General features: G+C 58.7%; 8 protein-coding genes and 1 long non-coding RNA gene across 20 annotated transcripts in view; 5 read left to right on the forward strand and 4 right to left on the reverse strand.

Annotated features, from left to right (window-relative positions):
- Positions 1–1,476, reverse strand: part of LRP1 (LDL receptor related protein 1) — a 142,524-nt gene extending 141,048 nt beyond the window's left edge. For all 4 annotated transcript variants that reach the window (XM_064734737.1, XM_064734735.1, XM_064734736.1 and 1 more), the window contains exon 1: positions 1,292–1,476. In XM_064734737.1, coding sequence (XP_064590807.1) covers positions 1,292–1,364 — 73 coding nt within the window. In that variant the 5' untranslated portion in view covers positions 1,365–1,476. The remainder of the gene's footprint in view (positions 1–1,291) is intronic.
- A 3,266-nt stretch (positions 1,477–4,742) lies between these two features.
- Positions 4,743–17,199, forward strand: STAT6 (signal transducer and activator of transcription 6). Of its 3 annotated transcripts, XM_064734743.1 has the most exons (21): positions 4,743–4,942; positions 7,030–7,313; positions 8,384–8,513; positions 8,609–8,747; positions 10,230–10,313; positions 10,399–10,703; positions 10,800–10,931; positions 11,016–11,204; positions 11,275–11,362; positions 11,452–11,574; positions 11,679–11,771; positions 11,913–12,119; positions 12,196–12,290; positions 12,379–12,515; positions 12,624–12,770; positions 13,609–13,678; positions 15,566–15,691; positions 15,776–15,877; positions 15,982–16,047; positions 16,234–16,380; positions 16,457–17,199. In XM_064734743.1, exons 3-21 carry the CDS (start codon positions 8,398–8,400, stop codon positions 16,632–16,634), a joined length of 2,544 nt encoding a protein of 847 aa, XP_064590813.1. In that variant the 5' UTR covers positions 4,743–4,942; positions 7,030–7,313; positions 8,384–8,397; the 3' UTR covers positions 16,635–17,199. The 3 variants fall into 3 exon arrangements, with proteins under 3 accessions (XP_064590813.1, XP_064590814.1, XP_064590812.1); XM_064734744.1 differs by lacking the exon at positions 7,030–7,313; XM_064734742.1 differs by lacking the exon at positions 4,743–4,942 and having other exon boundaries at positions 5,873–7,313.
- Positions 17,200–17,208: 9 nt separating this feature from the next.
- NAB2 (NGFI-A binding protein 2) lies at positions 17,209–22,360 on the reverse strand. Of its 3 annotated transcripts, XM_064734747.1 has the most exons (7): positions 21,364–22,357; positions 19,650–20,451; positions 19,297–19,430; positions 18,826–18,877; positions 18,536–18,668; positions 18,256–18,456; positions 17,211–18,142 (listed from the first exon to the last, which is right to left on the reverse strand). In XM_064734747.1, the coding sequence occupies exons 2-7, from the start codon at positions 20,442–20,444 to the stop codon at positions 18,048–18,050; spliced, it is 1,410 nt and encodes a 469-aa protein (XP_064590817.1). In that variant the 5' UTR covers positions 20,445–20,451; positions 21,364–22,357; the 3' UTR covers positions 17,211–18,047. The 3 variants fall into 3 exon arrangements, with proteins under 3 accessions (XP_064590818.1, XP_064590817.1, XP_064590816.1); XM_064734748.1 differs by lacking the exon at positions 18,256–18,456 and having other exon boundaries at positions 17,209–18,142; positions 21,364–22,360; XM_064734746.1 differs by lacking the exon at positions 21,364–22,357 and having other exon boundaries at positions 19,650–20,796.
- Positions 22,361–22,933: 573 nt separating this feature from the next.
- Positions 22,934–32,236, forward strand: NEMP1 (nuclear envelope integral membrane protein 1). 2 transcript variants are annotated; one of them, XM_064734753.1, is made up of 10 exons: positions 22,934–23,448; positions 23,908–24,029; positions 25,022–25,232; positions 26,490–26,562; positions 26,664–26,757; positions 26,882–26,996; positions 27,135–27,360; positions 28,917–29,090; positions 29,989–30,152; positions 31,534–32,236. In XM_064734753.1, exons 1-10 carry the CDS (start codon positions 23,358–23,360, stop codon positions 31,539–31,541), a joined length of 1,278 nt encoding a protein of 425 aa, XP_064590823.1. In that variant the 5' UTR covers positions 22,934–23,357; the 3' UTR covers positions 31,542–32,236. The 2 variants fall into 2 exon arrangements, with proteins under 2 accessions (XP_064590823.1, XP_064590822.1); XM_064734752.1 differs by having other exon boundaries at positions 22,935–23,448; positions 29,989–30,206.
- A 225-nt stretch (positions 32,237–32,461) lies between these two features.
- MYO1A (myosin IA) lies at positions 32,462–49,649 on the forward strand. 3 transcript variants are annotated; one of them, XM_064734738.1, is made up of 30 exons: positions 32,462–32,762; positions 33,064–33,160; positions 33,544–33,687; positions 34,274–34,389; positions 34,552–34,646; positions 35,517–35,621; positions 35,715–35,761; positions 36,631–36,694; positions 37,708–37,806; positions 37,903–38,006; positions 38,990–39,137; positions 39,775–39,893; positions 40,822–40,908; positions 40,992–41,057; positions 41,170–41,274; positions 41,524–41,586; positions 42,262–42,462; positions 43,246–43,472; positions 44,639–44,839; positions 45,780–45,873; positions 45,963–46,112; positions 46,200–46,268; positions 46,523–46,609; positions 46,834–46,908; positions 46,992–47,126; positions 47,222–47,328; positions 47,396–47,528; positions 48,377–48,529; positions 48,599–48,726; positions 49,096–49,649. In XM_064734738.1, the coding sequence occupies exons 3-30, from the start codon at positions 33,565–33,567 to the stop codon at positions 49,217–49,219; spliced, it is 3,225 nt and encodes a 1,074-aa protein (XP_064590808.1). In that variant the 5' UTR covers positions 32,462–32,762; positions 33,064–33,160; positions 33,544–33,564; the 3' UTR covers positions 49,220–49,649. The 3 variants fall into 3 exon arrangements, with proteins under 3 accessions (XP_064590808.1, XP_064590810.1, XP_064590809.1); XM_064734740.1 differs by lacking the exon at positions 48,377–48,529; XM_064734739.1 differs by lacking the exon at positions 46,992–47,126.
- On the reverse strand, positions 46,141–48,999 carry LOC135459113 (uncharacterized). 2 transcript variants are annotated; one of them, XR_010442971.1, is made up of 4 exons: positions 48,403–48,999; positions 47,175–47,553; positions 47,004–47,078; positions 46,141–46,844 (listed from the first exon to the last, which is right to left on the reverse strand). It is a non-coding gene; the product is annotated as an uncharacterized LOC135459113 (long non-coding RNA). The 2 variants fall into 2 exon arrangements; XR_010442970.1 differs by lacking the exon at positions 48,403–48,999 and having other exon boundaries at positions 47,175–47,700.
- A 2,896-nt stretch (positions 49,650–52,545) lies between the features above and the next one.
- On the forward strand, positions 52,546–54,183 carry LOC135459109 (collagen and calcium-binding EGF domain-containing protein 1-like). The gene is made up of 5 exons (XM_064734762.1): positions 52,546–52,713; positions 53,323–53,510; positions 53,596–53,695; positions 53,771–53,794; positions 53,867–54,183. Exons 2-5 carry the CDS (start codon positions 53,415–53,417, stop codon positions 53,992–53,994), a joined length of 348 nt encoding a protein of 115 aa, XP_064590832.1. The 5' UTR covers positions 52,546–52,713; positions 53,323–53,414; the 3' UTR covers positions 53,995–54,183.
- Positions 54,184–54,843: 660 nt separating this feature from the next.
- On the forward strand, positions 54,844–60,473 carry ZBTB39 (zinc finger and BTB domain containing 39). Its single transcript, XM_064734745.1, has 2 exons — positions 54,844–54,896; positions 57,034–60,473. The coding sequence occupies exon 2, from the start codon at positions 57,127–57,129 to the stop codon at positions 59,254–59,256; it is 2,130 nt and encodes a 709-aa protein (XP_064590815.1). The 5' UTR covers positions 54,844–54,896; positions 57,034–57,126; the 3' UTR covers positions 59,257–60,473.
- Positions 60,474–65,267: 4,794 nt separating this feature from the next.
- Positions 65,268–65,312, reverse strand: part of GPR182 (G protein-coupled receptor 182) — a 4,843-nt gene continuing 4,798 nt past the window's right edge. The window contains exon 2 of the mRNA XM_064734756.1: positions 65,268–65,312. This exon is cut by the window's right edge and continues 2,516 nt beyond it. The gene's annotated coding sequence lies outside the window, so the exon portion shown is untranslated.

Raw genomic sequence — 65,312 nt, forward strand, 5'->3', positions numbered from 1 at the left:
TCCCTGCAAGGGACACAGATCAAGTGTCCACACACCCCGCAAAAGGGTGAGGAAGGGCTGGAGGATGGAAACCACAGGCTCCGGCCTCCTGCAGCCCCAGACATGAATCTGGGGCAGGGATCTGGCGTTTGCCCAAACCTCCTCCTCCTCCTCCTCTTCCTTCTCCATCCCTCGGACACAACGGGTCAGATGCTGCCACTGCCACGACACCAAATCCCTTCTCCAGCTTTGCTCCGAGGTGGGCAAAGGAACGGGACAGAAAAACCTGCCCCTAAACCAAAAATCAACCCCCTCTCGTTCATCCATCATCCCGGCCTCTCATTTCACCAGGCCATTCCCGTGAGGACAGAGGAGAATCCGTCACAGGAAAGCCAAAACTGCCCCAATTTCGCCGCTTTTGAAGGGAAAAACAGCCCCGGAGCGTCCAAGCGTTGCGAGAACTTCGCCACGGCCGCCGGTTCCCGGCTGGAGCCGCTGCCAGCGCGGAGCACGGGCGCTGCCAAGAGCGGCCCCTCGCACATTCCCAGCCCGGCCATGGAGCTGACGAGCTCAAGTATTTACTGAATAGATCAATAAGGGCCGGGAACGCGACGTGCACGGCTTGGGAACGAGCGGTTTGGCAAGGAGCTGGATGGACGGATGGGGGGGAGGCTGGACAAACGGACACACGGACGGGGGGGAACGGACAGCCCCGGTTGGCTGGATAAACACATTCCCAATGCCACCAGGCCCGGTCACAGCCGAACTCCGCAGCCGGGCGTCGCGGCTCCGCGAGAAGCAGCCCCGGTTATGCAAGAGGGGGAGCGTGGGGCGAGGCCGGGCTGTCACGGGCACCCCCGGGACCGCTGGGACCCCGGACCCGGTCACCCCCCGGGACACCGGGACCCCCAGTCCCGGCTCCCGCAGCGGTGCTGAGCTCCAACTTTCCCGCTTGGCTGCGGGGAAAACTTTGGATTCCAGAGGAAAATGGGATGGAGGGCGGGTGGGAGCCAGGGGAACGGGTGAAGAGGAGAAAACGGGGAGCGCCAGCGAGCGACCCCCGCGGCTGCGGGGGGAACGGAGCGGGGGGCGCACTGTGCGCTGCGGAGGGGTGCGGGGAGGACGCGCCTCCCCAGCCCGGCCCGCAGCTCCCCGCTGCCCCCCGGTCCCCCCGGTGTCCCCACGGTGCGGCGGGGCCGGGCTGCGCCCGCTCTGCTTTGTCACGGCGGCGCCCCCCGCCCCCTCCCCGCGCCCCCGACAGCGGCGGCGGCGCCTCCCCCTCCCTCCCCGCCGGTATCGCCCCCCGACTCACCTTCGAGGGCGCGGGCGGCGGGCGCGGCCAGCAGGGCCAGGAGGCTCCCGGCGAGGGCCAGCAGCGGCCCCATGCCGGCGGCTCGGCGGCGGCGGCGGCGGCGGCGGCAGCGGCGGCTCCTCACGCCGTGCTGCCCGTGGGGCGGCGCGTCCCGGGCCCGCGCACCGACATCCGCGGGGGGCGGGCGGGGGCGGGCCGGCGGCCGGGCCGGGCCGGGCCGGGGGGCGGGCGGACCCTCCGGGCTGGGCGGCGGCGGTGGCGGTGGCGGCGGGGCCGGGGGGCGGCGGCGGCGGGGGATGGGGGGGCCGGGGGGGGTCTGCGCGCGCCGCCGCCGCGGCGGAGGGAGGGGCGGACGGTGATTTTGGGGAGGGGGGGGAGATGGAGAGCGCGCCGCCGCCCGCCTGACGTCACCGGGCTCGAGCCGCCGCCGCCGCGGACGGGAACGGGGGGGGGGGGGGGGACACGCGCGTGGCGTTGGGGGGGGGTCCTACGCGCATGCGCGTGCTGGGCCGGGGCTGCGCCCCCCGGTGGGTGTGAGCAGGGACAGGGTCCGGTGTCGGTACCGGTATTGCTATCGGTATGGTCCGGTGTCGGTACCGTATTGCTATCGGTATGGTCCGGTGCCGGTACCGGTATTGCTATCGGTATGGTCCGGGCAGCGGTCCGGTGTCGGTACCGGTATTGCTATCGGTATGGTCCGGTGTCGGTACCGGTATTGCTATCGGTATGGTCCGGGCAGCGGTCCGGTGCCGGTACCGGTATTGGTATCGGTACGGTCCGGGCAGGGGTCCGGTGTCAATAATATATATACAGGCAGAGGTGTCGGTATCGGTGTCAGGGGTCCGGTGCCGGTATCAATGTCAGTATGGTACGTCCAGAGATCCGGTAGGAGTGTCCGTGTCAGTATGGTACGGGCAGAGATCCGGTGGGACTGTCGGTGTCAGTATGGTCTGGGAGGGGTCCGGTGCCGGTGCCGGTGTCGGTGTCGGTGTCAGTATGGTACGAGCAGGGCACCGGGGCCGGTGTGACACAGGTACAGGTACAGGTACAGGTACAGCGCTGCGGGTCCCGTTCACACGCGGTACCGGCCCGCGATGCCGCTCCAGAGCCCGGCCCGGCCCTGCTGTGGTGGCCCCCAGGTGTGGGGCAGGCCCAGCTCCCCTCTACCGGCACACGGTACCGGCCGTGGGTCAGAAACGGCCGGGACAGCAGGACCCTCATCATCCTCAGGGGCAGCGGGACCCTCATCATCCTCAGGAGCAGCGGGACCCTCTCGGGGCTGCAGGACCTTCGCTGTCCCGGGCCCTTCACCATCCAGGAGCATCGCCATTCTCCCAGCACAGCAACACCATCAGCACCCCAAGGGCTTTGGGACCCTCACTGTCCCCCCAAGGGTCGTGGGACCCTCGCTATGTCCGAGGGCAGTGGGACCCTCACTGTCCCCCCAAAGCAGGGGGTCCCCTGTCACCCCCCAGGGCAGTGAGACCCTCACTGTTCCCCCAATGGGGGGGGGTCTCTCATCACCCCCCAGGGCAGTGGGACCCTCACTGTCCCCCCAAAGCAGGGGGTCCCTGTCGTCCCCCAGGGCACAGAACCCTCACCATGTCCAAGGGCACAGGGCTCTCACTGTCCCCCCAAGGCAGGGGTGACCCCCCAGGACACAAGACCCTCACTGTTTCCCCCAGAACAGGGGGTCCCTTGTCACGCCCCAGAGCTGTCACCCCCCAGGACCCTCGCTGTCCCCCCCAGCCATCCCTGCAGTGGCTACAGAAGCAAGGCTCAGGATCGGGGGTCCAGAACAGCAGACCCCCATCATGGGGGTCCCGCCATCACTCACCCAACTCCTGCTTTGACTGAGAGCCGTGACGTCAGAGACAGAGCCGTGACGTCATCCACTGGATACCCCGCTGCCTGCCAGGGCCCGGGGCCGAGGTGGGAGATGGGCAGCGATGCCGGCGCCGTCATTGGGCACCATGCGACCCCTCCGCGTGATGTCATATGTTTTTTTAATTATGTCACACTCCCGCTCCGCCCCACCCCGCTCAGGCAGCTGCGGGGGGAGAGGGTGATTCAGGCTGCTGCGGCGCCAGATGTTCGGGAGAACGTCCAGATGTTCCCGGGACGCCGCCCCGGCAGAAGTGCCGGGGTGGCAAAAATCGAGGTGTAACCCGGTGGGCTGGAGGGGTTTTGGGGGCCGGTTCTGTACCTCGCATTCCCCCAGAGCCCCCAAAAGTCGCACAGGACCCGGGGAGCGGGTGAGATTCTGATTCCTCCCACAGCCCCCTCCGCACTCGAGACCGTCCTGGGCGGGGGCGTGGGGAGGCCGGGAAGCCCTTTTCCAGTCCCGAACGGGTTTCCACTCTCCCGGGATGTTCCGGTACACCGTGGATAAGCCGCGCTCGCGGGACCCCCGGGCGCGTTTGATGCTCGGAATGGCAGCACCGAGAGTTCACTGGCGTTCCCGGGAGGAGCCGGGAGGAACAGCCCTGTCCCAACCCCGGTATCGCATCCCCAGTCCCGATACCACATCCCCACCCCCGGTCCCGCATCCCCACCCCCGGTACAGCATCCCCAGTCCTGGTACCGCATCCCCAGTCCTGGTACCGCATCCCCAGTCCCGGTATCGCATCCTCACCCCTGGTACCGCATCTCCACCCACGGTACCGCATCCCAAGCCCCGGTACTTCATCCCCAGCCCCGGTACCGCATCCCCGGTCCCGGTGCCGCATCTCTACCCCCGGTACCGCATCCCCAGCCCCGGTATCGCATCCCCAGCCCCGGCAGCACCGGCCCCGCAGCCCTCGGTTCGCCCCGGTAGCACCGCGGTGCGGCAGCGCCCCCTAGCGGCCCCGAGGCGGCCGTGCCCGGTGCTGCCCCCGCCGCTCCGGTGGGCGCGGGGGTCGGAGCGGTCGAAGGAGCGCCCCGGGGCTGGCCGGGTACCCCCCATGAAGAACCAATTCCCCCCCAAGCAACGAGCACCCCTTTCAGTGCCTCCGCTCCCGTGTTCGGTTCGGTACCGGAGGGCGCAGCACAGCCCGGGACTAGCCACGGGCACGAATCCCAGGACGGGGACCGGGGTTCAAACCGTGCGGGGAAGGTGCAGCCCGGAATCAACGGCCCGGTGTGCACGGGAACAGCGGTGCCACGGAACCGGGACACCCACGGGGGTGGGCGGGGGGCTTGGAAGGGCGGCAAAGAAGGACCTGATTAGAGCAGGAGTAGGGCCAGGAGCGGGTGTCACAGATGGGGCGGGGGGACACGCGTGGGTACGAGCAGTGGGTGTGTGGGGGCTGCATGGGGGTCACGAGTGGGATTTGGGGTAAGAGCGTGGTCTTGATAAGAGGGACAGGAATGGGAGATACGGGGCAAGAGTGGGGTCACGACCGGGTGGGGGCTGATATGGGACGGACGCCGAGCCGGTGGGTGCCGCAGCCCCTCGGTGGCGACGTGCGGGGATCCCAGGTCCTGCCGGGACTCGTCCCGATCCCGGTGCCCTCCCATCGATCCGCTCACGCGTCTCCTCCCTCTTCCTGCGCTCGGCGCTTCCCGGCGGAGCGGGGACCGGCCGCGCCCGCCGCCGCTATGGAGTGAACGAGAGGCCGCGGGGACCGGCCGGAGCGGCCGCCCCCTGCCCGTGGCTGCTCTCGCCAGGTAACGGTGGGCGGGACCGGGAGCTCTGCCACTGCTTGGCACCTCCCGGTTCGGGGCACCGAGCTGAGAACCGGGGTGGGACGGGATATCCCAGAGGTGGGGGATACCCGGGGCTGGGGGTGCTGTCCAAGGACACCTCCCTGCTCTGGGGGTGGGCAGTGCGACGTGTGACAGGCTGAGGGGGAGGTCCCCCTTGTCAGCCCCTCACTGGGGTGTTTGGGATGGGATGGGGATGGGGAAGGGGCTCTGGGACTGGTGGCACCGAGGCTGCATCGGCCACAGAGGTGGAAATGCGGCCGAGCTCCACCCGAAGTCCGGAGCACCTACTGAGGATGGCATGCAGCTCTGCTGGCACCCCACTCTCCTGGCTGGGCACTGTTTAGGGACAGGGCATGCATGGGGCAAAGGAAGATCCCTTCTTTCCCCTCTCCCACTCATGGACCTCGACAGTGAGTTCCTGGGACGGGAGCGGCACCAAATCCAGGCCGGGCTCCCGGAGCTGTGAGTCATCCTGGGCTGGGTCGGCTGGGAAGGCCCTGCTCCTTTTCCTACGAACCAGAGGAAATTTCATGCCCCCAACACGTGGGTGTCCTCCTCGTGGCACTGTCACCAGTGTCCCACCGTGTCCTGTGTTCTGGCCTCAGCCTCGGCTGGCAGCAGTGGCGTCCTCAGCACTCTGGGGAAACTGAGGCACGCTGAGGGGCAGAAATGTCCCTCGGGTTCCTCCCGGTGAGGACAGAGTCAGAGAGAAGTCCGGGTGTTCATAGCATTTGGAAAACCTTGGAATATCCGAGAAAGCCTCGAGGAATTTGCGGGCAGGATAGGGAACGTGCTCTGAGGTGCCCCCGCAGGGTGAGGAGGGTGCAGAGGGCTGGGAGATCACAGATCCAGGCTGGGACATCGCAGAGGGGACATGGCCAGGGGTGGGATCCATCCCTGTCCCCCCAACACAGCCTGCCCGAGGACTGGGGGCTGAGGTTGGCTGCCAGCAAGGGCTGGTGGTTAATGAGTAACATCCGTGGGATGTACGGCAGCACCCCGGGACCGGGAAGCGGCCGGGGAGTGTTACGGCACTTCCAGCTTGGGAACAAGGTTTCCTGTTGCAGTGACAGCACAAAGCTCGTACTGAGACTCTGGGGGGTCCCTGAGCCCCCCCTCCGAGCCTGGGCTCCTCCTGAGCCACCTTCTCGCCCAGCCTCACGGGTAGGCAAAGCCCTTGGGTGGAGAAGGAAGCGAAAGTGGCTGCGTAGAGAGGGTTTGGGGAGGGGGAGAGGGTGGGGGGCGGCTTCTCCCCCTCCCCAGGTGTTGTGTTGTGTCCTGCCCCGTGTCGAGCCGGTTTTCCCGGCTATAACACAGCTGCGACCTCGGTTTTCTCTTGGAGGAGGGTCCCCATGGGATGTTGCCCCCAGGAGGGAATTGGGAAAACCAGAAGAGGGAAAGCTGGAAATTGGGATTGGAAGGATTCAGAGCACGCCTGGGCTGAAAGAGCTGCTGTGATTGATGCCAGGAGGGGACAAGGCAGATCCCCCGCCTCGAGCTCCTCCTGGGCTGTGGGAGGAGGAGGGAGCAGAGCAGCTTCTCCTGCAGGCTCCCAGCAGATCCAGGCATGCCTGGCTTAAGGCTTACGCTCCGGGTTGGCGCTTCCAGTCAGCAGCTGCTTCCCAGGGCTGAGCAGAAATACAGGTTTAATGGGGAAGGAGCATGGGGATTAACCTCGAGGGTGGCAAAAGGAGAGGCTGCTTTTCCCCCTCCTGCCAAGAATCCCATTGGGACTGTGGGGAAAAGCCCAGCAGCATTCCCAGAACTGCTGTGTGCGTTTCCCACCGGGCATTGACCCCTGGGAGTCACCTCATGCCCCGCAGTGAATCCTTGGAATCTGTTTACTCCGGGCAGCGTGAAGTCGAAAGCAAAAGCATTTCTGGAAGGCGTCAACCTGCAGCCACCATGACCGGTGCCTTCCTGGGGTGCCACCGTGAGGGCTGGCGAGCCCCGGGCTGCTCCCTCCTCAGGGCTCCGGGCAGGCCGCAGGCGTTTGTTTGCTCCGGCCGCGACGTTGCCCAGTGACGCCGGCTTCCTTCCCCTCGCAGGCTTCTCGGAGTCTCTCAGCTCCACCTCCGCCCTACGCCTTCGGCGGCTCCGCGCGGCCCAGGCCCGTGGGGAACAACGCGCTGCCCGCGGGGGGACTCGAGCCGTGCCCGCGGCTCCGCGCTCGCCCCTTCGCCTGAGGGCACGGCGGGCCCGGCCCGCGCCGCCCCGGGGGTCCCGCCGCTGCCCGGCCCCTCGGCTGGGCTGTGAGACGCCGCCCGCGCTGCGGGATCCGCCGCGGGATCGGGCCTTGGCCCCGGGCGGGGCCGGCGGAACCGGCAGCGAGGTGTGTGTGTGTTTGTGTGTGTGCGCCTGGAGACCCCCCTGGCCGGGCGGGCCCGCGGGGCTGCGGCGGGGCTTGAGGGGGCGAGCGGGGCGGGAGCGAGGGCGGGAGCTGCCGGGAAGAGGCGCGGGCAGTGCTGAGGGGACGGGCTGGGAGTGTTGGGGTTCCGACGCCCACCTTGGGGTGCGGTGGGGCCGTGAGCCTCCAGCCCGGGCATTCCAGGTGGAATTCCCCATCTAGCCCCTCATTCCAGGTGGAATTCCCAATCTAATGCCTCATTCCAGTTCTGTTCTTGCTTTTCCTGATCTCTGGAGCCTACCGAATGTGAGGGCCTCCAACTCAGCCATTCCAGGTGGAATTTCCAGGTGGAATTCCCTCATTCCAGTTCTGTTCTTGCTTTTCCTGATCTCTGGAGCCTACCGAGTGTGAGGGCCTCCAGCTCAGGCATTCCAGGTGGAATTCCCAATGTAATGCCTCATTCCAGTTCTGTTCTGTTCTTGCCTCTCCTGATATCTTGAGCCCACTGAGTGTGAGGGTCTCCAGCCCAGGCATTCCAGGTAGAATTTCCTATGTAAAGCCTCTTTCCAGTTCTGTTCTTGCTTTTCCTGATCTCTGCAGTCCACTGAGTGTGAGGGGCCCTCCTTGTGAGGGACACCTGAGGAAATTCTGGGGCACAGCCACCTCACTGGGGTCACCCCAGAGGAACAGCCTCACCAAGTTTAGGGGAGTTCACACTTCTCCAGCTGTCCAGGAGTTCCACACTCTTCCAGCTCTCCCATGCCCAGTCCAGCAGCACTTGCCCATCCCTTTGAAAATCCTTGTGGCAAAAGAAGCAGGGAATCCCCAGAGATTCGTGAAACTGAGGCACAAGTGGGCTGCCAGCCCGCCCAGGATTGCCCAAGAAGCTGATCCTGGATCAACCTTCCCACTCCTCCTCCTTCTCCTCCTCCTCCCCAGCCGCCCCAGCCCAGTGGAGCAGCAGGTTCAGACGTGGAGGGACAAGCAGCAGCTCTTGACCCTCAAGGGCTGGCTGGGGCTGCTCAAGTGGTCAATATCCCCTCTCCTGTCTGCAGGTGACTGTTCCACGATGTCCCTGTGGAACCTCGTGTCCCACATGCCACCAGAGGAGTTCAGCAGCCTCTCCACGGAGTTTCCCCGGAGCCTGCGCTGTCTCCTGGCCGAGTGGCTGGAGAACCAACCCTGGTGAGTCCCCCAGACCCTTCCTCCCTGGAACTTGGGGATCACGCAGGGGTAGGAGTGGGATCCATGCCCATTCTCCCAACTTTTCCCCTCTCCAGGGAGTTCATCAATGGCTCAGATGCCTTCTGCACCAGCATGGCCAGCAGGATGCTCTCAGACATGCTGGACAAACTCCGCAGCGCTGCCGGCAGCGACGGGCAGCAGTGCCAGATCCTGCAGCAAGTCAGCAACATCGAGGTGTGCAGGGACCCTGGGGCTGGGCCACGCTGGGATTGCAGCCAGCTCCCAGGAAAACTTGGTTATTTTATGCTGGAAGGGCTCAATGCCTCAGGATGGTCCCTGTGTGACAAAATTTTCCAGGCTTGTGAGCAGTGAACAGACTCAGCTATTGGGGTTTTGGGATTTTTTTTGCTGTCTGAGGTTCTGCAGCCACATCTTCCCTGAAATGGTCCTGTGGGGACCCCTCGAGCCCCTCAGCCCCCAGTTGTTGGCATCTGAGGGCTGTCTCTGCAGATGTTCCCCATTTTCTGCTCAAGTGTTTGATTTCTCCTTCCTCCAGGCTTTGTGGGTCTGCATTTCCTCCTGCCGTGAGCTCTGAGTTTCATTTTTGGTGCTCTTTCTCTTATCAAGGCTGTTGGAATTGCTCTGTCTCTTTCACAACCCTCTGATTTATCTCCTCTGGCCAGTGGAGCTCGGAGCACCACAGCTGAGCAGGGCTCACTCCCAGAGCCCCATTCTGGTTGAAAATTCTGCTTATTTTTGGTAACAGACCTTTTTAATATTCAACATTTGGGAAGGGATCAGCTTTAGTCACAACTTCTGGGGAACAGGGTGACTTTTCAAAACAAGATTTTGTTGCTTTGTTGCTTTGTTGCTTTTTTGCTGTAGGAAACAAGCAGATGTTTCAGCTTAGGGATTTTTTATTATTTAAAATGCTGACGCAGAGCAGCCCTCCTGTGTTCACTCCTCCTTCCATCCCTCATCCCAGAACACCAAATCTTCATTTCTCCATGCCCAGCCAGGCTGTTCCCTGCTCTCGGTGCTGGTGTGGCCAGGTGACCCCCAGGATGGGCAACCACAGGGTGCAGATGGGAGCCAAACTTGGGCTTCTCATCCCCTGAATTCCAAATTTTCCCTGGAAAAGCCCACGGGGCTGCATCCAGACCCCCACACTGGAGCTCCCACCGGCACAGGAACCCACCAAGCACGTCATCAGCCATTCCCCCATCGCGTTTCTGCTGCTGTTTTGGGAAGTTGCTAATTTGGGAAATGCGTGAAGGCCGCAGAAGCTGGCACAGGGACACGGGAGGCAGAGCCAGCAGGGGAATTCCTCTCCCTGTTTTTTTTTCAGTGCAAAGCATTGATCCACCCAGGGCAGCTGGGAGAGTCTCCCCCAGGTGTCAGGCTGGATGCTGGAGGAAATGCTCACAGGAATCCTTTCAGTTTGGATTTTTTTTTTTTCTCTCTATTTGAAGTTGATTCTTCTACTTTTTATACCAAAAAAAAATAGAGTTGGAGCCGATGATCCTGATGTTCCCTCCAACTCCAGATATCCCATGATTCTGTGCGCCATTTAAAGCGGTTTTAAAGCTGGAAATCAGCTCTGTGGTTGTTACAGAACCCCTGAATTACGTTGTCCAGGTGTTGTGGGAAGGAGAAGGGGTGGGAGGGGGCAAGGGTGTCCCTCCTGACACCCCCAATTTGTGTCCCCCTCCCCAGAGCACCTTCTGCCGCGACCCTCTGCGGCTGGTGGCCGTCGTCAGAGCCGTCCTGGAGGGCGAGAAGGCAGCCGTGCTCAAACGGGTGGGTGCCCCCTGCCCTCCTCCCGGGCACCCCGAGGTGCAGAGCCACCCACAACCCGCCCTGACCCCTCTCTGCTCTGCCCCAGGACCATCACCTGCCTCTCAGCTTCCACCGGCGCCAGGAGGAGCTGAAGTTCAGCCTGGGGCTGCAGCGGCTGCAGCACCGAGTGCGGGAGATCCAGGCGCTCCAGGAGGAGGGGCCAGGGCGGGATGGGGCTGTGCAGAGCCCCGTGGCTCCCAGAGAGCTGCCCACCCTCATCCTGGAGGCTGTGAAGGAGCTGGAGGCGGCCAAACAGCAGGTCCTGAAGAGGATCCAGATTTGGAAGAGACAACAGCAGCTGGCAGGGAATGGGGCCATCTTTGAGGAGAATCTGGCGCCGCTGCAGAAGAGGTGAGGGGGCACAGAGCAAAGCTGGGGGATCCTGAGCAACCTGCTCCCACCACCAGGTGAGTGAGGATGGGGTGCTGAGTGTCCCCCTTTTCCCAGGTGTGAGAACCTGGTCGAGGTTTACTTCCAGCTGCAGCAGCAGGTGATGGCAGCGAGCACAGAGCTGGGCCCTGAGCTGCTGCCCCGGCTCCTGGAGCGCTTCAACGAGGTCCTGTCCAGCCTGGTCAAGAGGTAACACCTGGAGGCTGTGGTGGCCAGGGACTGAGGTGGGTCTGGTGGCTGTGCCAAGTGCCACGGTGTCCCTTTGTCCCTCAGCTCCTTCCTGGTGGAGAAGCAGCCCCCACAGGTGCTGAAGACCCAGACCAAGTTCCAGGCGAGCGTGCGGTTCCTGCTGGGCCCGCGGCTGCTGAAGGTGCTGCCCAAGCCCTACGTGGTGAGGGCTGACATGGTGACAGAGAAGCAGGCACGGGAGCTGGAGCTCAGCAACTACAGCAACACCCTCAGGTGAGCAGTGGGTGTGAGGGAAGGGGGTTTCCCCACCACCATTCCCTCCCTGACCCCCTTCTCTACCCAGTGAGAGCACGGGGGAGATCTTGCACAACACGGTGGCACTGGAGACCAACCCCACCAGCGGGAACTGCTGTGCCAACTTCAAAAACGTGGTAAGTGCCACCAGCTAGGGGCTGGGCTGGGGGCTCCGTTGGGTTTTTGGGGGTCCTGAGGCTGGGGATGCTCAGCTCTCTCTCCCCAGCTGCTGAAGAAGATCAAGCGCTGCGAGCGGAAGGGCTCAGAGTCGGTGACGGAGGAGAAATGCGCCGTCCTCTTCAGCACCAACGTCACCTTGACCCCCGGCAACATCTCCATCCACCTCCAGGTACCATGGGATAGGGCTGGATGTGCTGAGCCTTCCCCTGTGGGACACTGGGACAGTCCCAGGGCAGCCACCACGCCTGGCTCAGGGACACTGTGTGCCCCCAGGTCCTGTCTCTGCCCATTGTGGTCATCGTCCACGGGAACCAGGACAACAACGCCAAAGCCACCGTGCTGTGGGACAACGCCTTCTCTGACATTGTGAGTGCCACCAGCTGCAGGGAAGGAGCTGGAAACTGGGGCTGACTGGGCTTTGGACTCCCACCAGTGCAGGTGGGAGCAGGAGCCCAGGGGTGGGACATGGTGGGCATCCTGTCCTGATGTCCCCCTGCCTGGCCACAGGACCGAGTGCCCTTTGTGGTGGCCGAGCGGGTGCCCTGGGACAAGATGTGTGACACCCTGAACCTGAAGTTCATGGCAGAGGTGCAGACCACCAAGGGGCTCCTCAAGGAGCACTACTTCTTCCTGGCCCAGAAGATCTTCAATGACCACAGTGCCAGCCCTGAGGACTTCCAGAGCCGCCACGTCTCCTGGGCCCAGTTCAACAAGGTGACTGGGAGGGATGGCCAAGGTGGGCAGGGGCCAGCATGGCTGTGGGGAGCCTCATGGCTTCTTTCTGCCTCAGGAGATCCTCCCTGGCCGAGGATTCACCTTCTGGCAGTGGTTTGATGGAGTCCTGGACCTCACCAAGAGATGCCTCAAAAGTTACTGGTCGGACAGGTGGGTGCCCCAGGGCTGGGCTTTGAGGGGGTCCTGATCCCACCCCACTGCCATGGGTGGTCCTGATCCTTGTTCTCCACCTTTCCAGGCTCATCATGGGCTTCATCAGCAAGCAGTATGTGTGCAAGCTGCTGAGCATGCAGCCAGATGGGACCTTCCTGCTCCGCTTCAGCGACTCCGAGATCGGGGGCGTCACCATCGCTTACGTCATGCGGGGCAAGGACGGTGAGACGGGGTCAGGTGCTGTGCAGGGGAGGGGTCCTCCCTGCCAGGGGGTGTGGGCAGCTCCAGGAACCAGCACTGGAATGCAGTGACGTGTCTCCCCTCGCTCAGGCTCCAGCCAGGTGGAAAACATCCAGCCCTTCTCTGCCAAGGACCTGTCCATCCGCTCCCTGGGCGACCGCATCCGGGACCTGGGGCAGCTGCGGAACCTGTACCCCAACATCCCCAAGGACCAGGCCTTTGGGAGTCACTACAACAGTGAGTGGGGAGAGCCTGGATGAGCCCTGGGCTCCCCCTCTGCACCCCAGCAATGCTGTGAAGGGGGGTTATGGACCAGGTGTACAACAGTGAGTGAGGAGGGCCTGCATGGGCCCTGGGGTGCCCCTCTGCAGTGCTGTGAGGGGGGTTATGCACCAGGAGTTTGGGAGTCACTACAACAGCGAGTGGGGAGAGCCTGGATGGGTCCTGGGCTCCCCCTCTGCACCCCAGCAATGCTGTGAGGGGGGTTATGGACCAGGCCTTTGACAACAGTGAGTGGGGAGGGCCTGGGTGAGTCCGGGGGTGTCCCTCTGCACCCCAGCAATGCTCTGAGGTCAGGGGGTTATGGACCAGGCATTTGGGAGTCACTGCAACAGTGAGTGAGGAGGGCCTGGATGGGCCCTGGGCTGCAGGGGCCCATCCTCTCACCTCCTTCTGAGAATGAAAATTAATTATAAACTTCAAAGTCCCCATCAGCCTAAAAACAGACTTCTACTCCCTTACCTTCTTCCCCATTGCAGTGGTCGTATCATGATCTATCCTACAAGATATATGGCCTCAGACCCCTACATTACAAAATTTTTCACCTACCTGCCATTCTTCATTGAAGATCTTCTGGGCCAGGAAGAAGTGGTGCTCCTTGAGGAGCCCCTTGGTGGTCTGCAGCTCTGCCATGAACTTGAGGTTCAGGGTGTCACACACACTCTGCACCCCAGCAATGCTCTCAGGGGGGTTATGGGTGTCACCCAGGGCTTGCAGGGGCAGCTAGGGCTGGTAAAGATGATTGGCAGGACGTGGTGGGGTTGGTGGTTCATGGATGGTTCTCCTCCCTGAGCAGAGGAGCAGACAGGCAAGGACGGCCGGGGCTACGTCTCCACTGCTATCAAGATGACTGTGGAGAGTGAAAGGTGGGTGTGAGGCCATCTCTGTGCTGGAGGTGTGTGCACATGGGCCAGGCATTGCACAGACCCCTGGCCAGCAGGGGGAAATGCCTGACTGGGGAAAACAGAGCTGTGCTGGTGGGCAAAGAGCCCCTTGTGGGCCCTCAAGCTGTGCTGGGCATGTCTGTGCATCTCCCACCTCCCCTTGAGCACCCACTGGCACATGTCCCCTTCAGAGCCCCCCTAAGCACCCACTGGCACATGTCCCTTCAGAGTCCCCTCGAGCACCCACTGCCACATGTCCCCCTTCAGAGCCCCCCTTGAGCCCCCCCTGGCACACGTCCCCCATCAGAGCCCCCTGAGCACCCACTGGCACATGTTCCCCTTTCAGAGCCCCCTGAGCCCCCCCTGGCACATGTCCCCTTCAGAGCCTCCTGAGCACCCACTGGCACACGTCCCCCTTCAGAGTCCCCTCAAGCACCCCTGGCACACGTCCCCCTTCAGAGTCCCCTCAAGCACCCCCTGGCACACGTCCCCCTTCAGAGCCCCCGAGCACCCACTGGCACCACATGTCCCCCTTCAGAGCCCCCTTGAGCCCCCCTGGCACATGTCCCCCTTCAGAGTCCCTCAAGCACCCCCTGGCACATGTCCCCCTTCAGAGCCCCCTTGAGCCCCCCTGGCACATGTCCCTTTCAGAGCCCCTAAGCACCCACTGGCACATGTCACCCCTTCAGAGCCCCCCCTGGCACATGTCCCCCTTCAGAGCCCCCTGAGCACCCCCTGGCACATGTCCCCTTTCAGAGCCCCCTGAGCACCCACTGGCACATGTCCCCCTTCAGAGCCCCCCATGGCACATGTCCCCCTTCAGAGCCCCCCTGAGCACCCCCTGGCACATGTCCCCCTTCAGAGCCCCCCTGAGCACCCACTGGCACATGTTCCCCTTCAGAGCCCCCCTGAGCACCCACTGGCACATGTCCCCTTCAGAGCCCCCCCTGGCACATGTCCCCCTTCAGAGCCCCCTGAGCACCCACTGGCACATGTTCCCCCTTCAGAGCCCCCCTAAGCACCCACTGCCACATGTCCCCTTCAGAGCCCCCCATGGTACATGTCCCCTTCAGAGCCCCCTGAGCACCCCCTGGCACATGTCCGGTTTCAGAGCCCCCTGAGCACCCCCTGACCATGTCCCCTTCAGAGCCCCCCTTGAGCCCCCCTGGCACATGTCCCCTTTCAGAGCCCCCATGGCACATATCCCCCTTCAGAGCCCCCCATGGCACATATCCCCCTTCAGAGCCCCCCTGAGCACCCACTGGCACATGTCCCCCTTCAGAGCCCCCCTTGAGCCCCCCCTGGCACATGTCCCCTTTCAGAGCCCCCCTAAGCACCCACTGGCACATGTCCCCTTCAGAGCCCCCTGAGCACCCACTGGCACATGTCCCCCTTCAGAGCCCCCCTAAGCACCCACTGGCACATGTCCCCTTCAGAGCCCCCCTTGAGCACCCACTGGCACATGTCCCCCTTCAGAGCCCCCCCTGGCACATGTCCCCTTCAGAACCCCCTGAGCACCCACTGGCACATGTCCCCCCTTCAGAGCCCCCCCGGCACATGTCCGGTTTCAGAGCCCCCCTAAGCACCCACTGGCACATGTCCCCCCTTCAGAGCCCCCCTGAGCACCCACTGGCACATGTCCCCCTTCAGAGCCCCCTTGAGCCCCCCCTGGCACATGTGCCCCTTCAGAGTCTCCTTGAGCCCCCCCTGGCACACGTCCCCTTCAGAGCCCCCTGAGCACCCACTGGCACATGTCCCCCTTCAGAGCCCCCCTGGCACACGTCCCCCTTCAGAGCCCCCCTAAGCACCCACTGGCACATGTGGAGCCTGGACCTGGCAGTGCTGATGGCCTCCATGTGTTTTTTGCAGGGACCAGCACCCTCCAAGCACCATGGGGGCCCCCCCCGAGGCCCCCCAGGCCCAGATGTTCAACCTGCCCATGCTGCAGCACGAGCTGCCCCCTGAGAATCTGCCGCCACTGCTGGGCCCCATGTGGTGAGTGCCCTGCTGTGGGGCGTGGGGTGGGGGCTGTGGCAGTGCCCCCCCCTCAATCTGAACCTCTGTGTGTGTGCACTGCAGCCCCCCCACTCCATTCTGCCCCCAGCCCATGCCCGGGGGGTACCCCCCGGTTGAGAGCAGCATCATGACGGTGCCCGACAGGCTGACCCCCCCCTTCCACAGGTAGGAGCAGGGCAGGGCAGGGTGGGGGGCATGGGGGACACCCCACCACCCCCAGCACATTTCAGGGGTGTTCCCCTCTCTCTGAGGGCTCCTGCTCCCCACAGCCCATCACAGATGCTGTCGCCTCCCTCGCTGTCCCACTGCCAGGACCCTGCCTTCAGGACCCCTGGGTAAGAGCTGGCACACAGGTGGAAGGGGGGCACCATGCCCTGTGCACCCCTTTACCCCCTCCCCACCCAATGCCAAGCTGGCAGAGCCCCATACCAGCCCCCCACAAACCAAGCAGTGCCCCCCAATACTTTGGGGCTGGTGAGTGCCCTGGGGCACAGTTTCTACCCCATTCTTTGCCACCCCAGACCCTTCATGCCCAACCAGTTCCTGCCCGGGGAGGTCCCGCAGCTGCTGCCCGCGGGTCCCTCAGCGGAGCCGCAGGACGTGGACATGCCCGAGCTGCCCCCGTTCCCGCTCATGGAGGAAGCGTCGCTGCAGAGCCCTCCGCGGTGGTAAGCACGGGGAGGGGGCAGCAGGGGGAAGCCCCTCCCAGTCCCCACCCGGTCACCCTGCTGTTCCTGTCCCCAGGATGTCGCCCAGCATGGATCAGCCATCAGCCTCAGAGTTGGAGCACCTCCTGGAGGTGTCCCCGTTGCCCCCCTTTGCCCCTCTCCAGCAGCACAGCGTGTACTCCAATTCCAGCCTGTCCTCCTGGGGGCTGGGGGATGCACGGTGGGATGACAGCATCCGGCCAGGACACGCGTGAGGGGGCTCCTGGTGAGGGGAGGGGGACATCGGACTGCGACCCCCTCCCCTCACTCCCTCCCAGCCTTGCTGGGTTCATGGACTTGCTACGACTCCCGCAGGAGTGAAAACTCCAGCGGGGAAAGGCGGGGTTGGGGGGATTAGGGGTAACCCCTGTCCCCCCCCAACCTCCGTGCATTGCTGCCCGCCCCTCCCGGGGGTCCGCGGGTGAGGGGTGCGGGTTTGGGGGGGCCCCGTCCTGCGTGGGGGGCACCGGCAGCAGCCGCACGCGGTGCCCCCAGCCCACGCCCGCCGGGATGAGTCACCGCGGGGGCGGGAGGCGGCAGCGCGAACGGCGCCGGGGCGGAGGTGCCAGCCCGGTGCCCCCGGCAAAGGAGGGGGGACACACCGGGACCCCCATGGAAAGGGGGGACACGACCCTCCCCGCACCCCCGCAGTCAGCGCTTGCTTTGGGGTTTTTTGTTCGTCACTCCCCCTCCCCACCTCCAGGCTGGAGCAAGGGGGGTAGGAAGATAAGCCATAAAATAAAGTTTTATTCCAAAATAACAAAATAAATAATCTACTGTACACGGTACAAAGGAAGAGTCGCTAATGCTCTAAAAAGACACCACACAGTCCTAACGGGGGGGTGGGGGTGTGAATGGGAACCCCGGGGCTGGGTTTGTAGGGATTGAGGGGGGGGGATAAGGAGGGGTTTTGGGGTGGGGTCGGGGGGGGGGGGGAACAGCACCTCCCCAGTGCCCATCAAAGCCGCCTGCATCGTGCTGGGAGGGGGTGCCACCCCCCTGGCACGTGTGGCACCCCCCGGCACAACAGGGACCATGCTGGAAGCACACGCAGGTATCGGGGTGCGGGGGGGGGATGCGTGCGGGGGTGTGGGTGTGGGTTTGTGGGGGGGTATTTACAGCCGATGCGGTGCTGGGGAGGGGTCGCAGGGTTTGGGGGGGGTGCACAGTGAGCTGGCACGTGCTGCGGGGAGGGGGCTGGCGGCTGCTGCGTGGGCGCTGCGGGTGCGGGTGTGTGTGTGTGGGGGGGGGGGGAACCGTGTGCCCGGCGTGGGCGGCAGCGCTGACGTGGGGGAGCGCACAGTGCGACGCGTCTGTCCCCGAGCTGTGATGGGGAGGGGGGAACGGTCAGCACGGGGCTCTCCAGGGTGGGCTCCAGTCCATCGAGGGCTCCCCAGCCCTGGGGCAGCGGAGCCGGGCGGGATGAGGGTATTGCTGCTGCGGGGAGTTCGCATCACGCCGCGGCTGAGGTAACCAGAGCGTCGCTGTGGGACGGGAGGGGGGCCAGGGAGGGTTGTGGATAAGACCCCCCCTCCCGTCCCCAAGCTCCCCGGGGCCCGGAGCGCCGCCGCACCCGTCCCCCAGCACGTTATTGCTTCGTTAATGGTGGCGGGGGGGCTACAGGGGCCTCACTGCCTGCTGGTCTCCTGCTCCACCTTGATGGTGCCCCGAGGGGGGTCTGGGGGGGCCGGAGGACCCCGTTCCGCCAGCCCGTCCTCGAACTCTGCGGGGAGAACACGGGAGATGGAGTCAGGACACGATTCTACAGCACAAGGCAGCGGTGCCCTCCTGACCCCTGCCCGCGGCAAAGCCCCCCCGGCCCCTCGGGGGGCTCACCTGGTCCCGGGGGCTTCCCCGGCAGGCAGGGGCTGAGCCGCCCCACGCGGTCGTGAGAGACCAAGCGGGCCAGGCGCAGCCCCTCGTCCATCAGCGTCTGCTGGAGGATGTGGCGGCTCCAGAGCCCGTGGGGAGCGAGGCCGAGGGGCACGTCCGGGGCCGCGCCGGGCGGAGGGGTCAGCCGGGGACAAGCGCCCGCCGCTGCCGAGAGAGGGGCGACAATCAGCGCGGGGAGAGGGGGCCGAGCACCACCAGAGAAAGGGAGAGACCCCGCACTCACCCTGTAAATGGCCATCGAGGCTCTCCCCGGAGATGCTGCCCGTGTCCTCCTCCAAGCTGGCTCGGTACCCGGCGCCGGGCGGCTCCAGCCCCACCGGCAGTGCCAGGAGCTCAGGGCGGCTCTGCTCTCCAGCCTGCCAGGTGCACACAGGTGAGCAGAGATCCCCTGCACCACCCACCCCACAACACCCACGGCGCTGGCATGGGCAGCCCCGGGCACGTTGCAGCGTCACACCCACGCTCACAGGTGTGCACACCTGCACACGCTGCTCCCCCTGCACCTGCACCCACCTCCTGCTTGAGCCGCTTGGCCACGACGGCGCCGCTGTCCTCGGGATGGGCCCTGGGGGTGGAAAGGGGCTGTGTCAGGCGTGGGGGTGGCCACAGCAAGGCTGTGGGCAGAGCCACCAGGCAGGTGGGGTTCTGGCACGGATGGAATTGCGGGTGGGAAGAAGAGGGAAGCAGCTGGAGAGCAAAGGGAAAAGGGAGCGCTGGCACGGTGGGCAGGGGACTTTGGGGATGGAGGCAAGAGATAGGGCATCCCCAGCGGCATCCCTTTGCTGCCTGGCATCCCTTCCCACGCCTGGCATCCCCGTCATTCCCATCCTCCCCACGTCCCACGCTCCGAGGTCAGGCAGAAACCTCCCACGCTGGCAAAGGGGAACTGGGGGCCACAGGGTGCTGCCCCATCCAGAAGTGCTGGGGGCAATGGGGTGACAGCCAGACCCCCATAGGCCTACAAGGGTGGGGTTCGGGGCTCACCTGGCCACCTTGAGCGAGGACAGGTAGGTGCTCTCCCGTGCCACCTGCCGTGAGAGCGAGAAGAGCTCGACGCGCCGCAGCAGCAGCGAGTTGTCCCGCAGGCAGAACTGGGCGGCCGCCTCATTGATGATGAGCTGGGGGCAGAAACGATGCGTGAGCGGGGACAGGGACACGGCAGCACCCACGGGACAGCACCACCCACACAACCCTCGGCTAAGGCAGCGCCAGCTCCAGCCTGGCGTGGGAGGAGAGCTCAAATCCCACCCACTCACCACACCCCCAGAGCCACCCCAGTGCCCGTCCCATGTCTCAAGCCAGCACATCGCAGAACTCCGAGCACGGAGCTCACTCACCTCGTGCAGGGTGAGCTGCTTGCCCTCACGGCGCCGGGCCTCGCCGCGCCCGTAGATCGCGCTGTGCCGCCGGATCTCCTCCTCCTTCTGCCGGTCCCCGTCCTCCAGCTGGAAGATGTGCCCCACAGATTTGGCCAGCTTCTTGTTGAGCTTCATCAGCGCCCTCAGCTCGGCCTCGCCACCCCGAGGGCAGCTCTGCAGCAGCCTCTCCACGCTCTCCACCACCGTCCGTGCCAACTCCGGCTCCAGCTCCGTGCCCACCGCCTGCTCCCCGCTGCTCCCGCTCGGGGAGAAGGGGGGACCCCCGGGCTCCTCATCCCCTCCACCCTCCGACTCGGGGGTGCTCCTTCCCGGCCACGGTGGAGCTGCTGATGGTGACAGCTTCTCCCCTGGCTCCGTGGGGCTGCGGGCTGGGGGCGTCCCGGCGCTGCCACCCCCTTTGCCCGCTGCCTCTCCGGGGCTGGCGTGCCCGTTGCTGAGTGCCTTGCGCCCACCGGCCTCGGAGAGCTTGAAGAGTGGGATGCTGCTGACCGGGACGGCCGACACGGGCTGGCTGAAGAGCCCTGGGTTGGAGGCCCACTCCCGCAGGGCCTTCTGGAGGCGGCGGACGTGGAGGGGTTTGGTGGCCATGCCCACCAGCGCCATGATCTCCAGGAACTCCTCCTCGCCCGCCTCGCAGAGCTGCTGCACGTCGTCCCCCCCTTGCTGGATGAAGGTCTCGTAGTAGCCCAGCAGGTTGGCACGTTGCAGCACCCGGTAGAGCTGCAGCTCCCCCAGCGTGCGGGGCAGGGCCATGACGAGCCTGTGGTGGTGGAGAGAGGACAGACGGACTCACCACCGGACAGATGGACATGCAGGAGAAAGCTCTCCCCACCCTTAGGCCTGGTACAGGGCAGAAGGAGCATTCCCGTGTGGTCCAGTGTCCCTAAACCCCACAGGGCGCCCAGTCCCGCCCATGTGCTCCAAACTGGGACGGTCCCTGCAGCCACAGCCCCTGGACGTGGCACAGACAGGAGCGGGGTCACCCTCACCCCAACCCCTACCCTGGGCTGTGCCCATCCTGTGCCCACCCCAGCCAGCATCCCCTCCATGCCAGGTCCTCACACAGGGCAGGACACACATCTGGGGGCTTCCCCCAGCCCCCCATGCCCGGGGGTGATGTTCCAGTGCCAGTGCCAATCCCACCATGGCCAATATCCCCCTGCCCTGCCGTGCCCTGTTCCCCTGTGGGTCCCCTGGATCCCACCAGGGCCACCCTTCCCTGGTGACCCCGCCCCGCTCGGTGCCCCCATCCCCACCCCGGTCCCACCAGGGCCATCCTCCCGCAGCATCCCCGCACCTGCCCGGTGCTCCGAGCCCACCCTGTGCCTTATCCCCCCGATTCCTCCCGGCCCCACCGGGGTCGCCCCTTCCCCGGGCTCTCCGCTCTACCCGGTGACCCCCACTGTCCATCCCTCGGTCCCTCTGTGCTGCTAACGCTGCCAAGCCTCCCGACCCCCCCCCGGTACCCTCCGGTGCCCCCGGTGGGTGCCATCCTCTCCCCGTGCATCCCGGACCCTCCCGGATCCCCGTGGCCACCACCCCGCCCTGCCCGGTGTCCCCCGCCGCTCCGCCCCCCTCCGCCGCTCCCCCCGGTCCCACCGGGACTCCCGCCCTGCCCGGTGCCCCCCGTGTGCCCCATCCCCTCCCCGCCGTCCCCCCCCCGTTCGCTCACCGCCGCCTGGAACCGCCTCCGTCCGCTCCGCCCGCCCCGCCGGGCGGCCGGGGAGGGGCGGGGGGGCTCCGGGGCCGGCTCTAACCGGGGGGTCCGGGGGGTGCCGCTGCTCGGGGGGTCCCGCGGCCGGGCCGGGCGCGCTCCCTCCGCCGCGCCGCGCCGCTCTGCGCGCCGCCCACACGGGCGGGACCGTGAAATAGCAGCGGCCCCGGCTGCGCCGCGCGTGGGAGGCCCCGGGGGCGGATCCCGCGGCTGCCGCCCCCGCCGAGCGCGGGGAACGGGGGGGGGGCAGCGGCGGGGGCGGCAGCTCCGGGCCCCCTTCTTCCCTCTCCCCGTTACCGGAGCAGCGGGAGGGGAGCGGCGCCCTGCACGGCGGCACCGGGGGTCCCGCAGCCCCGGCAGGGAGCGGGCAGGACACGCGTGGCACCGGGGGGTCCGTGGCAGAGGCAGAAGCCCCCGAAGGGAGGCGCGGTGCTCGGTGTTGGCGTGGACGCCCCGAATCCCCGCTCGCAGCATCGCCGGTGTCGGTGACAACGCGAGCGGGCGCGGGGATGCTCCGAGTACCGGCACCGCTGTCCCGGCAGTGCCCCCCGGTGCCGGAGCGCTGGCACTCGGTGTCACCGGCACGCACACGCTGCCACCGATGGGCTCCGGGGGGAGCAGCGATAACGGGAGCGGACGGAGATTTCTCGGGTGGGCTGGGGGATGCTGGAGCCCCCCGCCCGCAGCACCGGGGTCTCTCCCGCGGGAGGGAGCACGGGGGGGATGTCACGGCCCGCACCCGCTCCGGCCCTGCGTGGCTCGGTGCTATTTATACCGCGGCCGGCGCCTGGCGTGGGGCCAGAGCCGCCCCCGCGCGATCCTGCCCGGCCTGGGGGGCCCGCGCCGGTGCCCGGGGCGCATCCCCGGAGCTACCGGGGGAGCAGCCGGGGCATCCCGCACGGGCACGGTGCCCATGGCGGGGGTCCTGCCCCAACCCCCCGGTTCACCCCCCTCCCCACCGCCCCCCTATCACGCCCCCCCCCTCCATTTTTCCCTTTTCCACGAGCAAGCGTCCGGCGCGGCGGGGCCGTTCCCAGCCCCGGCGCTGCCCCCGGCTGACGCACATCCTCCGCCCACGGCCCCGCCGCTTCCCGGCTCCGCCGCCCACGGCCCGCGGAGGGGGAGCGGGGGGGCCGCCCGAGCCCGCTCCCCGCTGCCCGCCCACGGGCGGCCGCCGCCCCACGGTGGAGGGGAGGGGACGGACCCACGCGGAGAGCAGCACCCCCTGCCCGGGGCTAGGGGGCACGGACGGTGCGGGCAGAGCGGCGAACCGGAGCCCCCGGGCCGGTCCGTGGGATGCGGGTCACCGGTGACCACCGTGCCACGCCCGCGCTGGCAGAGCCCCGTGCGAGCCGTGGGGTCGCGGAGCCGGTGGGGTCAGTGGGACCCGATCCCGGTGGGACCCGGTACCGGTGGGGTCGGTGGGACCGGCGGGACTCGGGACCGCGGGTTCGGCTGCCGGGGGTGGGGAGGGGAGGGAGGGGCGGGACCTGCGCGCCCCCCACGCGTGACCCATTCACACAAACAACGCCAGGCCGCGCTCTGATAGGCGGAGGCGGTTGTCAATCACGCGGGATGTAAAATAGAATGGAGGCGTGGCCTAGGGTACCGGAGTTCTGATTGGTTGAGGGGCGTGTCTGTCAGAGCCGTTACTAAGGAGGGGTGTGTCTGTTGAGTGAATGGCGGGCATGTTGGTCACCGTGGTAACCGAGGGCGGGAACATTGCTGCTTCCTGCACGCGCACTGCTGATAAGTTAAACATACTGTCAATCAACTCGGTAAGAGCCGAGGGGCGGGAGCGAGATCAGAGCTGAATTTTGATAGGTTTAATCAGCTGTCAATCAACAACAAAGCCCGGCGAGCCCCCTTCCTATTGGCTGTGGCCGCTCCTCTTCCGCCGGCCCGGCACGGTGGCGGAAGCGGAAGCGGCCGGCGCAGCCGCGGCGGGAGGGATGAAACCGGCTCCGGGACGGCGGCGGCGGCTCCCGGTACTGCCCGTGCTGCTGCTGCTGTTCCTGCCCTTGCTGCCCCTGGGAGCCGCAGGTGAGCGGGGACCGGGTGGGGTCATGGTGGGGAGCGGGGCGGCGGCAGCTCCCGGGGCAGCATGGCGGGACAAAGGGAGCGGCCCGGTGCCCTCAGGGAACCCTCTGAGCGTCTCCAGGTTGAGGGGGTCGGTGCGGCCCGGTGGGACCGGGATTTTCCGTCCCGCTGTGCCGATCCCCCGGTACTATCGGGCATTCGGTGCCGTTCGGGAGCTGCCTCACCTCAGGGACCGGAGGCACCGTCGGGTTTGGGTCGCTGAGGTCGAATTTTGGGGCTTGGAGTCGAGCCAGATGGGATTATCCAGGAAAAGAACCGGAGGGTGAATTCTAAAGAAAACAGCAGAAAAACCGTGGGGGATGTGGGAAATGGGAGCATGCCCGGGAAGGGGAAGGGTTGGGTGGGTGAGGCAGGGTCTGAACCCCTCGCTGTGGTCTGAACCCCGCCGTGTGTGCTCCCCAGGCCCCAAGGATGCCGTGATCCCACTCCAGGACGGGCACAACTTCCAGTACCAGGAATCCCAGCGCTTCTGCTACACCAACACCCGCCCCCCGCGATGGAACGATGTCTGGACCAGGACACAGGTGACAGCAGCAGGAGGAGGAGGAGGCAGCAGGTCCTCCTTGCTCCAGCCCATCCATCCATCCATCCATCCATCCATCCATCCATCCATCCATCCATCCATCCACAGAATCACTGGGTTGGAAGAGAACTTGAAAATCATTGAGTCCAACCCAGCCCCAACACCTCAACTCCACCCTGGCACCCAGTGCCACATCCAGGCTTTGTTAAACGCACCCAGGGATGGTGACTCCACCACCTCCCTGTGCAGAACATTCCAGAATTTATCACTCTTTCCATGAAAAACTTTTTCCTGATATCCAACCTGAGTTTCCCTTTGCACAGCTTGAGATGTGTCCTCTGGTTCTGTCAGTTCCTGCAGAAAGAGCCCAACCCCAGCTGAGCACAGGCACCTTTCAGGAGCTATAGAGAGTGATGAGGTCGCCTCTGAGCATAAATCTCTGGGGCAGAACCAACTTCTAAGATAGGAATCCTTGTGTCAGACCAAGCTCCCAGGACAAAAACAGCTCCTGGAGCAGGAACCCAGGGGCAGGACCACTTCCTGAGGCTGGACCAGCTCCTGGTACAGAAATCTCTGGGGCAGAACCAGTTCCCAGGACAGGAACCCTGGACAGAACCAGCTCCTGAGACAGGAATTCCTAGAATAGACCAAGTTCCCAGGGCAGAACCAGCTCCTGGGGGAGAACCAGCTTCAGGAACATGAATCCCTGGGACAGACCAAGCTGCCAGGACAGAACTAGATTCAGGAACATTAATTCCTGGAGCAAAACCAGCTCCTGAGGCTGGATCAACTCCTGGCACACAAATTCCCAGGGCAGAACCAGCTCCTGGGGCAGGAACTCTGGGACAGAACCACCCCTTGAGGCTGAACAACCTTCAGGAACATGAATCCCTGGGACAGGCTAAGCTCCCAGGGCCAGAACCAGCCCCTGGGGCAGGAACCCACCCTCATTTCTCCAGTCTCACCACCCCCATTCCCCTCTCTCTCCCCCAGATCCGCGTCACCAGCGACCGCATGCTCCGCGTCACCCAGGTGGACAGCGAGGAGGAGCTGGAGAAGTTCAGCCTGTGGAACGTGGTCTTCTCCTTCCTGAGGGGCAAACTCAACGACACCAGCATCGATGTGGACCTCTACAGCAACAAAACCTGCCTGAAGGTCGAGCTGCTGGAGCCTGGCACCAGCTACAAAGTCATCCTCTTGCGACGTACGTCCCCTCTGTTAGAAATGAGAAGCTTGATTGGGCCAATATTCAAGCAGCAATCAATTTATTAATTAATAAATGATGATCAGTATAGTGCTGGGTACAGTGGGAGAAGTTTTCCCTCCAACTGCACTCCCATAGTTAAGGCTCACAAATATTTATAGGGGTACTCATCAGCTTTCTCAGCAGTTTCTATCCCAATTTTTACTCTTCAGCAGTTTCTATGCCAATTTTTATTTCACAGTTCTACACACTATTGTGATTTAGTTTTTCTCAGGATGTATCCCAAAAGGAGTATCCCAGGTGGTGGTGGTCTGGTTTCCGAAAGAAGAAAGACAAATCCCATCTGGTGAAGTCCAGTTTGTTATAAATGAGAAGCTTGATTAGGCCAATATTCAAGCAGCAATCAATTTATTAATTAATAAATGATGATCAATATAGTGCTGGGTACAGTGGGAGAAGTTTTCCCTCCAACTGCACACCCATAGTTGAGGCTCACAGGTATTTATAGGGGTACTCATCAGCTTTCTCAGCAGTTTCTATTCCCAAGTTTTATTTCACAATTCTGTACATTATTTTGATTTAGTCTTTCTCAAGATGTATCCCAAAAGGAGTATCCCAGGTGGTGGGGGTCCAGTTTCCAAAAGAAGAAAGACAAATCCCATCAAAGTCCAGCTCCCCAGATGTGGGTCCAACTTTTAATTGCAGAGACTCTAAATCTCATAACAGTGATGTCCAGCTTCCCTTGGTCAAAACTATAAATCCCTGAGTTGATGTTCATCTTCCTTTCTCAAGCTGTTTTTCTCTGTTTTGTTAAGGTGTGAGATAAGTATGTTTCCTTTATATATATTCCAAATATGTATATATAAAATAAATAAATATATTTTCCATAAATATATACAGTTTATATATAAAATAAATATAAATATAAATATATATATATATAGTTTTAAGGATACAATCAATATTCTAAATTTATATTTCAAAAGGTTTTTATTGCAGAACTCTTTAAGGCTTAGCTACAAGCAAAGAGCAACATCCTTAACACTTTAATTCCAATGCTCCTAAATCAACCAAGGTTAATTGCAAACAGTTGATGACCCACAGACCTGTTCCTTCCTCAGGAAGGGATTTTGGTGTGCAGAAGGAATTTAGGGCTCTTGGAGGTCCCATCCCTGTCCTGTCACCCTGTGGTAGGTGGGAGCTTCCCACCGTGCCCCTCTTCACTGGGATTAATATTTTTCATTCATTTTTTTCCAGGTTTTGATCCTAAGCTGCTCCTTGTTTTCTTCCTGGGCCTGCTGTTGTTTTTTTGTGGGGACACTCTGAGCAGGTGAGATCTCTCCTTTCCCTGGTGGCTCCTGCTTGGGGGTGTTTGTGCACAGAGATCCATAAAACACCTGCTGAGATTGATTCCCTGTGTGATCATTGCAGGAGCCAAATCTTTTACTACTCAGCTGGGATCAGTGTTGGTTTGTTGGCCTCTCTGCTTGTCCTTGTCTACATGATGTCCAAAGTCATGCCCAAGGTAGGTGTCACGTTTTGAGGGGCTCAGAGACCTCGTAACCCTTTCCATACCTGTACTGGGATGGACTGGGTTTGGTACAGAGCACCTGAGGGAGGTATCCACAACCTGCCTGTGCTCCCTTCAGAAAAGCCCTGTGTACTTCCTGCTGGTTGGAGGTTGGTCCTTTTCCCTGTACCTGCTTCAGCTGATCTTCAAGAACCTGCAGGAGATCTGCAAGTCCTACTGGCAGTACCTGTTGGGTAGGTGGGAGCTCTGAGATTCACCTGGTGAACATCTCCTGGTGGAACCATGGAGCAAAGCTGAGCCTCTGTGTCCCTGCTGGTGGTGTCAGCTTCCTCCTCATCCTCACAGAGCCCCATCCCTGTGCTCCCCCACAGGTTACCTGCTCTCTGTGGGCCTCCTGAGCTTCGCCGTGTGCTACAGGTACGGCCCCTTGGAGAACGAGCGCAGCATCAACCTCCTGTCCTGGGCCCTGCAGCTCCTGGGGCTGCTGCTCATCTACTCAGGCATCCAGATCCACCCCATCGCCCTGGGCCTTGTGCTGGTGGCTTTCTGCACCAAGAACCTGGATTACCCCTTGCAGTGGGCGTTTGCTGCCTACAGGTGAGGAGCTGGGAGCTTGGGATGCCCCAGGGATTTGTGTTCCTGAAGGTGGTGTAGCCTCAGGAGCTGGTTCTGCCCCAGGGATTCATGTTCCAGAAGCTGGTTTTGCCCCAGAGATTTGTGTACCAGGAGCTGGGAGCTTGGGATGCCCCAGGAATTCATGTTCCAGAAGCTGGTCCAGCCTCAGGACTTGGTTCAGCCCCAGGGATTCACATTCCAAGACCTGGTTCTGCCCCAGGGTTCCTGCCCCAGGAGCTGGTTCTGTCCTGGGAGTTGGTTCTGCCCCAGGGATTCATGTTCCAGAAGCTGGTTCTGTCCCAGGAATTCCTGCCCCAGGAGCTGGTTTTGCCCCAGAGATTTGTGTACCAGGAGCTGGGAGCTTGGGATGCCCCAGGAATTCGTGTTCCTGAAGCTGGTCCAGCCTCAGGAGTTGGTTCTGCTCCAGGAGCTGGTTCTGCCCCAGTGTTCCTGCCCTAGGAGCTGGTCCTGTCCTGGGAACTGGTTCTCCCCCAGGGATTCATGTTCCTGGAGCTGGTCCAGCTTCAGGAGCTGTCTGTCCCAGGGTTCCTGCCCCAGGAGCTGGTTCTGCCCCAGAGATTTGTGTACCAGGAGCTGGGAGCTTGGGATGCCCCAGGAATTTGTGTTCCAGAAGCTGGTCCAGCCTCAGGACCTGGTTCTGCCCCAGGGTTCCTGCCCCAGGAGCTGGTTCTGTCCTAGGAGCTGGTTCTGCCCCAGGGATTCATGTTCCAGGAGCTGGTTCTGCCCCAGAGATTTGTGCACCAGGAGCTGGCTCAACCCAGGGTTTCTTGCCCTGGGAGGTGATCCTGCCTCAGCTGCTGGTCTTGCCTTAGAGTTCCTGCTCCAGGAATCCTGCCCTGGAGGGTGGTCCTGCCCCAGGGGTTCTGACTTGAGAATTCCTGTCCCAAGGGTTTTGACCTGAGAGTTCCTGCCCCAGGGTTCCTGTTTCAGGGGTTCTGTCCTGAGAGTTTCTGTCCCAGATGTTCTGTCCTGAAAATTCCTATCCCAAGGGTTTTGACCTGAGAATTCCTGTCCCAGGGGTTCTGACTTGAGAGTTCCTGTCCCAGGGATTCTGTCCTGGGGTCCTGCCCCAGAGGTTCTGTCCTGAGAATTCCTGTCCCAAGGGTTTTGACCTGAGAGTTCCTACCCCAGAGGTTTTGACCTGAGAGTTCCTGTCCCAGGGGTCCTGCCCTGGAGGGTGGTCGTGCTCCGGGGGTTCTGTCCTGAGAATTTCTGCCTCAGGTTTCCTGTCCCAGGGGTTCTGACCTGGGAGTTTCTGACTCAGGGGTTCTGACCTGAGAGTTCCTACCCCAAAGGTTTTGACCTGAGAGTTCCTGCCCCAGAGGTTCTGTCCTGGGAGTTTCTGTCCCAGGAATTCTGTCCTGAGATTTCCTGCCCTAGGATTCCTGCTCCAGGGGTTCTGTCCTGAGAGTTTCTGCCTCAGGTTTCCTGTCCCAGGGTCCTGCCCTGGTGTCCTGCCCCAGGAGCTGCTCCCACCCCACCCAGGCAGGCATTAACTGCTGTTTCCCCCCTGGCAGGAGGGTGCAGAGCTCCAAGCTGGGCCCGACCCCCCCTCGGCTGCTGACGGAGGAGGAATTTCAGCTCCAGGGCGAGGTGGAGACCCGAAAGGCCCTGGCAGAGCTGAGGAGCTTCTGCAAGAGCCCCGAATTCTCTGCCTGGACCACGGTGTCCCGCATCCAGTCCCCTAAAAGGTGACACCCCTGAGAGTGAGCTTGGGGTGGCCACCCTGTGTCCCTCTGGGCTGTCACCTCTGTCCTTAGGGACACAGATCTGTGGTTTTGGGAGGGAAAGGATGGGTAACACCAGAAAAGGGGGAAAGGATGGATGATACCAGGAAAAGGGGGAAAGGATGGATGATACCAGGATGGATAACACCAGGAAAGGGGGAGAGGATGGATAACACCACAGGGTGGAAAAGGGGGAAAGGATGGATAAAATCAACCAGGGGGTGGAAAGGGGGGAAAGGATGGGTAACACCAGGAAAGGGTGGAAAGGATGGATAAATAACATCAGGGGTGGAAAAGGGGAAAAGATGGATAACACCAAGGGTGGAAAGGATGGATAACACCAGGAAAGGGTGGAAAGGATGGATAACACCAAAGGGGGAAAGGATGGATAACACCAGGGATAGAAAAGATGGATAACACCAGGAAAGGGGGAAAGGATAGATAACACCAGGGGTGGAAAAGGGTAAAGGATGGATAACACCAAGAGTGGAAAGGATGGATAACACCAGGAAAGGGTGGAAAGGATGGATAACACCAAAGGGGGAAAGGATGGATAACACCAGGGATGGAAAGGATGGATGACACCAGGAAAGGAGGGAAAGGATGGATACCACTGGGGTGGAAATGATGGATAAATAACACCAGGGGATGGAAAGGATGGATAACACCAGAGGGTGGAAAAGGGGGAAAGGATGGATAAAACCAGGAAAGGGGGAAAGGATGGATAACACCAGGGGTGGAAAACAAGAAATAATGGATAACTCCAGGTCCCAGCAGCAAAATGCTTCACCTGCCTGTGTCAGGGCCTCTCCAGAGGCACTGGACACACCTGCCCAACGTGCTGCTCCATGGTTTCTCCCAGGTTTGCTGACTTTGTGGGTGGTGCTTCCCACGTCACCCCCAACGAGGTGTCGGCCCACGAGAGGGAGTTTGGCCTGGAGAGTCTCTCCATTGACGAGGAGCTCTTTGAGGAGGATGATGATGATGAGGAGGATGAAGAGGAGGAAAACATCAGTGACTCCTCTGGTGGGAATCACAAGAGTGGTTCCCTGTTCCTCAACCATGTGGATGTCCAGTGAGGTCAGCTGCACTGAGCTGGCCGAGGAGCAGAACTTGGGCTGCTCCAGGCGTGGTGGGGATGGTCCTTGTGGGGTTGGACCTGGTCGGGATGGTCCTTGTGGGGATGGACCCTGTGGGAATGGTCCTTGGGATGGTCCTTGTGGGGTTGGACCTGGTGGGGATGGTCCTTACGGGGTTGGACCTGGTGGGGATGGTCCTTGGGATGGTCCTTATGGGGTTGGACCTGGTGGGGATGGTCCTTGGGATGGTCCTTGTGGGGTTGGACCCTGTGAGGATGGTCCTTGTGGGGTTTGACCCCATGGGGATGGTCCTTGTGGGGTTGGACCCTGTGAGAATGGTCCTTGTGGGGTTTGACCCCATGGGGATGGTCCTTGTGGGGTTGGACCCTGTGAGAATGGTCCTTGTGGGGATGGACCCCATGGGGATGGTCCTTGGGATGGTCCTTGTGGGGTTGGACCCTGTGAGAATGGTCCTCAGGGGGATGGACCTTGTGGGGTTGGACCCTGTGGGAATGGTCCTTGGGATGGTCCTTGTGGGGTTGGACCCTGTGAGAATGGTCTTGGTGGTGTTGGTCTTCAGGGGGATGGTCCTTGTGGGGTTGGTCTTTGTGGAGTTGGACCCTGTTGGGATGGTCCTGGTGGGGATTGTCCTTGTGGGGTTTGACCCCATGGGAATGGTCCTTGCTGGGATGGTCCTTTTGGGGATGTATCCCATGGGGATGGTCCTTATGGGGATGGACCCTGTGGGGTTTGACCCCATGGGGATGGTCCTTGCTGGGATGGTCCTTTTGGGGATGGACCCTGTTGGGATGGTCCTGGTGGAGATTGTCCTTGTGGGGTTTGACCCCATGGGAATGGTTCTTACTGGGATGGTCCTTTTGGGGATGTGCCCCATGAGGATGGTCCTTGTGGGGTTGGTCCTTATGGGGATGGACCCTGTGGGGTTTGACCCCATGGGAATGGTTCTTTTGGGGATGTATCCCATGGGGATGGTCCTTGTGGGGATCTCGCCCCCCTCTGACAGGGACAAGAGGGGTCTGACCTCCCTGCAGCTCCTGCCTGAGGTGTGAACGCTGCTCTCAGCACAGCTCTGGGTGGTGGGAACAGGGTGGGACACACAGGAATCCCCCACCCCAGGCTGGGAAGTCACCAAGATGCCACCTGGACCCAGCCCAGCTTTGGCATTGGATGTTTGTGAGCCCCCAGGGCAGGGACCCCCTCCCAAACCTGGGTGCTCATCTGGCTCCATCCCCCAGTGCCACAGCTGCAGGCAGGAGCCCCTTTTCCCCCTCTGGGGTGGGGATGGACCTTCCCCTCCATCTCTGCAGGTACCTGAGGGTGACACACACGAGAGGAACTTTGGACCTGTCCTGTTGGTACCTGCGTGCTCAGCACCTGCCTGGAGCCGTGGTGAGGAGTGTCCTGCTCCTCCTCCTCCTCCTCCTGGTTCAGAGGTGTCAGAGGGCTCCAGCTGGTCGGGCCACACCTCTCTGCCTTGGCTTCAATCCCGTGTGGAAACCAAAAACTCCTCCATGGAGCTGTGGAGCCTCAGGGTCTGCTGGTGCCCCTGGATGTGGTGTTGGGGTAGAAGCTGTGCTCAGCCCCCTCTCTCCATGCCAGAGCTGAGGATGAGTGTGGATGTGCTTCCTCCCTGCCTCACTGCCCTTCTGTTACTCCTCTCCCAAATGGGTGTGGGCAGGGACTTGGGGTGACCCCACTGATGTTCCAGAGCTCTGGGGAGCTCTAAGCCCAAAGCTGGAGGGGACACCCCAGTCTATGCAACTTCCTAAGCAATAATGCTGCCCTCACCTGCTCACAGCTCCAGCTTCTACCTCACCTGGAGCTTGTGCCATCAGTTTGTCCCTGTCCCAGCTCTGTCCCTGTCTCAGGTCTGTCCCTGTCCCAGGTGTGCTCCCCAGCCCTTGCTGTGCTTTCCTCCCTGTTCAGGTGTGAGCAAACTCTGTTACTTCATCCCCCCTGCTTCAGCGTGGTGGATGACTGATTATATTTTTAATAAAGATGTATTTTTTAGGTCCTGAGCCTCATTTATTTGTCCTGCTGTGACCTGTGGGAGGTCATTCTGCTGGGCATGGTGTGTGGGGACACAACAACCACTGGGTGACACATTCCGTGGTGGGGACCAGGTGTCCTCCTTGGGGCCAGGTGTTCTCCTTGGAGCAGCCCTGAGCATTCCCGGTTCTCCAGCCCCAGCTGCTCCTGCTTCTCCTGCCCTGTACCTTGCCCCTGTTTCCCTCAGCCCAGCAGAGGAAGCTCCCTTTGTTTGCTCGGCTCCAGGATTTTCCCTTCTTGTTCCTGCTCTCAGCTGCCGAGTAGGGAAGGTGGAGCCGGGACTGCCGGCAGCACTCCTGAGGCTGATCCCCACTTCGTGCCTCAGTTTCCCCACCTGGGAGCTCTGGGGGAGGGCCCTGCGGTCTCCCCCTCCCCTCCGTGGGCCGGACCGGGGCCAGCACCGGGCGCTGGGCTGGGCTGAGCCCCGCCGGTTCCGGGGCAGCCCCAGCTGAAGCCGCTCCAGCAGCTCCTGCTCTGTGACCGGGAGGTGAGTTGGGGACCCAGGCAGCAGATGAAGCCCCCAGACCCCCCAATCCTCAGCGGGATGGGGGTACCCTGACCCCATAACCCCCCTCCCATGGGGAGTGGGGACCTGGTGGCTTTGGGACCCTCGGGGTGAGCCCAGCGCTGCCCTGGAGCTTGGGGGGGCTCTTTGGCTCCCACCCTGCTAACCTTGGGGTCTCATCCTGGAGGGTTTTGCCATCTCTAGAGGGTATTGGGATCACCTCCCATCACCTTTTTTTGCCTCATCTTTCCCCACCTTCTCCTCATTTGTGAACTTTCCCCAGGGCATTGATAAGCAGGGCTGGGTTTACAGCCCTGCTCCCCAGCTGTAAACTGGGGGTGAAGGTCACCCCAGGAACGTGACTGCGCTGTCACAGACAGGTGAGAGATGGGGAGAAGCAGCTCCTGGGGTTCCCCTCTTGGGGGGCTTGGGCTCCTCTCCCCACCCCGGCTTCCCCCTGCCAGGAAGGAGGGAGGAAGTGGAGGCTGAATTAATAATCCTGCCCCAAGAATAGGATCCAGGTGGCCGCATTTCCTGCCCGGGTCCCGCTTCCCCCCAGCATCCGGCTGCCCCCAGCCCCACCACGGGCTCCTGGGCACCGGGACACCCCAACAAGGTGCCCCCCATGCTTTTTGTGGGTGTGTGGCTGCCTTGTCCCCCATCCCCAGGGCTGGGGAGAGCAGCTGAGGAGCTGGGGGGGTGTTTTGGGGAAGGGGCTGCGTGTCTGTGGGTGCAGACCCTCATCTCCCGTGCTGTGTCCCAGCTGCCCCGGAGCTGCCCGGCTATGGAAGGCTCCTCCTCGATGCTGGACGCCGAGGCTGTGGCGGATCTGGTGCTGCTGGACCCGCTGACAGAGGAGTCGCTGGTCCAGACGCTGCAGGAGCGATTCCGGCGGCGCGACATCTACGTGGGCAGCGGGACCGGGGGGGACAGGGGCTGCTGGGGTGGGAGTGGGATGTGGGATATGGGGAATGGGGTGTGGGGTGTGGGATGGGATATGGGATATGACATATGGGGTATGGGATGGGATGTGGGATGTGGGGAATGGGATGGGGATTGGCAGGGCTGCAGGGTCTGGGATGGAGATTGGGATATGGGATTGGGAATGGGATATGGGGTCTGTGATGAGGATTGGGATGGGGAATGGGATATGGGATAGGCAGGGCTACAGGGTCTAGGATGGGATATGGGATAGGGATTGGCAGGGCTGCAGGGTCTGGCATGGGGAAGGGGATATGGGATATGGGATATGGGGTGTGGAATATGGGATGGAGATTGGGAGGGCTGCAGGGTGTGAGATGGGGAGCGAGATATGGGGTATGGGATGGGGATTGGAATGGGGAATGACATATGGGGTATTGGATGGGGATTGGGAAAGCTGCAGAATCTGGGATGGGGATTGGGATATGGGGTCTGAGGTGGGGATTGGCATGGCTGCAGGGTCTGGGATGAAGACAAGGATCTCCCAGCCCCTGATCCCTGCTGTCCCACAGACCTACATTGGGAATGTGGTGATCTCGGTGAACCCGTACCAGTCCCTGCCCATCTACACCCCGGAGAAGGTGGAGGAATATCGCAACTGCAGCTTCTTCGCCGTGAAACCCCACATGTGAGCGAGCCCGGGCCGGCTGGCGGTGCCCTCAGCCCCCTGGATTGTGCCAAGGGCATCACTCCGGGGCAATCCCAAAACAATCCGCTTGGGGCAACACCACAGCCACAACGGGGGCGTTTCCAGGTGGTTCCAACCCCTTCCAACCCCTCTTGCCCGCAGCTATGCCATCGCTGACGATGCCTATCGCTCTCTGCGGGACCGGGACAGGGATCAGTGCATCCTCATCACCGGCGAGAGCGGCGCTGGCAAGACAGGTACAGCCGGGGGTGCCGGGGGGCTCAGGGCACTGTGAGGGGCACAGCAGCACCCACCACCCCACCCCAATATCCCCCACAGTCGCAGACATCTTTTTATGAAAATCCTTTCTTAGGATGGGGGATGTGGGGGCTAGAGCACAGAGGGAATGGGGATGGAGATATGGGGGATATGGGGATGGGGGGATCCTTTCTTAGGATTTTTCCTTCTGAGAAGCTGAGAGGCCTCAGAAGCAAAATGTAAACATTGATTATCTGCTGCTGTGGGATGCAACAGGTGGATCTGTGATTGGTCTCATGTGGTTGTTTCTAATTAATGGCCAATCACAGTCAATGATTATCTGCTGCTGTTCAGACCCCTCCAAACACCACCACATTTGGTGACCCCAAGTGATGAAAAATTCCACACATCCCCACGTGGGGATGAAGGGGACGGGGCTCAGGGTGACCCCCTGTCATGGATATATTTGATGAAAAATCCTTTCCTTAGAATTTCTCCTCCTGAGAAGCTGAGAGGCCTCAGGAACAAAATGTAAACATTGATTATCTGCTGCTGTGGGATGCAACAGGTGGATCTGTGATTGGTCTCGTGTGGATGTTTGGAATTAGTGACCAGTCACAGCAGAGCTGCTTCTCTCTCTCTGTCCGAGCCACAGACCTTTATTTTCATTCCTTTCTGTTCTCAGCTTAGCTAAGCCTTCTGAGATGAACCTTTTCCTTCTATTCTTTTTAGTATAGTTTTCATGTAACATATATATATATGTCATAAAATAATAAATCAAGCCTTCTGAACATGGAGCCAACATTTTCATCTCTTCCCTCACCTGCAAACCCCTGTGACCACTGTCACACCCCACCCCTCTCTGGCAGAGGCCAGCAAGCTGGTGATGTCCTACGTGGCGGCCGTGAGCAGCAAAGGGGAGGAGGTGAACAAGGTGAAGGAGCAGCTGCTGCAGTCCAACCCTGTGCTGGAGGGTGAGTGCAGCACATCCTGAGCTCCTCCTCGGGCATCCCAGGGCTTGGGGGTGTCCCTCTGGAGCACCTCGTAACCTTCCTCCTCTCCTGCAGCCTTTGGGAATGCCAAAACTGTCCGGAATGACAACTCCTCCCGATTTGTGAGTGAGCTGGGGAGGGGGATTGGACCCTGCTGGGGCTGTGTGGGTTCTGGTGGGGCTGGGAGAACAGAGGGGATGGGAATGGGGATGTGGGGATGGGGACATGTGGGGATGTGGAGATGTGGGGATATGAGGGATATGGGGATGGGGGTGTGGAGAATGTGGGGATAGAGATGGGGATGTGAGGATGGGGGATATGGGGATGGGAATGAGGGGATGTGGGGATATGGGGATGTAGGGATGTGGAGATGTGGGGATGGGAATGTGGGGATGGGGATGTGGAGATGTGGGGGATGTGGGGATGGGCCTGTGGGGATGGGGATGTGGGGATGGGGGGATATGAGGGATATGAGGATGGGGGTGTGGAGAATGTGGGCTAGAGATGGGGATATGGGGATGTGAGGATGGGGGATATGGGGATGGGAATGAGGGGATATGGGGATGTGGGGATGTGGGGTGTGGGGATGGGGATGAGGGGATGTAGGGATGTGGAGATGAGGGGATGGGAATGTGGGGATGAGGGGATGGGGATGTGGGATGAGGGGGTGTGGGGATAGGGGGATGTAGGGATGTGGAGATGAGGGGATGGGGATGTGGGGATGAGGGGGTGTGGGGATGTGTGGGGATATGGGGATGAGGGGGTGTGGGGATGTGGGGATGGGGATGTGGGGATGTAGGGATGTGGGGATGTGGGGATGGAGATGTGGGGATGAGGGGGTGTGGGGATGTGGGATGGGAATGTGGGGGTGGGATGAGGGGGTGTGGGGATGTGGGGATGGGGATGTGGGGATGTAGGGATGTGGGGATGTGGGTAGTGGAGCTTCCAGTCCCACCAGGACCCCCCTCCCTGACCCAGCCCCTTCCCCCAGGGCAAGTACATGGACATCGAGTTCGACTTCAAAGGGGAGCCCCTGGGAGGGGTCATCAGCAACTGTGAGTACCCACCAACCATCCAAGGGGTTCCACTCAACCCCAGTGATTGGGAAATCAATTTGTAGAAAATTCTCCACACCTGACAGAAAGTTCTGTCATCTCTGTACAAACCTTGAGATAAAAAATACTGATTTAGGCATCCCATAGAATAAGACAGATGTTGTTGAGAGAGGAGTAGAACTAAAATCAAATTTCAAAAGGTAGCCTTGCAAAAAGGGCTGTATGAAGCTTTGCAAAATTCAGACAATTTGTGGAACACATTATTTATAATTGGAGTTATAATTATTTACATTTTGGAATACATTATTTATATAATATAATGGTTAAATTGTTTATATAATTGGTTATATTATTATATAAATAATGTATTATCTAAATGCATTATTTATATAATAATACATTTATATTTATGATAAGTTATAAGTAATGTATTTATATAATTATTTATATAATATTTATTTTATGATTATCTATAGTTGGAATACATTATTTATATAATAATAAATATATAGTTATAGTAAATAATAAGTAATATATTTATATAATTATTTATATTATATATTATTTATAATTATTCATATTTTGAATACACTATTTATATAATAATAAATATATATTTATAATAAGTAATAAGTGATGTATTTATATAATTATTTAGATAATATATATTTTATTTATGATTATTTACATTTGGAATACATTATTTCTATAATAATAAATATATAGTTATAGTAAATAATAAGTAATATATTTATAGTGTATATATTATTTATAATTATTCATATTTTGAATACACTATTTATATAATAATAAATATGTATTTATAATAAGTAATGTATTTATATAATTATTTATATAATATTTATTTTATTTATAGTTATTTATATTTTGACTTCATTATTTATATAATAAATTATAATATTATAAATTATAATAACTACATTATTTATATAATAAATTATTTATATAATAAATCACAACATGATTTAACCCACCCTGACCCCTCCCTGCAGACCTGCTGGAGAAATCCCGCATCGTCCGGCACGTGAAGGGCGAGAGGAACTTCCACATCTTCTACCAGCTCCTGGCTGGGGCTTCACCACAGCTGCTCCGTAGGTCCAGACCCACAATGGGGGGATTTGGAGGTGGAACAGGGGCTGGGGAGGAGCAGGGCTGAACTTCCACCTCCTCTCCCCTCCCTCCACCAGAGCAGCTGAAGCTGCGCCAGGACTGTGGGCACTACGGGTACCTGGACCGCGAGGGCTCCAGCCTGCCTGGCATGGATGATGCAGCCAACTTCCACGCTATGCAGGTACCCACGGGAAGGCAGAACCTCCCCCAAAAACAATCCTGGAGCCCATCTGTGCTGGTTTAGGGCAAATTTGGGAGAAAACCTTCAAAAGGGGCCCCTCCAGAAAGCAAACACACACAGCCCCTCTGCCCAATCGGTTTGGGGAAGTTTCCTTGGAGAGAGGTGGAAAGAACCTCTTTATTTAACAGGCAAAGAACCCCCCAGCACACCAAATGAACAATATTGGATGACACTACTCTGAAAAAAATGACAAATTCAGAAAGTCTCTCTTGGGGGTGGTCACTCTGTTATCAGTCCATCCTGTGCTGGGGCAGCTGCTGCAGCCACAAGGTGCAAACTCTCGGTGTTTCCCAGGTCCCCGCCCAGAGCAGGTTTGAGTAGGTCCAAAAAAGGGAAAGGGAAACAGTCCAGGGAAAATTTGGACTGCTTAGCTAAACTAACGAATGAGCAGAAGCAAAAAGCAAGAGCAAAGCAAAAAGCAAAAGCAGCACTATGTACTGCCCCATCTCTGAGGTCCACGAGTGGGGGAGCAGGCTGATAACAAAACCAAAACCAAATCAAAACATTCACTCTGAAGAGTGAAGGCACAGAACATAAAATCCAGCATAAACAGAACACAGGAATGGGGATACAAGCATCATAACATTACCCTAGGACACCTGTCCGTGGGGGAGCAGGCTGATAACAAAACCAAAACATTCACCCTTCAGAGCCAGTCCTGAAGGCACAAAACATAAAATCCAGCATAAACAGAACACAGGAATGGGGATACAAGCACCCTAACATCACCCTAGGACATCTGTCTGTGTCCCACCAGTTGTGGGGGAGCAGGCTGATAACAAAACCAAAACCAAAACATTCACTCTGAAGAGTGAAGGCACAGAACATAAAATCCAGCATAAACAGAACAGAGGCATGGGGATACAAGCATCCTATCACCCTAGGACACCAGCCCATCCCCTGATCTTTGTGTCCATCCCCAGGATGCCATGAGGATCATCGGCTTCTCGCCCACGGAGGTGACAGAGCTGCTGCAGGTGACGGCCGTGGTGCTCAAACTGGGCAACGTCCAGCTGAGCAGCAGCTTCCAGGCCAGCGGGATGGAGGCCTGCAGCATCAGCGAGCCCCAGGGTAGGGAAGAGGGATAAGGATGGGAATATTGGGGTGGGGAGAGCCCCTCAGTAAATGAGCCTTGCTTGGTCGTATCTTATGCAAGCTGTTACAGCTCCAGAGCTCAGTCCCCAAGGGGACTGGGTGCCAGAAGCCAGCTCGCTCTCAGACCAAGGCCGCGGGACAGCCCCTAGCAAGCAGGGAGATATTCAGCTCTTAGTGATTAGGCAGCTCTTGTGATTTCAGCTTTGCTTGCTAGGTAGCTTTTCCCTTGGCCTAAGGCTCCAGCAGACGGTAGAGAGAGGAGAAGCAGAAGACGCTGGCTGTTCCACGAGTATGGCTTTATTGTAGGGGTCCGTGAAGGGTCTCAGCTCTTCTTCTTCCGAGTTAGGAGGGGTACAGTGTGCTACTTTTATACCCTTGGCCTGGATCCAATCCTGACCAATGGCAAAGGTGTTAGAGTGACCATAAGTGACCAATGGTAGGGTTTAACACAGTATTGCCTTACATGGCTATAGGGATAAGGTACAAGGCGGATGTCCCTGGAGACAGGAAACTTCTTTGCCGCTGTGTCAGCATTCTATTCTCCAAGGGGCCCTGGCTAAACCTGAGGGGTTTACTACACCTCAGCTCTGGGAAACGCTGTCTCCTCACACAGAGCTGCATGAGATCTGCGAGCTGATCGGGCTGGAGCCCGGCACGCTGGAGAGGGCGTTGTGCTCGCGCACGGTGAAGGCGCGGGATGAGACGGTGCTCACCACCCTCACTGTCCCCCAGGTGAGCAGGAGCACCCCCACTTGTGGGGCTTGTGATATCTCAGGGCTTTAGCTGGTCAGGGTTACCCCAAAATACGTTAGAGAGTCTCTTTTCCCAGCCCGGTGCTTGAAGGAGTCAGAACTCTTCAGTTCTTGGTCTCAAAGTTGTTTATTGTATCTTATTTATAAAATTCTTTCTTTTGTCCAGCTGAGGTTTGCTTAGCAAGACAGTGAGAGGCACTCTGCCCACCTTTTTATACTAACAACTACATGTACAATATTTACAATTACTTCCCAATACCTATCACCTATGTTAGACACTGAGCTTCTACTCTAAACCAATCTAAAAGTGCCACCATCACAGCAGAAGATGGAGGCCAAGGAGAAGAAGGAGAAGCCCAGATTCCTCCATCTTGCCTCCTGAACCCCCATTCTAAATCCCCAAAATTCTACATTTTCACCCCGTGATTAATTCACTGTCATTCTACTCAAACTCTTGTGGCTTGTAACTCCTCACACAAAGCTGGTGATTGTTTCCAGCCCTTGGGGTGGTGTTAGTTTTTTATACTAAAAACTACCTGTACTTTATTTACAATAATTTTCCAATACCTATCACCTATGTTAGTTTCTCTCTATTCTAAACCGATCCAAAAGTGCCACCGTCACAGCAGAAGATGGAGACCAAGAAGAAGGAGAAGGAGAAGGAGGACAGGACATGCCCAGATTCCTCCATCTTGCCTCTTGAACCCCCATTCTAAATCCCCAAAATTCTACATTTTCAGACCCTGATCGCCCGGCTCAGAGTCGAGATTGCGCGTGGCTTTTTCCAAATGTATACTTTGACAATTTAATAGATGCCCTTAATTATTAAATTGGATGATTCATTTAGAACAGGCTGATGCCTGGCAGCCCACCATGAGCCAGGACCAGCCCCTCTCCCCTCTCCCCAGGGTTACTACGGCCGGGACGCGCTGGCCAAGAACATCTACAGCCGCCTCTTTGACTGGCTGGTGAAGAGGATCAATGCCAGCATCCAGGTGAGATCCAGAGGATCCTGGAGCCCCAGAAGGAGCTTGGACCCTCACCCCAAACAGGGCTCAAAACCTCGTTGTGTCCCCAGGTGAAGTCGGACAAGCAGAGGAAGGTGATGGGCGTCCTGGACATTTACGGCTTTGAGATCTTCCAGGTGAGTGAAGGACCCACCAAACCCCATTCAGGAGGTTGGGAACAGCGTTTGAGACACAGGGCAGGAATGGGAGCTCGGAAAGCAGCTGCCATAAAGGATCCTTCTCTCTCAGGACAACGGCTTTGAGCAGTTCATCATCAACTACTGCAACGAGAAGCTGCAGCAGATCTTCATCCTGATGACGCTGAAGGAGGAGCAGGAGGAATACGTGCGAGAGGTACCTCCAGCCCTTCCCAGAGCACGGCCCCGAGGAGATTCAGCCTCCCTGGGATGGGGAAGTGCTGGAGACGGCTCTGCTGCACTTCCCTGCCTCTCCCTGCTCCCTGCTGAGAGCACATTCAATGGCAGGAAGGGATTTGGGATCCTCAATCCCGTGGCCGGACGTCCGGTTCCTGCCCCACACCAGCTGTGGTGTCCGTGGGGCAGGGTCTGGTTATTCCTGTGTCTGACCCACATCTCCTCTCAGGGCATCCAGTGGACCCCAGTGGAGTTTTTTGACAACAGCATCATCTGCAACTTGATTGAGAACGTGAGTTGTCCACTCGGTGCTGGGATCTTGGGGTTCCAGCTCCTCCCACAGCCCAAACTGGGATCCACTGGGGCTGGTTTAATTGAAATAATTAAACTTAATTAAATTTAAATTAATCCCCCAAACTGGGATTAATTTGGGCTGGTTTGGGGTGACACCTTGATTGAGAACATGAGTTGCCCACCCAGTGCTGGGATCTTGGGGTTCCAGCTCCCACCACAGCCCAAACTGGGATTCTTGATTGAAAATGTGAGTTGTCCACTCAGTGCTGGGATCTTGGGGTTCCAGCTCCCCTCCACAGCCCAAACTGGGATCCACTGGGGCTGGTTTAATTAAAATAATTAAATTTAATTACATTTAATTAAAATTTAATTAATCCCTCAAACTGGGATTAATTTGGGCTGGTTTGGGGTGACACCTTGATTGAGAACCTGAGTTGCCCACCCAGTGCTGGAATTTTGGGGTTCCAGTTCCCACCACAGCCCAAACTGGGATTAATTTGGGCTGGTTTGTGGTGACACCTTGATTGAGAACCTGAGTTGCCCACCCAGTGCTGGGATCTTGGGGATCCAGTTCCCCTCCACAGCCCAAACTGGGATTAATTTGGGCTGGTTTGTGGTGACACCATCCATCATGGTGACACCATCCATCATGGTGACACCACCCATCGCACAGAACACCACGGGGATCCTGGCCATGCTGGATGAGGAGTGCCTGAGGCCCGGCGTGGTCAATGAGGACACGTTCCTCACCAAACTCAACCAGCTCCTGGCCACACACAAGCACTACGAGAGCAAGGAGACGCAGAACGCCCGGCGTGTCACCGACGCCAGCCTGCCGCCGCGCTGCTTCCGCATCCACCACTACGCCGGCAAGGTCTGGCTGTGCCTGATCCTCTTCCTGGTGCCACGCTCCTCTTCCCAGAGCCCTGATCCTCTTCCCAGAGCCCTGATCCTCTTCCCAGTGCTCCAGTCATCATCCCAGAGCCCTGATGCTTTTCCCAGAATCCTGATCCTCTTCCCAGTGCCACACTTCTCTTCCCAGTGCCCCAATCCTCTTCCCAGCTCCACGCTCCTTTTCCCAGTGCTCCAAGCACCCTGATCCTCTTCCCAGAACTCTGATCCTCTTCCCAGCACCCCAATCCTCTTCCCTGTACCTTGATCCTCTTCCCAGAACTCTGATCCTCTTCCAGAACCCTGATCCTCTTCCCAGTGCTCCAGTCCTCTTCCCAGCACCCCAATTCTCATCCCAGCACCTTGGTCCTCTTCACAATGCCCCAGTTCTCCTTCCAGGGCCCTGGTCCTCTACCCAGCATCCCAGACCTTTTCTCAGTGCTCCAATCCTCTTCCCAGAATCCCAAATCTTTTCTCAGTGCCCTGGTTCTCTTCCCAGCATCCCAGACCTTTTCTCAGTGGCCCAATCTTCTTCCAGGCACCCCAGTCCTCTTCTCAGCACCCCAGTTCTCTTCTCAGCACCCCGGTCCTCTTCTCAGCACCCCAATTCTCTTCTCAGCACCCCAATTCTCTTCCCAGCACCTTGCTCCTCTTCCCAGTGCCTCAGTTCCCCTTCCCAGCCTCACACAGGAGATGTGGGAGGATGTGGGAGCAGGCTGGAGGTGCCCCCTCCCTGCCCAGGTGCTGACCCCACCGCCCTCCCCAGGTGACCTACAACGTGACGGGCTTCATCGAGAAGAACAACGACCTCCTCTTCCGTGACCTCTCTCAGGCCATGTGGGCGGCCCAGCACGCTCTGCTGCGCTCGCTCTTCCCCGAGGGGGACCCCCAAAAAGTCTCCCTCAAGCTGCCCCCCACTGCAGGCTTCCAGTTCAAGTCATCCGTGGCGATGCTGATGAAGAACCTCTACTCCAAAAACCCCAACTACATCAGGTACCAGCCCCTGTGGTGTTTTCAGAGTTTCCCAGATTGAGGAGGAGTGGTTGAATTTGATTCCGTGTTCTTAGGAGGCTAATTTATTATTTTATATTAATGTAATATAATATATAATATATAATATATAATATATAATATATAATATATAATATATAATATATAATATATAATATATAATATATAATATATAATATATAATATATATGCCAGGGGGGTCTCCGACCAGTGAGGCAGTGAAATTTTCTGAATACACTGAATATTATATTATATTATATTATATTATATTATATTATATTATATTATATTATATTATATTATATTATATTATATTATATTATATTATATTATATTATATTATATTATATTATATCAATCATATCATATATCATATCATACTATATCATATTATACTATATTATATTATGCTATACTAAAACTATATTGTACTACTAGTAGTATTTATCATCCTTGATTCACTACAGTCAAAGACAACCAGTACAACAATTTCCTGGACCCTATTTGTGAAGGCAAAGATATTTATGAGATTTTTATTAAGATTTTAGAGTGGGTCCTCACTGGTTGATGTTCTGTCTGCTGATCAATGTATCTCTGTCAGTGTCAGGGTTGCATTGACTTTGAATCTTCATATTTGAGTAATTTTTAAAAGAAAATGAGAGAATCTGACACAGACATTGAGAATACTGAGTTGTAAGAATAGAGAAAGAATACAGACTGAAGGCTTAACAAGATAATAATGAAAAACTCATGACTCCTTCCAGAGTCTCAACACACTTGGATGGTGATTGGCCATTAATTAAAAACAATTCACATGAAAGCAATCAAAAATGACCAGTTGGTAAACAATCGCCAACCCACATTTCGGAGCAGCAAAACGCAGGGGAAGCAAATCAGATAATTACAGTTTTCATTTTTCTCTGAGGCTTCTCAGCTTCCCAACAGAAGAAACCCTGGCAAAGGAATTCCAGAGCAGCAAAACACAGGAGAAGCAAATCAGATAATTACAGTTTTCATTTTTCTCTGAGGCTTCTCAGCTTCCCAGCAGAAGAAACCCTGGCAAGGGGATTTTTCAGAAAACACGACCATGGCAAAGAGACCCCTGGGGATGACTCTGGCACCCCCAAACCACCAACTGTGCTCCGCAGGTGCATCAAACCCAACGACACCAAGTCAGCCATGGTGTTCACGCCGGAGCTGGTGCTGGCCCAGGTGCGCTACCTGGGGCTGCTGGAGAACGTGCGGGTGCGGCGCGCGGGCTACGCCTTCCGCCAGCTCTACGGGCCCTTCCTGCAGCGCTACAAGATGCTCAACGCCCAAACGTGGCCCCGTTGGGACCGTGGGGACAGGTAAGGGGGCTGGCACCGCCTGGGAGGGTCAGGGGGCTGCCAAGGCGGGGGTCTGACCAGTGAGACAGTGATATTTTCTGAATACATTGGAATTTTCTCATTTTGATTTAGGCGAAATGTACATTTTTGAGTTGAGTCTGTGGTTGGAAAACAGAGCTATTGAGCCTGCCAGGAAAAACCTAGGCTCAGAGAAACTACTTCAGTGAAAGACAGAGATAAGGGGAGACAAGGTGACAGAGAGGTTGACCTAGGCTCAGAGAAACTGCTTCAGTGAAAGACAGAGATGAGGGGAGGGAGGCAGAAGGTGATAGAGAGAGACAGAGACTGCTGTGAGAGCAGGTCAACCTGACCTAAGAATTCTTTCTGCTAAAGAAGAACTAGCAGCAAATGTCACGTGAAATTCTTAAAAATGAATATGCATGAACCTGTTGTGAAGTTGTATGTGTATGTGTCTGAGAGGGGGATAAAAAGGGACCTGAAGTTCCCAGAAGGATAAAAAGGGACCTGAAGCCACCAGAAGTACACATGTCATTTTAAAAGAACGATTCCCACATGCGTGTTATAAACATACCGGCTTTACAACTTTCGCAAAAGTTGTGGAGTTTTGATTATCTCCACAAAACACAGGTACCAGCACCGTGGTGCCCATCTTGTCCCTTTCACAACCTATTGTGAAATTGTGTGCATATGTATTTGAGAAGGAGATAAAAAGGGACGTGAAGTCCCCAGAAGTACGCATGTCATTTTAACAGAACGATTCCCACATGCGTCCAGCACTGGAATGAACATACAACTTCCACAAAAGTTGTGGAGTTTTGATTATCTCCGTAAAACTTCACAAAAGTTGTGGAGTTTTGATTATCTCCGTAAAACTTCCACAAAAGTTGTGGAGTTTTGATTATCTCCACAAAACACCAACCCCAACTGTGCCCTGATGCAGGGAGGGGACCGAGGTGCTGCTGGCAGGTCTGGAGTTCCCTGCCGAGGAGCTGGCGTTTGGTCACACCAAAATCTTCATCCGCTCGCCGCGCACGGTGAGTTTGGGAATGGGGGAGTCCAGAGGGATCTAAACTCATCCTGGGAGGTCCTGGGGCTGCTCAATGGTTGCCATGGTTGTGCCCAGCTCTTCGACCTGGAGCGGCGGCGCCAGGAGCGCGTGGCCGAGCTCGCCACCCTCATCCAGAAGATGTTCCGGGGCTGGCGGTGCCGGACCCAGTACCAGCGGATGCGCAAGAGCCAGATCCTCATCTCTGCCTGGTTCCGTGGCCACAGGGTGAGCATAGGGCAGGTCCTGGCCCTGCCCATCCCTCTCCTCCTGGCTCTCCAAGCCCACCCCACTCATCCTCATGTTTCCCCGCAGCAAAAGAACCAGTACAAGCAGATGAAGCGTTCAGTACTGATCCTCCAGGCTTATGCACGGGGCTGGAAGGTGAGAGCTGGGCAGCCCCAGGGCCACCAAGGGGCTGGCCTGGTGTGGGGGAGCAGGGTGGGTGGGCACAGGGGCTCTGCGTGCCCCACGCTGGCACCAGGAGCTCCGTGCGTCCCACGGTGGGACCAGATTCACCCTCATCTCCTCTCCCCGTCTTTCCTCCTTCTCTCCTCCTTCTCCACCTGCCTCTCCCTCGCTCTCCATGTCTGTGTTGGTGTCTCCCCCTGGGGCTCCCTGGGCTCTCACCCCCGCAGTCTCGCCGGCTCCTCCGGGAGCTGAAGTCCCAGTGCCGACGCCACGCGGCCGCCACCACCATCGCTGCTCACTGGAGAGGGTACCAGGTAACGGGGCCACGCGCCCTCAGGCCGCTCTGTCCTGCTGTCCGTGCCGTCTGTCTGTCTGCCCACCCTGTCGGGCTGGAGACTCTGTCCTCTCCACTGGGGCCAAACACGGATGGGGGGTGTGGGGGACATGGGGGATGTAGGGAACAGGGGGGACATGTGGGACCCTTTGTGGGGCTGGTGATGATGTCCTGGTGTCCTCACCGCTGGCGCTGTCCCCACAGGCACGCAAGACCTACAGGAAATATTTCCGTTCCAGCGCCAGCACCTGCCTGGCCAACTTCATCTACCGGAGCCTGGTGAGTGGGACTGGGGCAGAGGGGACCCCGCTGCCAACCCAGCCCCCTGCCCTCCCCTGACCCCTGGCACGTTGTCACCCCAGGTGCAGAAGTACCTGGTGGGGCTGGCAAAGAACCTCCCGCCGCTGTCGGTGACCGACCGGACCTGGCCCCCGGCGCCCTACAGGTTCCTGGATAACACCAACCAGGAGCTGAAGAACATCTTCTACCACTGGAAGGTGGGAGATGGGGAGAATTCCAGGTGGGCTTTGGGTGTGCCAGCTCACCTGAGAGAGGTTTTTGGTGGCATCAAATCATCCCCTTCCCTCGGCAGTGCAAGAAGTACCGTGACCAGCTGTCGGCGTCGCGGCGGGCGCAGCTGCAGGCCAGGCTCTGCGCCAGCGAGCTCTTCAAGGACAAGAAGACCCTCTACCCCAAAAGGTGCCAGGGCAGGGGGCTGGGGGTGCAGGGGGGCTCAGGGCAGTGGTGCTGATGGCCTCGTCCCCAGCCTGCAGCAGCCGTTCCGCGGGGAGTACCTGGGGCTGAAGCAGAACCCCAAGTACCAGAAGCTGCACGCGGTGGCCAAGGACAAGCTGGTGCTGGCTGACAGCGTGAGGAAGGTGAACAGGGCCAGTGGGAAGGTGAGAGCTGCTTTGGGTTCGTGCTCTGGGCAGTGGGAGGGCACATGGGGACACTGTGAGCCCGGTTCTTGGTGACCCCCTGTCCACAACAACCACCTGCCCACGCTGACCCCCTGCCAGCCACGCTGACCCCTTGCTCTTGGTGACCCAATACCCATGCTGACCCCCTGCCCACAATGACCCCCTGCCCACAATGACCCCCTGACCACCTGCTCATACTGACCCCTGCTCTTGGTGACCCCCTGTCCACAATGACAACCTGCCCACACTGAGCCCCTGCCCATGTTGACCCCCTGCTCGTGGTGACCCCCTGCCCATGCTGACCACCTGCCCACACTGACCCCCAGTTCTTGGTGACCACCTGCTCATGCTGACCTCCTGCTCTTGGTCACCCCCTTCCCACATTGACCCCCTGCCCACAATGACCCCCTGACCACACTGACCATCTGCCCATACTGACCCCTGCCCACGCTGAGCCCCTGCCCATGTTCAGCCCCTGCTCTTGGTGACCCCCTGCCCACTCTGACCACATGCCCACTCTGACCACATGCCCACGCTGAACCCCTGCCCACGCTGACCCCCTGCCCACACTGACCCCCTGCCCACGCTGACCCCCTGCCCACATTGACCCCCTGCCCACACTGACCCCCCTGCCCACATTGACCTCCTGCCCAGTCTGACCCCCGCCCATGCTGACCCCCCCTGCCCACATTGACCCCCTGCCCACACTGACCACGTGCCCACGCTGACCCCCCTGCCCACACTGACCCCCTGCCCACACTGACCACGTGCCCACGCTGACCCCCTGCCCACACTGACCCCCTCCCCACGCTGACCCCCACCCACAGACAGTGCCACGCCTGCTGCTCCTCACCACCGAGCACCTGGTCCTGGCTGACCCCAAGGCTGCCCAGCCCAAGACCGTGCTCAGCCTCAGTGACATCCGTGGCGTCTCCGTCACCCGCTTCTCTGACGGCTTCCTGGCCCTGCACCTCAAGGAGGTATCTGGGGAGGGGGGTCCTGGGGGCTCAGGGGTCCCCAGCAGGGCTGACCCCCCGTTTGCCCCACAGGTGTCCACAGTGGGAGCCAAAGGTGACTTCCTGCTGGTCAGTGACCACCTCATCGAGCTGGTGACCCGCCTGTACCAGACCTTCGAGGCCACCACGGGGCAGGCGCTGCCCCTGCACATCACTGACAGGTGTGGGCGGGGCTTTGGTGGGCGTGGTTACAGTGGGTGTGGTCACAATGGGTGGAGTCTAAAGGGCAGGACTGCAATGGGTGGGACAGGGCTGGGGACACCGAGGGCGTGGCTTCAGTGGGTGTGGTTGATGTGGGTGTGGGCACTGGAGGGTGGGGCTGCAGTGGGTGGGGTTATTGTGGGTGGGACAGGGCAGTGCCCAGGGTGGGATTGAGGTGGGTGGAGCCTCCAAGGGTGGGGCACCATGTGAGTGACCTGATTGGTTGCAGCAGGAAGTGGCAGCTCATTGGGCAATGAGGGGATGGGTGTGGGCGTGTCCCCCTCCCACCTCTCCATCCTGATTCCTCCCCTCCATCCTCCCCCTTCCAGGTTCTCCACACGCTTCCCGAAGGGCGACGTGTCCATCACCGTGGTGGAGTCCCCCAAGGCCAGCACCAACGGCCCTGTCTGCAAGAAAAAGGGCAGCAACAAGATGGAGGTCCTGGTGTACTGAGGGGACCCTCACAGGACCCCCACCCTCACACTGACACCCTGACACCCCCCTTGTGTCATCCCCCACCCCTGTGAGTGCTGGCAGCACCCGGGCATTGCTCCAACCCCATTAAAAGGATGCTGAGGTGTCGGTGCCAGGGTGGTGTCCCCTCATTTTGGGGTGGGACCTCAGGGGACAATGCCCAAGCTGTGGGGGGCACAGCCCAGCCTGGTGATGCAGCCCCTCATCCTGGCCTCCCGCTTTCCTGACTTTTCCTGATTCCTGATTGCAGCCAGCGCTCAGCTTGTGGTGATTGGAGAGGCTCCAAATTGTGGCCACTTTTCCCATCAAGTGGCTCACAGGCTCGAGCTGCCTCAGAGGCAATTTCTTGGCGGCCGTGGGTGGCTGCATGTGAGGTCCCTGTCATACTCCTGCCTGCTCTGGATGTCCCTGTGCCCCTGCCCAGGGTCCCCCCACCCTGCTGCAGGACACCCTGGCTGGGTGCTGGAGCTGCATTTAGGGACCAGGAACATGGAGAATGGGATAGAGGGAAGTAATGCACAGCCCCAGTGATGCTGCAGGACCCGCAGGACCTCCATCAGTTCTGCACCCCCCAGGACCCCCATCAGGATCCCCATCAGTCCTGCAGTGCCCAGGACTCTCTGGACCCCCACCAATCCTGCAGCTCTCAGGATCTGTGGGACCCTTCCAGTCCTCCAGCCCCCAGAACCCTCAGGACCCCATCAGCCCTGCAGCCCCCAGGTCCTTCAGAGGCTCCATCAGCACGACAACCCCCCAGGACCTGCAGACCCCCTGTCAGTCCCCCAGGACCGTCAGGACCCCATCAGCCCTGCAGCCCCCAGGTCCTTCAGAGGCTCCATCAGCACTTCAACCCCCCAGGACCCATGGGACCCTCACAGGCCCAGGACCTGCAGACCCCCTGTCAGTCCCCCAGGACCGTCGGGACCCCATCAGCCCTGCAGCCCCCAGGTTCTTCAGGAGCTCCATCAGGCCTTCAACCCCCCCAGGACCCATGGGACCCTCACAGGCCCCAGGACCTGCAGGCCCCCTTCCAGTCCTCCAGCCCCCAGAACCGTCAGGACCCCATCAGCCCTGCAGCCCCCACATCCTTCAGGAGCTCCATCCCATGGAGAGCCCTCAGAACCCCATCAGCCCTGCAGCCCCCAGGTTCTTCAGGAGCTCCATCAGGCCTTCAACCCCCCAGGACCCATGGGACCCCCCCAGAACCCTCCAGGCCCCTGAACCCTCAGGACTCCCACCACTCCTGCAGCCCCCAGGTTCTTCAGGACCTCCATCAGTCCTTCAACCCCCCAGGATCCATGGAACCCCCCCAGCCCCCAGAACCCTCCAGATCCCCATCAATCCTCCAGTCCCTGAACCCTCAGGACTCCCACCACTCCTGCAGCCCCTAGAACACCACATCCTTCACGACAGGGTCTCCCCCCCTTTTCTGCCTTCCCCCCCCCCTGCACTCATCAAGCTCTTGACGAGGGTTTTTATCCTGTCCCCACACATCACCCGCGTTACCTCGGGGAGCTGCCAACTCCCCGTCACGTCACCATCAGCACCAGCTCCCAGGTGGGCCCTGGAGCAGCTCCCGCACGTTGGCGGGGCACGTGCGTGTGCACGGTGGTGGCACTTTTGGTGGCCTGGCCGTGTCCCAGCACCGAGGGCTCCCCCGCTCTGTCACGTCCCAGCACCAGGGACCTTCCCCCTCGCCGTAAACAAGCCCGGGGCAGCGCGGCTCTTCACAGCTGCGTCGCACTTGGCATCTCACAAGTAGGTGTTATTAATTAATTAGGCCGTCTCTGGCCAGGCTCCGGTTTAATTAACGTTGCCGGCGCTGCAGATGCTGCCCTGCCCCGGGCTGTGTTGCCACGTGAGTTGTTTTCCCGAGGGGCTGCCGCAGCCACCGGAGCAGTCACCGCTGCCTGTTGCTCGGGATGGAGTCCTTGGATGTCATTTTTTGGCCCAGTCCTTCCCTCTTTCCTGCTTTTCCCCAAATTTTCCTCCCCATCTTCCACCTTGGCACATCGTGGCATGAGAGAGGGCAGGCTGGGCCTGCTGCAGTGGGGCAGGGTGTGAGTGTGAGGGCACACCTGTGCTCGTGTGTGCAGATGAACACGTGTGTGGGAGCCTGGCCAATCCCCTTTCACCCCCGAGACCCCCAAATCCTGTCTGCACCACCCAGAATCTGACCGGGACCACTCCTCCATGCGTGTCCCCACACGTGCCAACAGACACACGGTGACATCCCCACAATGAGGGGCTGGGGGCTGCGTGGGCATGGTCATGGTGGGCACGGTGCCCATGTGCTGACTCCCCACCGCAGGGTGGGCACGGTGCCCATGTGCTGACCCCCACAACGAGGGGCTGGGGTGCCTGCGTGGGCACGGTGCCCGTGTGCTGACCCCCCATTTTGGGGTTCCTGCGTGGGCACAGTGCCCGTGTGCTGACCCCTCACCCTGGGGTGCCCGCGTGGGCATGGTGCCCACCTCCCCACCCTGTGGAGAGCTTTGTGGACAGTTGGTTTGCCGAGAAAGGTCACGTCTTAAGCTAGAAGGGGACAAGTTTAGGAGTCAGCAGTCAGTGTCCAATAACAGGCAAGGACATTGTGCCCTTGGTGCAACAACAGGATAGGGGAGAACATCTTTGGCAGAAATTTGAAGAAAAGTTTCAATAAAATATCCACAAGAATGCAGAAGTAGGCGTAGTTGGCTGATAAGTAACTAACCAATAGTGAGCTCGCCTTTGCAATGTGTATGAGCCTCATTAACACCGATATAGAGATGTGTACCTATCAATAAAGTTGGAGATTTGCTGATCAATCATATTGCATGCTGCATTTCTCCCTCTGATCCCAACACCACCCCAGCATGGGCACGGTGCCCATGTGCTGACCTCCAATTCTGGGGTACCTGCATGGGCACAGTGCCCGTGTGCTGACCCCCATCCCTGCGTGGGTACCTGCATGGTGCACGTGCCATGTGCTGACCATGCGTGGGCACGGTGCCCGTGTGCTCATCCCCCACTCTGGGGTGGGCACGGTGCCCATGTGTTGACCCCTGATTTTGGGGTTCCTACATGGGCACAGTGCCCATGTGCTGACCCCCCACTCTGGGGTGCCTGCGTGGGCACGGTGCCCGTGTGCTGACCCCCACCCCTGCGTGGGCACGCGTGTGCCGCTGTGTGACTCCGTGTGTGCCGTGAGTGCTGCGTGGGCGTGAAGCTGCAGGGTGGGGGTACCACCTCCCCCCGGCCCCCATTGGCAGCTCTCCTCTTGCCCACCCACGCCGTGCCATGGGCAGAGCCCCTTATTTAGCGCCGTGCAGCAGCTGCTGCCCCGGTATTTCATCTCCCGGCTGAGCCCGGGCCGGGGGAGCTGCCCACCATCGCTGCCCACCACCATCGCTGCCCACCATCGCTGCCATCCATCACCACGCCTCGAGAGGTCCCTTCTCCGAGGGTCCCTCATCCCTCGACTCCACCGGCAGGTCTGTGTCCCTGTGTCCCCCACAACCCTGGGGGCTTCCCGAGGCTCCCTGTGCCCTGTGCTCGCCCCGCTGGGGTTCGGGGAAGGCAGGAGGAGGAAGAGGAGGTTGGGAAAGCGCTGGGGAGGGCACAGGAAGGGGGAGAGATGGGGTGAGGGTGTTGTTTGAATTTGGGGAGGGTTTGGTGGGGGTTCTGGAAGCAAATCGAGCTGTGGGCAGGCATATGCGTGTCAGGGGATGCCAGCGTGCCAGGGAATGTGCCAGGGGATGCCAACGTGCCAGGGGATGCCAGCGTGCCAGGGAGCCTGTCAGGGGACCGGGTGAACGTGCAGGACGGAGCCCGAGCCGTGTCCGTGCCCCACCCTCGCGGTTGCACGGTTCGTGTGCGAGCGCACAACGGTGGCACCACGGCCACGAGCGGGGGGACACGAGCGGCCACAGCAGGGCCGTGTCCCCCCGCACGCCCCGTAACGGCCCCCCGGGGGTCCAAGGGACACCGGCATCCCGGGAAGCGGCGCGATCCCTCCTCCGCACACCGGAGAGGGGGTCCCGCCGCCCCCGGTCCCCCCGTCTCCCGTCTCTTTCCCTCCCCAGAGCCCGCTTCGCTTCCAGACCCATCCCGGGCCGCCCTATCGAGGGTTCGCCGGCTCGGGACAGCCCCGGGAAGCTCCATCGCTGATCGCTGCCCCCGTGTCCCCCCGAGGATGAAGAACCGGCCGGTGCTGGCCGTGCTGCTGCTCCTGGCGCTGCCGCTCGCCCTCGCCCGCCGCGCCCCCGCCGCCCCGCCGGGCCCCGCTCCGGTACGGCCGTCGGGAGGGAAGCAATGGGCGGATCCCGGATCCCCGGGACCCCCCAGACCCCCTCCCACCTGCTTCATTCCCGCAGGGGATGCCCGGCCCGGAGCCGCTGCCGTGGAGCCCCCGCGGCAGCCCCGGGGCCGCCGCTGCCGCCGCCGCGCTGGAGCTGCTGCGGGAGGAAAGCGCCGGTGAGGGGCGGGAGGGCTCGGTTGGGAGGGGGTCGGTCCGCCCGGTGCTCACTCACCCATTTCGGTCTTTTCCAGGTCCCCCCGCGGCGCCGCAGAAGAGTAAGTCCCGCCCGGTGCCGGTGTCGGTGCCGGCGCCGGTACCGGTGCCGCTGACGGCCGGTCTCTCCGCAGGAGACATGCACGATTTCTTCGTGGGGCTCATGGGGAAACGAGCGGCGGGGCGGGGGAACGGCAGCCCGGCCCCCCGGTGCTCCCCGGGACCCCCCGCTCCCGGCGAGGCCCCGCTGCGGGCGGCGTGAGCGGCGGAACGAGCCCCGCACGGGGCCGTGCCCGGTGTCCCGGGGATGGTGGGACCGGAGCGTCCCGGCGCCCACGGAGCCGTCGGGAGAGCGGCGGTGCCGCCCCACGCGCGCGTGTCCGTGCACCTGTGTACACCCGGACGTGTCCCGTTATACACCCACCCGTGTCTGCGCGGGACACGCGCAAAATGCGGCTCCGTGTCTTGACTGCGCCTCCGGGACCCGCTTGGGACAGACCGGGGGACGGGGATGCGGGAATGAACCCGCCGGGATGGGGATGCGGGGATGGGGATACGGGGATGAGCCCACGGGACCACCGGGGCCGGGGTTCGTGGGCTCTTGGGCTACAGCGCCCTGTCCCTTCCCCACGGCAGCCCCCGTAACTGGAGAAGTGCCCGTGCCCGTGTCCCTTCCCGTGTCCGTGTGTCCGTGCCCGTGCCCGTGTCCCTTCCCGTGCCCGTCTCCATGTCCCTTCTTGTCCGTGCCAATGTGTAAATACCACACCAGTGTCCGTGTCCGTGTGTCCCTCCCCGTATCCGTGTCAATGTGTCCCACCCTGCATCCGTGTCCGTGTGTCCCACACCGGTGTCCGTGTGTCTCTCCCCGTGTCCATGTGTCCCTCCCAGTGTCCGTGTGTCCCGCTCCGTGTCCGTGTGTCCCCTTGTGTCCCGCCCCGTGTCTGTGTGTCCTTCCCCGTGTCCATGTGCCCGTGTCCATGTCCGTGTGTCCCTCCCCGTGTCCATGTGTCCGTGTGTCCGTCCGGTGCCCCGCTCCGGTTCCTCCTCTCCGCACGGGGGCGCTGTCGGCGGCGGCTCCCGGAAGGCGGCGCGGGCCGGGGCGGGCGCGGGGCGGGTCGGCGCCTTTGTGTGAGCCGGGCCGGGATGGTGCGGGGCGCCGGGCGGGTAAGGAGCGACCCCCGCCCGCCACCCCCGGCCCCCGCAGGTCCCCCGAGCCGCGCCAGCCCCGCTCCGACCCTCTCCGACCCTCCCCGGCGCCTCCCGCCGCCTTTCGTGGCTCCCTCCGGGGTCCCTTCGTGCCCCGCTCCCCGGGCCCGCCGGGGACGCCGCTGTCCCTCCCCTCCATCTCCTCCCGTTTCTCCCGGAGCAGCTCCGGGATCTCCCCTTCCCGCTCCCTTTTTCCCTCCGGTTCTTTCCCCTCCTGCCCCATCCCTTCCGCAGGGATCCCCAATTGCCCAGGTGCTTTTTGGGCTGGGCAGCGTTTCCAGAGCCTTCCTCTCCATCTTCATCCTCCTCCTCAGCTGCCGGTGGTGTTTCCTGCATCCCTCCCATCCCCGGGGATGGGTTTGGGTTTTCCCGGAGCTGGGGCAGAGGCAGCTCCAGCCCCTCCAAACTCCCTCTCTTTGCTGCCTTCTGGGTTCGCTGTTCCCTGTCTCAGGACGGGGGAAATGCAGGGAATTAGGAATAGGGGAATTAAGGATAGAGTTGCCTGGGTAAGTTCGTGAAATCCCAAGAGCTGGTGGGGTGTCCGTGAGCAGGACAGAGGGACAAAGGCAGCGGGACAAGCTGGGAGGAATGGTCGGTGCTGTGGGACAGGTGTGGTGGTGGCAGCTGAGGAATCTGAGAGGTGCTGCCAAAAAATCCCGGGGGAATCCATCCAGGGAAATCCATCCAGGAGAATCCATCCAGGGGAATCCATCCAGGGGAATCCATCCAGGAGAATCCATCCAGGGGGAATCCATCCAGGGAAATCCATCCCAGGAGAATCCATCCAGGGAAATCCATCCAGGAGAATCCATCCAGGGAAATCCATCCAGGGAAATTCATCCAGGAGAATCCATCCAGGGAAATCCATCCAGGGGAATCCATCCCAGGAGAATCCATCCAGGAGAATCCATCCAGGGGAATCCATCCCAGAGGAATTCATCCCAGGGAATCCATCCAGGGGAATCCATCCAGGGGAATCCATCTCAGGGAAATCCATCCCGAGGGAATCCATCCAGGAGAATCCATCCAGGAGAATCCATCCCAGGGAAATCCATCCGAGGGAATCCATCCAGGGGAATCCATCCCAGGGAAATACATCCCAGGAGAATCCATCCCAGGGAAATCCATCCAGGGAAATCCATCCAGGAGAATCCATCCAGGGGAATCCATCCAGGGGAATCCATCCAGGAGAATCCATCCCAAGGGAATCCATCCAGGGAAATCCATCCAGGGAAATCCATCCAGGAGAATCCATCCAGGAGAATCCATCCCAGGGGAATCCATCCAGGGGAATCCATCCCAGGGGAATCCATCCAGGGAAATCCATCCAGGGGAATCCATCCAGGAGAATCCATCCAGGAGAATCCATCCAGGGGAACCCATCCCAGGAGAATCCATCCAGGGAAATCCATCCAGAGAAATCCATCCCAAGGGAATTCATCCAGGGAAATCCATCCAGGGGAATCCATCCAGGGAAATCCATCCAGGGGAATCCATCCAGGGGAATCCATCCAGGGAAATCCATCCAGGGAAATCCATCCAGGGGAATCCATCCCAGGAGAATCCATCCTGGGGAATCCATCCAGGGGAATCCATCCAGGAGAATCCATCCCAGGGGAATCCATCCCAGGGAAATCCATCCAGGGAATTCATCCAGGGAAATCCATCCAGGGAAATCCAGAGGCTGGAATGCAGAGAGTCCCACCTGGGAGCCTGAAGTCTCCTTGTGGGTCCGCTGCAGCTGGAGTCTGGAGTTGAATCCAACTGGTGTGTGACATCTCCTTGGAGAGGAGCCTCATCCCCAGCTCAGGAACAGGGAGATGTCAGGAACAGGCTCAGGTTTGGTCTCAGGGTCAGCAGGATCTCTGTCCCTGCCCCTGTAGCAGTGAGACCTTCAGGCTGCCTCTGAGAGTCTTTTTGACTTTGCTGCTTTGCACATTCAGCCTTTTACTTCCCCAAAACTGAGGTGACAGGACAGGGTTAATCCATCTCCGGCTGAGCAGCTGCTCCGTGGCTCCTCAGAAGGGTGCAAAATGACCAGAATGGCGTTGCTTTGATTGTTAAATAACATTTTTTTAACATTTCCCCTCTGCAGAGCCCCTTGCCCTGCCAATTGCTGCTCCCGCCGCGGATGAGAGCGTGAAGGCCGAGCTGACCAGCAGAAAGGGCTCTTGAAGCAGCTGCTAAGATGGGCATGAGGATCAAGCTGCACAGCACCAACCACCCCAACAACCTGCTGAAGGAACTCAACAAGTGCCGCCTCTCCGAGACCATGTGCGACGTCACCATCCTGGTGGGCTCCCGCTCCTTCGCTGCCCACAAGGCCGTGCTGGCCTGTGCTGCTGGCTACTTCCAGAACCTCTTCCTCAACACCGGGCTGGACGCTGCCAGGACCTACGTGGTGGATTTCATCACGCCAGCCAACTTTGAGAAGATCCTGAGCTTTGTGTACACCTCGGAGCTCTTCACCGACCTCATCAACGTGGGGGTGATCTACGAGGTGGCCGAGAGGTTGGGCATGGAGGATCTGCTGCAGGCTTGTCACTCCACCTTCCCTGACCTGGAGAGCTCGGCCATCACCAAGCAGCCTGCTCTGTCAGCGGGGGAAGGCAGGGCTGGGGTGCTGAGCAGCACCTCCTCGGAGCAGAGCCACCCTTTGGGGGACATCAGGGGTGGCGTGGAGCATTTCGGCCCCGAGCGGAATTATCTCCTGCACGGGGACGTGGTGGGAAGCTACAAAGAGGATGAGAGGAGTGCTGTGGGTGAGGCCAGCCAGGCTCTTCCCCTGATGCACCCACAGCAGCCTCCCAAGACAGAGCAGGAGTCTGATGCAGGACAGTTCACTCCAGTCACGGCTCTGGGGGCTCAGCCTGGTGGGAATAACGTGGCACAAACCACTGGCAGCTCCTGCCCTCAGTTCAAGGCCCAGAGCAATGGTGACTACAGCAAGGGTGGCTTCTTCCCCACTGAGCCCTCCCTGGATGTCTCCACGGGGAGCAATTCCTGCCCCAGCAACAGCGACCACTCCAAAGAGCAGGGATTCGAGCAGATGGATGAGCTCCAGCTGGAGGATTTGGGGGAGGCCGAGCTGCATTTTGAGGATGCTGGAGAAGAGCTGGTGCCATCTGAGGAGGTGATTGAGCTCAGTGATGACAGCGAGGAGGAGCTGGCCTTTGAGAGCGACAGCCGGGACAGCAAGGCCATGCCCTGCCAGGTGTGCAAGAAGGTTCTGGAACCCAACATCCAGCTGATCCGCCAGCACGCCAGGGACCACGTGGACCTGCTCACGGGGAACTGCAAGGTGTGTGAGACCCACTTCCAGGACCGTAACTCCAGGGTGACCCACGTGCTGTCCCACATTGGCATCTTCCTCTTCTCCTGCGACATGTGCGAGACCAAGTTCTTCACCCAGTGGCAGCTGACGCTGCACCGGCGGGACGGGGTCTTCGACAACAACGTCATTGTCCACCCCAGTGACCCCCTCCCGGGGAAAGTGGCTGTTTTTGGGGGAGGGCCCGGCCCTGAGCTGGCCTGTGCTGCCTGTGGGAAGCCCTTGGCCAAGGATTTCCACACGGTGCGGAACCACCTGCTGGAGCACGTGAACCTGAAGAGCCAAACGTGCGGCGTGTGCGACCAGCGGCACCTGAGCCTCTGCAGCCTGCTGTGGCACGCCCTGTCCCACCTGGGCATCTCTGTCTTCTCCTGCTCAGTGTGTGCCAGCAGCTTTGTGGACAGGCAGCTCCTGGAGAAGCACCTGGCCGTGCACCAGCACGTGGAGGAGGCTCTTTTCCAGTGCCACTTCTGCAGCCAGAGCTTCAAGCTGGAGGCCGCTTACCGCTACCACGTCAGCCAGCACAAATGTGGGGGCAGCCTGGACATCAGGGCAGGGTTTGGGGAGCGCCTGCAGCCGCAGGGGCTGCCCAAGAGGAAGCTGCCCGAGGAGTTTTTGAGCGAGGATCTGGCTCTGCAGAGCCAGCCAGGGAACAGCAAGTACAGCTGCAAGGTTTGCGGCAAGAGGTTTGCCCACACCAGCGAGTTCAACTACCACCGGCGCATCCACACCGGGGAGAAGCCCTACCAGTGCAAGGTGTGCCACAAGTTCTTCCGAGGGCGTTCCACCATCAAGTGTCACCTGAGGACGCACTCGGGGGCCCTGATGTATCGCTGCACGGTGTGTGGCCACTACAGCTCCACGCTCAACCTGATGAGCAAGCACATAGGGGTGCACAAGGGCAGCCTCCCGCCCGACTTCACCATCGAGCAGACTTTCATGTACATCATCCATTCCAAAGAGGCCGAGAAAAACACGGATAGCTGATGGGGAAGAAGAGTGTTGAGGATGGAGGAGGAAAAAGGAAAGGAAAAAAAAAAAAAAAAAAGCAAGTTGTTTGGTTTTATTTAATGGTCAGGCATCATGGATGGAATTTCGGTTTTGGTTTGATTTTTTTTTTTTTTATTATTATTATTTTTGGGCCTTCCTAGGGCTTTTTAGATTGGTGGAGTTGTACAAATTAACAGCACGTGAGGTACATCACTGTTTCAAGGAGTCTGTCGTGTTTACTTACCTCTGGTCCTGTTAGAGGCCATCTGTGCTATTAGCATTTCTCACTAGTTTTTGAGCCTAGATTCTATTTTTTTTTTTAAACCTTTTAGCCCACTTGACCAGGCTAAGCTTGTCCACAAACTGATGCTGCTAAGATTTTCACACCTGACCTCAGTGGAGAGGGACAAGAGCCAGAGCAGGCGCTGGACTCGAAAGGAAAGGAACAAAAGAGAAAGAAAACGAAAAAAAAAAAGGAAAGGAAAAAAAAGACATTCTGGGCATCCCTGGTGCTCTGCTGCTACTGCCAGGAGAGGAGCAAAGTGTGCTCTGGGGAGAGGAGCAGGAAGCACCTGAGTGTGTAAACAAGGAGGGATCCCAGCAGGGATCGAGGAGCAGGGAATTCACAAACGAGGAGGGATCAGGAGCAGGGAATTCACAAACGAGGAGGGATCAGGAGCAGGAGATTCACAAACGAGGAGGGATCAGGAGCAGGGAATTCACAAACGAGGAGGGATCAGGAGCAGGGAATTCACACATCCCCATGTTTGCTCTGCCGTGCCCTGAGGCCTTGGAGAGGAGGAGCTGAAGGAGCCCCGGGAGCTCCCCGCAGAGGCAGAGGTGGCTGTGTGGGCACGGAGATCTCCTGCAGGATTGGAGAGGGAGGGGAGGAAGCTCCCTGATCCTTTTTGGGGTGATTTGTGGTGGCCACAGAGAGCCAGAGCAGTGCCCTGGGCAGGTGAGTCAGGATGAAGCTGTTGCCTTAACTCCCTGGAAGGAGGAGGAGGAGGAGGAGGAGGAGGAGGAGGAGGAAGGACCCTTCTCCTCCCACACCCTGGACGTGTTCCTGTGGCAAACCCGTGTGCTTGGAGCGATGTGAGTTTGTTTGTTGGTGGGGTGGGAGCCACAGAGATGGCTGGCCACTTCTGGGGGGGGCTTCCCTGGGTTTGGGGGGCTCTCCTGGGCATGGAGTGGCCATGGAGGGGCTCCCCTGGGTTTGGGGGGCTCTCCTGGGCATGGAGTGGCCATGGAGGGGCTCCCCTGGGTGTGAGGAGCTCTCCTAGGTGTGGAGGGGCTCCCCTGGGCATGGAGGGGGCCATGGAGGGGCTCCCCTGGGTGTGGGGGGCTCTGCTGGGCATGGAGGGGCTCTCCTGGGTATAGGGGGGCTCCCCTGGGCATGGAGGGGCTTCTCTGGGCATGGAGTGGGCATGGAGGGGCTCTCCTGGGTTTGGAGGTCTCTCTTGGGCATAGAGGGGCTCCCCTGGACATGGAGGGGCTCCCCTGGGTGTGGGGGGCTCTGCTGGGCATGGAGGGGCTCTCCTGGGTTTGGAGGTCTCTCTTGGGCATGGAGGGGCTCTCCTGGGTTTGGGGGGCTCTGCTGGGCATGGGGGTCTCTCTTGGCCCTGTGTCAGGTCCACCTCAGCATGGAGGGTCTCTCCTGCCCATTCCTGGGGGTCTCTCCTCGTTTGTCCTGGGGTCTCTCCTCGTTTGTCCTGGGGTCTCTCTTGGCCATTCCTGGGGACTCTCCTGGACATTCCTGGGGTCACTCCTGGAGTCTCTCCTGGCCACTTTTGGGGGTCTCTCCTGCCCACTCCTGGAGTCACTCCTGGGGGGTCTCTCCTGCCCATTCCTTGGTGTTTCCTGCCCACTCCTGGGATCTCTCCTGAGGTCTGTCCTGCCCACTCCTGGGGTCTCTCCTGCCCGTTCCTTGGTGTTTCCTGGCCATTCCTGGGGGTCTCTCCTGCCCGTTCCTGGGGTCTCTCCTGGCCACCCCAGCGAGGTGCCAACAGTGCTAACACAGGGAAAGGCATGGATTGGCTTCTCCCTGTTGTTTTCCAGCTTTTTTTGGTGGGGGGCAGAGGTGGGGGAAGGAACAAACAGATCTTTCCAAGCTGGGATTGCCCTCGGGTAACTCAATTCTACCTCACAAACAAAGAAGTGCTCGGGGCTTTTTTCCAGCCTGGATCAGCTCCTGCGCTTCTGTCGAGTTTTGCTGTTACAAAACTAAAACTAAAAAACTAAAAAAACTAAACTAGTGATTTGCAAACCCTGGAAACTCACCCTGCTGTGAAGGGACAGACACCCAGGAAGGGCCATCTCAGAGAGCTCGGAGCACCCCAGGGTTTCTCTCTCCCAGCTCCACCATGGCCTTGGGCGAGTCACTTCACCTCTTTTGCCTCAGTTTCCTCATCTGTAAAATGAGGGTGGTACCTGCCGTGGTACTGAGCTACCTCCAGGAGCAGGGGAGGGTGCCCGGAGCCTGGATTTGGAGGATGGGAGGGAGGCACCAGAGCCAAATTCAGCTCTGGGTTGCTGCAGCTCTTTGAGTTTTGAGTTCCAGCCTCGTGGTCCTGGCATCCAACCGTGGAGCTGCGTTGAGGTTTTTACAAGAGAAATGGGAATTTTGGGCTTTGCTGTGGGTTCTGAGCTGCTCTCTGGGTTCCTGTCGTGGGATTTTTGGGGTGGGTGAGGCTGGGGGGGACCTTTGGGGGTCACCCAGCCACCCCCTCTGGGCTGGGGACAAACTGGGGACAAACTGGGGACAGGGATGGACACGACCTGCGCTGCTCCGGAGGTGGCTGTGAAGGCTGGGAGAGCCTTGAGAAACCTCCTGGAACGTTCCAGAAGCCGTGCTGAGCTTCAGGGAGGGCCTGCTGAAAAAGCAAAAGCCTTTTTTTGTGCACATAAACCAAAAAAGTGAAGATTTTACACCCAAAACAGGCACAGCCAGCCCTTGCTCCTGCCTGGGGATGGGGGGAAAGCAGGAATCCCCCATTGCTGCTGGTTCTGATCCAGGGAATTTCTGGTTTTTTGGGTTAAAAACAGATTATTCCCACCTGGAACACCCCAAATCCAGATAATTTTTTGGGTTAAAACCAGATCATTCTGTTTTTGGTGGGGAAAGCAGGAATCCCCCATTGCTGCTGGTTCTGATCCAGGGAATTTCTGGTTTTTGGGTTAAAAACAGATCATTGCCACCTGGAACACCCCAAATCCAGCGAATTTTTTGGGTTAAAACCAGATCATTCCCAATTGGAACACCCCAAATCCAGAGAATTTTTGGGTTAAAACCAGATCATTCCCACGTGGAATACCCCAAATCCAGGGAATTTCTTGGGTTAAAACCAGATCATTCTGTTTTTTGGGGGGAAAGCAGGAATCCCCCATTGCTGCTGGTTCTGATCCAGGGAATTTCTGTTTTTTGGGTTAAAACCAGATCATTCCCACCTGGAACACCCCAAATCCAGGGAATTTTTTGGGTTAAAACCAGATCATTCTGTTTTTGGTGGGGAAAGCAGGAATCCCCCATTGCTGCTGGTTCTGATCCAGGGAATTTCTTGGGTTAAAACCAGATCATTCCCACCTGGAACACCCCAAATCCTGCGAATTTTTGGTTTAAAACCAGATCATTCTGGTTTTGGGAGGAAAAGCAGGAATTCCCCCATTGCTGCTGGTTCTGATCCAGGGAATTTCTGGGTTTTTTGGGTTAAAAACAGATCATTGCCACCTGGAATACCCCAAATCCAGAGAATTTTTTGGGTTAAAACCAGATCGTTCCCACCTGGAACACCCCAAATCCATCGATTTTTTTGGGTTAAAAACAGATCATTGCCACCTGGAACACCCCAAATCCAGAGAATTTTTTGGGTTAAAACCAGATCATTCCCACCTGGAACACCCCAAATCCAGGGAATTTTTTGGGTTAAAACCAGATCATTCCCACCTGGAACACCCCAAATCCAGGGAATTTTTTGGGTTAAAACCAGATCATTCTGTTTTTTGGGGGGAAAGCAGGAATTCCCCCATTGCTGCTGGTTCTGATCCAGGGAATTTCTTGGGTTAAAACCAGATCATTCCCACCTGGAACACAAAATTCACTTTTTTCCCCTGTTCTCAGTGGATCCAGGCCTGTCAGCAGAGAAATTGAGCAGAAGAAAGAAAAGAAATAAGGAAAGAACAAGAGTTGAATTTGCTGTCTAACCTTCTTTTGTTAAGTTAATCGTAGGTACTGACCTCCTGCTATTTAAGTGTTTACTATCTATTTGCTGTAAAGTTTTGTATATTTTGTAAACTTTTCCCCCCCTGCCCTCCCCCAAATCGTAGATGTCTAAAATCGTTGTACATCGGGTTCTTTTCTACTCCATTGTTCAGCACAAAGTGTGGTTTTTATTTAGAATAATAAAATGGAAAACATTGATCCCTTGTAGCTGTTTTTTTTTATAAAGTGTTTTCCTCACAGGAATGCCTGGGGAGCAGGTATCCACATAAATATCTCATTTGAGAGGGGATCTTATCAATCCATAAAAATATCTCGGATTTCTCATTTGAGAGGGGATCTCAATCCATAAAATATCTCAGATATCCATATAAATATCTCATTTGAGAGGGGATCTTTTTAATCCATAAAAATATCTCAAATATCTCAGAGGGGATCTCAACAATCCCTAAAAATATCTGAAATTTCTTGTTTGGGAGGGGATCTCATCAATCCACAAAAATACCTCAGATATCTCAGAGGGGATCTCTTAAATTCATAGAAATATCTCAGATTTCTCATTTGAGAGGGGATCTCAACAATCCATAAAAATATCTCACATATCCATATAAATATCTCATTTGAGAGGGGATCTTGTCCATAAAAATATCTCAGATTTCTTATTTGAGAGGGGATCTCAATCCATAAAATATCTCAGATATCCATATAAATATCTCATTTGGGAGGGGATCTTGTCAATCCATAAAAATACCTCAAATATCTCAAGAGAGAATCTCAACAATTTATAAAACTATCTCAGATTTCTCATTTGAAAGGGGATCTTTTTAATCCATAAAAATATCTCAAATATCTCAGAGAGGATCTCATCAATCCATAAAAATATCTCAGATATCCATATAAATATCTCATTTGAGAGGGGATCTTGTTAATCCATAAAAATATCTCAAATTTCTCATTTGAGAGGGGATCTCAACAATCCATAAAATATCTCTGATATCCATATAAATATCTCATTTGAGAGGGGATCTTGTCAATCCATAAAAATATCTCAAATATCTCAGAGGGGATCTCAACAATCCCTAAAAATATCTGAAATTTCTCATTTGGGAGGGGATCTCATCAATCCACAAAAATACCTCAGATATCTCAGAGGGGATCTCTTAAATTCATAGAAATATCTCAGATTTCTCATTTGAGAGGGGATCTCAACAATCCATAAAAATATCTCACATATCCCTATAAATATCTCATTTGAGAGGGGATCTTGTCCATAAAAATATCTCAGATTTCTTATTTGAGAGGGGATCTCAATCCATAAAATATCTCAGATATCCATATAAATATCTCATTTGGGAGGGGATCTTGTCAATCCATAAAAATACCTCAAATATCTCAGAGAGAATCTCAACAATTTATAAAACTATCTCAGATTTCTCATTTGAAAGGGGATCTTTTTAATCCATAAAAATATCTCAAATATCTCAGAGAGGATCTCATCAATCCATAAAAATATCTCAGATATCCATATAAATATCTCATTTGGGAGGGGATCTTGTAAATCCATAAAAATATCTCAAATTTCTCATTTGAGAGGGGATCTCAAAAATCCATAAAAATATCTCAAATTTCTCATTTGAGAGGGGATCTCAATCCATAAAATATCTCAGATATCCATATAAATATCTCATTTGAGGGGGGATCTTGTCAATCCATAAAAATATCTCACCACATGGGTGACAATTTATTTGAGGCCACTCTGGCCCTTAAGTTTATGGACAAAAGTGCAGAGAAATTCAGACAGTTAAAAATTAAGTTTATTAGGTGAAATACCAACTTT

Source organism: Zonotrichia leucophrys, chromosome 29 (assembly GCF_028769735.1).
Source record: "Zonotrichia leucophrys gambelii isolate GWCS_2022_RI chromosome 29, RI_Zleu_2.0, whole genome shotgun sequence".
NCBI lineage: Eukaryota > Metazoa > Chordata > Aves > Passeriformes > Passerellidae > Zonotrichia > Zonotrichia leucophrys.

Coding starts and splice junctions, on each gene's coding strand:
- STAT6 (XM_064734743.1), top strand. CDS start 8,398: ATGTCCCTGTGGAACCTCGTGTCCCACATGCCACCAGAGGAGTTCAGC. Junction 8,514..8,608: donor TGGCTGGAGAACCAACCCTG/GTGAGTCCCCCA, acceptor TCCCCTCTCCAG/GGAGTTCATCAATGGCTCAG. Junction 11,772..11,912: donor ACAACGCCTTCTCTGACATT/GTGAGTGCCACC, acceptor GCCTGGCCACAG/GACCGAGTGCCCTTTGTGGT.
- NAB2 (XM_064734747.1), bottom strand. CDS start 20,444: ATGGCCCTGCCCCGCACGCTGGGGGAGCTGCAGCTCTACCGGGTGCTG. Junction 18,878..19,296: donor TCCTCGCTCAAGGTGGCCAG/GTGAGCCCCGAA, acceptor TTCCACCCCCAG/GGCCCATCCCGAGGACAGCG. Junction 18,669..18,825: donor CCAAGCGGCTCAAGCAGGAG/GTGGGTGCAGGT, acceptor TGCACCTGGCAG/GCTGGAGAGCAGAGCCGCCC.
- ZBTB39 (XM_064734745.1), top strand. CDS start 57,127: ATGGGCATGAGGATCAAGCTGCACAGCACCAACCACCCCAACAACCTG.
- MYO1A (XM_064734738.1), top strand. CDS start 33,565: ATGGAAGGCTCCTCCTCGATGCTGGACGCCGAGGCTGTGGCGGATCTG. Junction 43,473..44,638: donor AAAAACCCCAACTACATCAG/GTACCAGCCCCT, acceptor TGTGCTCCGCAG/GTGCATCAAACCCAACGACA. Junction 46,610..46,833: donor CTCACTGGAGAGGGTACCAG/GTAACGGGGCCA, acceptor CTGTCCCCACAG/GCACGCAAGACCTACAGGAA.
- NEMP1 (XM_064734752.1), top strand. CDS start 23,358: ATGAAACCGGCTCCGGGACGGCGGCGGCGGCTCCCGGTACTGCCCGTG. Junction 26,758..26,881: donor TGTCCAAAGTCATGCCCAAG/GTAGGTGTCACG, acceptor TGCTCCCTTCAG/AAAAGCCCTGTGTACTTCCT. Junction 26,997..27,134: donor CTACTGGCAGTACCTGTTGG/GTAGGTGGGAGC, acceptor GCTCCCCCACAG/GTTACCTGCTCTCTGTGGGC.
- LOC135459109 (XM_064734762.1), top strand. CDS start 53,415: ATGAAGAACCGGCCGGTGCTGGCCGTGCTGCTGCTCCTGGCGCTGCCG. Junction 53,696..53,770: donor GCTGCGGGAGGAAAGCGCCG/GTGAGGGGCGGG, acceptor GGTCTTTTCCAG/GTCCCCCCGCGGCGCCGCAG. Junction 53,795..53,866: donor CCCCGCGGCGCCGCAGAAGA/GTAAGTCCCGCC, acceptor GTCTCTCCGCAG/GAGACATGCACGATTTCTTC.